The following is a 64,958-nucleotide window of genomic DNA, read 5'->3' as shown; positions in this document are numbered from 1 at the left end:
CACTACTAGAAAAACCGCTACTAATGGCGCACCTAATTTGGCCATTAATGGCGCATCACTGGTGCGCCATTACTAGCACGCCATTAGTAATTTTTACTAATGGCGCACCAGTGGTGCGCCATTAGTATCTGGTATACTAATGGCGCACCACTGGTGCGCCATTAGTATAGGCCACGGTGCGCCATTAGTATGCCTCCCAGGGGCCATGTATACCCAGGTGCTTTGGCATACTAATGGCACACTGATAGGAATAGATATTGATGCTTTGCTGAAGAAATCATGGCACACTAGAGAAAATAGAAGAAGAAAAAAGAAATCATGCTTTGCCGAAGAAAAAAGAAATCCTGGAAACACTTAACTACTTTTAGACACTTTCAGTTAACTGTTTTGAATTGTTCATGTGACAGTATTGTCATGGTGAGCTACAGATTATGCACTAAGGAATTTGTTCTCCAGGTAGAGATGAGTGTAAAATACGAACAAGGGAAGTCAATTTCAAACTGATAGACTGCAGAAAACTGCCACAATCTCTTAACTAAGAGTTGATAAAAGCATGTCCCTAAAACTTATTCAGTCAGTTAGATCCCCTGTAAAGTTAACTGAATTATTCATTCAGTTAGATCTGAACAAAGCCTCTGAAGTAACCTGCCTACTAACCCCTCTCTTCTTCAGTAAGATCTGAACAAGACTATATCTACATACTGTCAAAGCTTCAAATTCAGAGCACTACATCATCCAGTTTGCACTACACGCAGCTCTAAATTAAGACTAAATCAAATTTGACACAAATGTAGTACTACCTCTTTGTAGGCACAGACAGACAGCACTAGCATTTTTGTCAAAAACTTTACTCCCTCATAAATCAATGCTGACTAAATTTTTTAAGTGCTCCCCCTAAAAATCACTAAAGTAGGAAATCTTTAACATAATGTACCCTGCAGCTTTGTTCAATTGGTACAGTCAAATTCAGTTAAGTGTTTGCTTGCTTTAGTTTGACAGAAATGATGTCCTTGTAAACTTGCTGCAAGGTCAACATGTGCTGTTATAAATTGAGATATACTCTAGCTGCAGTACTCTTAGTGATCAAAATTGCAAGCATGTCAAGTCAGAGAAGCATGTCAGCTAACTTCAGACTTAACAATAAAGATGAAAATTTCAGACTTGGCAGTACAAATTCAGACTTGGCATGAGATAGATGAGCACGAGGAGGACCTGAAGGAGGAGGAGCCTGGGATGTTGAGGAGGATCCGCCTTCGTTGGGGTTGACTTCTGCAGCTGCCGCCGTCGTCTTCCCCATGCCGTCATCGCCGGTGATGTTGAGGAGGGCCTGGAGGAGGAAGAGGATCTGGTGGATTAGGAGCTCGAGGACGAGAGCGCCCGCCCCATGCCGTCGCCATGCTCCAGATCGAGCGCCAACTTGTCGTCATCCTCCAGATCGAACGGCGCCTCGTCGAAGAGAACCTCACCGGAAGAAGGGATTTTTAGGGGAGAGGAGGAGCTACGCAGCGAACTGGAGCGGCACGGTGGCGTGGAGGAGGGAGAGGAGGCGCGGGGGATCTCAGCGGGGCGAGGGAGCTCAGCGGCGCGGGGGAGCTCACCGGCGCGGCGGGGAGGGGACCAGCGCAACGTCGGGAAGCTGCGGGGAGGGGAGTGACGCTGCGGCAAGACGAGGACTGCGGGTTTGGTCGAACAAAAGTGGAGGGCTTTTTTGCAAAAATGTCATGGAGACAACTTTTCCCGGACGGAGGGAGTACGAAGTAGGGGCGCCACAATACTAATGGCGCACCACACCTCGGTGCGCCATAAGTACATACATGCTAATGGCGCACCGCGGGTGAGTGCGCCATTAGTAGTTTTGCACAAAAAGGAATAAAAAAATAATAAAAAAACAACATTAGTGGCGCACCTTTTGACTGGTGCGCCATTACTAGTTACAACTAGTAATAGCGCACTTCCTATGGATGCGCCATTAGTATGTTTGGACAGGCGCACTAGTTCAAAAAAAAAATTGATACTAATGGCGCACCATGGGCCAGGTGCGCCATTAGTAGTTTCAACACTAATGGCGCATCAGAAGGTGGTGCGCCATTAGTATATACTAATGGCTCACCACTTGTCTGGTGCGCCATTAGTGCCAATCCCATCTATAGCCCTTTTTCTAGTAGTGGAACCTGTATAAGTCATGAAGAAAGCAATAGCAACATACTAAACGATCGGGTGCTAAGCTAACGGAATGGGTCATGTCAATCACATCATTCTCCTAATGATGTGATCCCGTTAATCAAATGACAACCCATGTCAATGGCTAGGAAAGTTAACCATCTTTGATCAACGAGCTAGTCAAGTAGAGGCATACTAGTGACATATTGTTTTTCTATGTATTCACACATGTATTATGTTTTCGGTTAATACAATTCTAGCATGAATAATAAACATTTATCATGATATAAGGAAATAAATAATAACTTTATTATTGCATCTAGGGCATATTTCCTTCAGATAATCCTTTCATTATGAGAGTTTGTTGAATAAAGGGCCACTTGCCTTGGTCCTAAGCTTTTAAAAAATCTATTTTGAGTACCACCCCATTCAAATTTTTCTGATGTAATTTGTGGACTGTTTCATGAAGGGTAACGACTCCATCTAGGCCGTGTCTGCCTTGCATAAAAGTTGTCTATGAAGGACGAATCACATGTTCAACAATCAAATTTAGCCTAATAGTTGCAACCTTCGTGAATATTTTAAAACCAACATTAAGGAGGCGGATAGGTCTATATTGTTGTGTCCTTTCGGCCTCATTAACCTTAGGTAATAAAATAACCTCACCGAAGTTTAAGAGAAACAATGCTAGTTATAAAAGCTTCTGCGATCGATGGATCTGCATCTTCCCCTTTCCCAGGTATTATAATACCTTAGTTAGCTTAGAACTATAGCTAGTACTTGGTGAATTAGACAGATCTCTGCAAGTTGTCTCACTATTCATCTCAGGGTGATTACTGAGACCATCTCGTGTTCGTTTCCTCTAATTCGTTCTCAGATCCTATCATGGTATTAGTAGCCACTTCTATCCTCGGAGGTGAATTGGTTCACATCAAGCAAGGGTTGGGATCTCTCCTAAAATCCCTCTATCTCAGTCTGAGCTATGGCGGCGGTAGACACCATCTAGTTGGTGGCAGAAGGGCGAAGTCATTGGCAAGGGATTCTAGATTTTCCTGGGTGAAGCTTTGGAGTTGTGTTCAATCTGGCCATGGGCACCCGCACAAAGCACAACGAGATCATTGAGTAGCTAGACATTTTGTGTCATGAGGTCACAACACTAGGGCTCAAGGAGGATAAAATCTAAGACCAAATTGATGAAGTCAATACTCGGTTGAGCAAGGTCGAGTCGCATGAGGTACAACTCAGCAAGCTGGAGGTAATCATGGAGAAAATTTTTGAGGTTCAAACAAAAATGTTCTCACACTATAAAACATGCCATCTCTTGTGACGAAAATCATTGTGATGGGGAAAGAACTATCATCTAAGATCATTTTCTATGACGGTGACCATCACAAGCTAATGGCCACCTAGAGCAGCCTCCCTCGGCATGTTGGGTGACAATTCGATCTGATATTATGTGACGCCGGTGAAGTGTCGCAAGTCACGTGCATATTCAGTTATTGTTTTGAGTGTCATAAAAAATGTTGGACGCGTTAGTGAAAGAAATATAAATAGAAAAATTACTAATTATTTTTCCAATTGAATTATTTTGTGGCATGTTCTTTGTTAATAGAAATTGCACTTAATGGAGATCGTGCAGTTCCCTCGTAAACAAAGGAATTGGGAACATCGGTACGATGACATAAGGTTGTGCTCGACTACCATGTTGCATAGAATAAGGATCGCGCGGTTCCCTCATAGACAAAGGAATTGGCAACAATGGTACTGTGACACAGAGTTTTGCTCGACTACCACATCACTGACAATGCAAGGTGAGAGGGCGCCATGGTGAGGCGACGTGCGCCTGCTGCACATTGAAGTGGTGTGTGATTGTGGGACAGTGAAGTAAGGGTGATTTTAAGTGAGATCTAGTTAATTATTGTGAGACATTCTAGCGAGATTTATTTGGTTTTCTCGATTAGGTGATGCAAATTATTATGCAATTTCATGTTTTGCAGGCAATGGGTAAAAAATGGATAACGGATTCAATCGAGATGACCCTGGAATACTCAAAAGGTTTTAAGTAGTTTATGCAACTCATGGTTGATAACAACAACGAATGTAAAAATATATTGTGCCCATGAAGTATGTGTAATAATTTGCTATGGCATGACATGATACAGACCTTATTGGTAGTCGCATACAAATCAATGTATGTCCATCACCTATATAAGGTGGGTCTATCATGGGGAAGTTGTGAGAAATGGTGAGTGCCATAGTACCGATCATGGTGGTTATGTATTTTTTTCTTTTCTTTTGAAAATGTATCCAACTTTTTTCCTTCACGTAGTATAGTACAACATAATATAATTTCATATTAGTATCTTTTATGAAACAAGTCATAATGGTTACATATGAAAGCGTTGTTCATATCGAGGCTTTGTTTGGCAATCAAGGAAATCCGTATGAAATTTGAGAGATGATCATATGTAATAGTTCAAATTTTTAGCAACAATGGAAATTTGACACAATCATGTGGATTAAATCTTTAAATTTAATGCATAGACTAGTCTCTACCCATGACTTAACTTTCTTGCATCATACACCCATGCGATCATTCACTAGTCAACCATATGTATATCTAAATCGTAATGTTTGTGTTGTGCACTAAATTGATGTGCACGTAGAAGAAATATTGAGCGGAGAAATATATATGCAATTTGTGCCATTTATAGATTCTTTAGAACATCCTTTAGAAGATACACAAGATCAAGACTCTGATGTCAGTGTTTGACCTTCTACACTGTGTCACATGGCAAGTCAAAATAGTGTGCGTAATATCATGACTTATAGTAAGATACGCTTTGATTATATAGCACTTAATGGATCATATATGTGACGTAGGTGTATATATTTTGGGCGAGGCATTATTAGTACAATTGAAATATGCATTCCTTGTCCACCGAAAGTATATTGACAATGGGATATGAAATTGGTAGCCTCGATATGTCATAAATCGGATATAATATTTCATATAGCAAATACATGTCACTAGCATTTATAGTCTTTTAATCATGTTTTACCATCAGAACAAGATTTTCTATATGGTGATGCTATAAATATCGTACCCTCCTCATCACCATCTCCATACAAACACTCTTTCGGTATCATACCTCTCATAGTTTTATCCAAACTCTCATAAGTTTTCCCCTAAAAAGCCTCAAATTTCCTCCATGAATCAAAGAGTCAACCAGGAGTGGAACCCCTCTGAGGTAGAGGGGGCGAGATCAATCATTGAACGTCTCAACAACTACTACAACAATGATGGCACCATCCATGAGAAGAACAAGAAGCATGATATCGTGTCCAATCTCAAAGCATGGTTCCCTAGGAAGACCATGCAACAGGTAACAGACTTGTATGATGATCTTGTTATGGAGATGCATATGTTGCAGTGTCCAAAGAAGGAGTACAACGGTTCCAATAGTGACCATGGTGTGATTTACACCGTGGATGGCCTTGTGAATAAAAACTTTGGATGGCAAGAGGAGGTTGTCATGGAAGGAATGGGTATTTTGTTTGGTCTTCCATTAGAGAGTATGCAAACCATGGAGATACAAGAAGAGGTGCAGATGGTGGAGGAGAACAAGGTGGTGTTGGAGAATAAGATGTGCATCCCTCAACCAGTGCTTGCACCACGTGCCAAGGGGTTTTGGACCCTAGAGGAACACAGGTTATTCATGTTTCATACTTCCTAATTATCCATGGGATTTAAAAAATTATTTCATTTCGATTATTCGCTTGGAGATGTCGGGTGTATTTTAATAGACAACATACTATTAACCATTATGTGGGTTTTCATTATCATGAATCGGAGGTTTATTTTTTATTTTTACTGTACTCATAGTGCCCATTTCACATTTACCAGAAACAATAGTACCAAGATGTATATTTTTTTGTGAATAACCGACTTTATTTCATTATTGTGCTTCCATTAATAAGTTAATACCACCAACTCTTATCCTTGCAACTAAAGATGGAGTAGTTAATTATATATTCATAGTAAAGAATGAAACTACTATTGCAAGTATTAACATGGTCTATTTATATCTATTATCAACATATGAGCATTTTAGTAATGAAATTCCTTATTCATTTATAATCATCTATTATCACATATTATATTATAACATCGTAAAAGATAAAAAGAGATGTCCTTTCCTAGCACAAGGGTTAACATTTGGTTACAAGTTTTAATACTCCAACTATTGCATTTTCAGCAATATATTAATGATCAATATGTCCTTGAAAGAATTAACCTAACTAGTTCATCTTGAACATGGTTATTCTAGGCTCTTTCTCCATGGGTTGAGTGTATGTGGTCGTGGAAAATGGAAGGAGATATCAAAGTACTTCGTCACTAGTAGGACTCCAGCCCAGATTTCGAGCCATGCACAGAAGTACTTCATGAGGCTACAGAGAAAAGGGTCAGGAAGCCAACGCTACAGCATCAATGATGTGGAGCTCGATGATGCTGGCCCATGGAAAATGGAGAATAGCTTTAATTTCTGGCAAGCACTCGCCTTGCAATCTACAATTGGTGGTGATAACAAAAATCCAAGTTTTGATTTGCAAACTCCTTCGAGTCCATTTGTCACCATGAACAATATAGTCTAGTTTGGAGTTGTGGTTCTTGAAGACAAGTAGTAGTATGTTGTGAGAATTATATGATGTTGTCGTCGTAGTAGGGGCTAGTGAACTTTGTTCCTACTAGTATACAAGTATTACTTAAACTTCCTTCAAAGTATTGTATGTGATATCATGTATAAGATGCTATGATTTAAATTATATTTGCATATGTGTTTGGAGAGTCAATAATATGTGTTGTTACTATTTACTATGGTTGTTGTATAAACATTGCAACTGAGATTGATGTGGTATTGGTACGAACATACCATTTTTCTCTGGGTGGGTCCTACATGTAAGGAGGTCTGACATCACAACGCTAATAGGCCAGTCAAGAAGGTGAAAACCAGCCTCATTAGTGAAAACCAGTGTCAACCAAGCTTGGGATTGATTCTTGAACGGATTGACAAGTTGGATGTGTGCATTAACTAGTTTTGTAGTTCAGGGTTGAGAGCAAATTGGTAAGTTGAGTATTGAAAAGTGAACTAATCTCATTTGGAAATGTTTATTTGAACTACATATACTGAATATACATGTTCATGTTTTCTAAAGAACATATATACCTTTTCCACCTCCATGGAGGCTTCAAGAAAAAAAAATGAAGGCTAAAGAGAAGCTTTATTTTTTAGACGAAGCGGGCATTTTGCCTATTAGACTTTAGTACATGTTTCAATTCTATTGGACTGTAGAGTACAAACACAATAGAATCTTGAAATGCCGCTACAGAGGCCAACTGGAGCCCTAGAGCCAGAGAGAAGTTTGCGCTTGAGAAGCAAGCCTTTGAAAAAAAACATTGTTTCGAGAAAAGTCGAACCCTTCTTAAGTTTTTATTGGTATTTAGAAAAACTACAATGTCAATCTAGGGTTGAGAAACAAACCCACGAACACCAAAAATTGGTTCCTTTATTTGGATATTCAGATAAAATGTAGGGTACTGACTGAATTTCCACTCCATGCACAGAAGTACTTCATTAGGCTATAGAGCAAAGGGCCAGGAAGAGAAGCTTTATTTTGGAGACAGAGTGGGCATTTCGCCTATTACACTTTAGTACATGATTGAATTCTATTGGGCCATAGAGTATAAACACAATAGAATCTTGGAATGCGACTACAGAGGCCAACTGGATCCCTAGAGCCAGCGAGAAGTTTGCGCTTCAGAAGCAAGCCTTTGAAAAAAACATTGTTTCAAGAAAATTCGATCCCTTCTTACGTTCTTATTGGTCTTTAGAGAAACTATAAGACAATCTAAGGTTAAGAAACAAACTCACCAACACCAAAAATGGTTTTTTATTAGGATATCCCTAAACCTAAATCCTAAAAATAAAATGTAAGGTAATGGCCGAATTTCCACTCCTTGGGATACAAAATTCCTACACTCCACGATTTATGCACGACTTCTGCAAAAACTAGCAATGGCCAATAATTTTTCCAAGACCTCATCAAGCGTACACCATCAAAGATGGTAGGGTAGTTGGAACAGAAACCCGAAAAACAATGTTTACAATGTATACAAAAGCAACACTAGGTGTAGCCTATGATGTCAGCTTTTCACTACTTTGTCGAAGTGCCCTTTTTTCATTTTTACGCAATAGTCCTACAATGTCTAAGGCATCAACATGCATGCACACCAGATGCAATGGGTTCTAGCATCGCCACCGAACACATATGTAGCATACCCACCTCGGCCAAGGTCTTAACTTGAACAAACAGAAGAATCCCTCTGGTGTGTCCAAAATCTCAGACCGAAAATGATACCAACTAAAGATTGAAGAAACAGAAAGTCTTTTAGAAAACATACAATGTACATTTTTGCTTCCTCTGCATTTATCACTATTGAGAAGACAAAGTGGCGTATGAGATAAGCACCTAAACAACAAGCTGATCAATATTTGCTAGCCGACAGATGGACTGAAGTCCTTGCGGCCGAAGAGTATGAACTCGAACGCCCCTCCAAGAGCTACCCAAAGCACAGGTTGCTACCCCGATTAGAGGAGGAAGCACCTAAACCTACATCACCAGTGCATGATGCGGCCGACCGGCCACCTCGTGGCCGCGACAGAGAGGCCTCTCGGCCCTCCACTCAAACCGCACCCCGGCACCGCTCAAAAAATACCAAGGCACGGGAAAATGCACCAGACCTGCGAGATATATTGGAGGACAATGCAAGGAAAACAACATCGATCTACGGATCGCGTGGGTGCCCCACGGCACGAGACGGTAATCGTCACTCCGGATACAGTAAATCCGGCCGGGCCGAACACAGTAGACAAAGCTTGTTTGAGCTGTGTCGTGATATAGCCCAACACAGAGGCACCGCACACCCACTATGCTTCACAGATGAAGTAATGGATCATCAAATCCCCGAGGGTTTCAAACCCGTGAACATCGAATCATACGATGGCACAACAGATCCTGCGGTATGGATCGAGGACTATCTCCTTCATATCCACATGTCCCGCGGTGATGACCTACACGCCATCAAATACCTCCCACTCAAGCTTAAAGGACCAGCTCGGCATTAGCTTAACAGCTTGCCAGTAGAATCAATTGGTTGTTGGGAGGACCTGGAAGCCGCATTCCTTGACAATTTCCAGGGCACTTATGTGCGACCACTAGACGCCGATGACCTAAGCCACATAATTCAGCAGCCAGAGGAATCGCCAGATAATTCTGGACACGGTTCCTAACAAAGAAAAATCAAATCGTCGACTGTCCGGACGCAGAGGCCCTAGCGGCCTTCAAGCATAATATCCGTGATGAGTGGCTTGCCCAGCACCTTGGACAGGAAAAGCTGAAATCTATGGCAGCACTCACGACACTCATGACCCACTTTTGTGCGGGAGAAGACAGCTGGCTGGCTCGTAGCAATAACATGACCAAGAGCCCTGGTAATTCGGACACCAAGGACAACAGTGGCAGGTTGCGTCGTAACAAGCAAAAGCGCCACATTAACAGCGACAATGCTGAGGATACGGCAGTTAATGCCGAATTCAGAGGCTCTAAACCCGGTCAGTGGAAAAAGGCATTCAAAAGAAATACTCCAGGCCCGTCCAGTTTGGACCGAATACTCGACCGCTCGTGCCAGATACATGGCACCCCCGAAAAGCCAGCCAATCACACCAAGAGGGATTGTTGGGTGTTCAAGCAGGCCGGCAAATTAAATGCCGAAAACAGAGACAAGGGGCTACATAGCGATGACGAGGAGGAGCCCCGCCGCCGAACATTAGTGGACAGAAGGGCTTCCCCCCACAAGTGCGGACGGTGAACATGATATACACAACCCACATCCCCAAGAGGGAGCGGAAGCGTGCGCTAAGGGACGTATACGCGATGGAGCCAGTCGCCCCAAAGTTCAACCCGTGGTCCTCCTGCTCGATCACTTTTGATCGAAGGGACCACCCCACTAGCATCCGTCATGGCGGATTCGCCGCATTGGTTCTAGACCCAATTATTGACGGATTTCACCTCACTAGAGTCCTTATGGATGGCGGCAGTAGCCTGAACCTGCTTTACCAGGATACAGTGCGAAAAATAGGCATCGATCCCTCGAGGATTAAACCCACTAAAACGACCTTTAAAGGCGTCATGCCAGGTGTAGAGGCCAACTGTACAGGCTCAGTCACACTTGAAGTGGTCTTCAGATCTCCGGATAATTTCCGAAGCGAGGAGTTAATCTTTGACATAGTCCCGTTCCGCAGTGGCTATCACGCACTGCTTCGGTGAACCGCATTTGCCAAGTTCAATGCGGTACTGCACTACGCATACCTTAAGCTCAAGATGCCAGGCCCTCGAGGAGTCATTACGGTCAATGGAAACACCGAACGCTCTCTCCAAATGGAGGAGCATACGGCGGCTCTCGCAGCGGAAGTACAAAGCAGCCTCTCAATGCAATTTTCCAGTCCGGACACCGTCAAGCGCGCCCGGAGTAACCTACAACAAGACCGCCTAGCACGTTCCGAGAAAGCGTAGCAATGCGGCCCCAACCCCAGCCCTCGCGAACTTGCGAAACCAGTGTTGCGCGTACACAACTATGCTCTGGAAATACCATGGGCACAGGGGGGCACCATCACGGCACGCCCAAAACACGGCTTAAACCGCACTATGGGCTGCCGATTTCTTCATTTTCTCTTACTTTCAGGACTCCATTCCTCGAAAGGCCTAACCGGCAGTACAATTTCCGCACAAACGATGCAAGAACCAGGGAAGCAGAAAGCTACGCCACATTATGGAACTCCCAGGTGGTCTCTATAACGAGCAGTATACCTGTTTCGCATACCATTCCGCAGCCTGCCCCTGGAAAGGACATGTTAAATAGTCCCACCTTTTGCTTATCACACTATTTGTATCGTTCTTCTTTGATCGCAGCTTTTTCAAATAAACAATGCATAGCTTTTGTCTATTATTGCATTACTCTTTTTTACGAATATATGTTCATTAATGACATGTTGCACCCGTACACTTTGGTACGGCCAATACGCCAGGGGCTTAAGTACCCCACAATATGGTGTGAGAAGTCCGAACACTTTCACAAGTGCAGCACCCCGAACTTATAGCATTATATGCATTGGCTCCGAATCATGTCTTGGGTCAATAGTTGGGTTTGCCCGGCTCCTATGTTTTGGTGCCTTACGTTCCGCTATATCGGCTAAGGTAGCACTAGGAGAACTACTGCGATTGTGCCCCAGTTGAGTTGGGCTAAGCAGCTCAGTAGAGAAAGCTAAAACTGACCATCATGATGAGGCGCGAGCTGGTCGCTGTTCGAGAGGTTTTCGAGTCCCTAAAGACTTATGCCGCTTAGAGCGAGGAGTCGTCTTTTTCCAGCCTAGGCGTGGATAGCGCCCCGAACTCGGTCTTCCGAATACTAGGGGCTTCGCCGAAATTTAAAATTATAGAATTCTGTGGCTAAGTGAGAGTGTTCAAGCATTATAGTCTGATTGCCTTGTTCGTTGTGCTGAGCGCCTCCCTCGAAGGACCCAAAAATGGGAAAAAGAGCGCTCAGGTTTATCCCGAACACCCCAGCACTAGTGGCATGGGGGCAGAAGCCGACGACTCGCCATCTCTCAAACTTGATAAACGGCCGCACAGAAGGTAATATTTTAAATTCAAATGCGTTGCTTAGCGCATATGAACAAGTTTTCAGCGCACAGGACAAAACGAGCGAGTTTACTCAAAAATTACATCCCTGGAGCATTCATCCGCCATAAGGCGGGCACCCTTCAGAACGCCCTCATAATACATCTCGGGCTTGCGATGCTCTTTGCCCGGCGGTGGCCCGTCCTTCACAAGCTTCTCAGCATCCAGCTTGCCCCAGTGCACTTTCGCCCGGGAAAGCGCCCTACGGGCACCCTCGATGCATACGGAGCGCTTGATGACTTCGAGCCTTGGACAGGCCTCAACCAGCTGCCTCACCAGCCCAAAGTAGCTCCCAGGCATGGCCTCCCCAGGCCACAGCCGGACTATGAGGCCCTTCATGGCCTGTTCGGCCACCTTATGGAGCTCGACCAGCTGCTTCAGCTGGTCGCTCAAGGGCACCGGGTGTCCGGCCTCGGCATACTGAGACCAGAACACCTTCTACGTCGAGCTCCCCTCCTTGGCTCGGTATAAGGCGGCGGCATCCGACACGCTACGGGGCAAATCTGCGAATGCTCCTGGAGAGCTCCGGATTCGGGTAAGTAACAAGTAACTCACTTTCACATGTTTGCTTTGCATAAAGAATGCCTTACCCCCCGCTATCTTTTTCATCGCCTCCACCTCCTGGAGGGCCTTTTGGGCTTCGGCCTTGGCAGACTTGGCATTTTCGATGGTCGCCGCGAGCTCGGACTCTCGCGTATTCGAGTCAAGCTCCAAACTCTCATGTTTTTACATGAGAGCATGGAGCTCTTGCCTCACCTCGCCAACCTGCACCTCATACTTCTCCCACTCAGTGCGCTCCGTGGCCGCCCTCTTCTCGGCCTCGGACAGCGCTTGCTTAAGGGTCGCCACCTCAGTTGTGGCCCCTATAATAGCCACGTTAATCCTGTCATTTTTTGCAATCACACCTTTTATATATTTAAATAAGGTATCTCTTACCTTCCTTCTCCTCGAGCTGCTGCTTGGCAAGGCCGAGCACTTGCTCGGACTGCTCAAGGTTCTGCTTCAGCATGCCCACCTCCGCAGTCAGTGCGGTGGACGCTAGCAGTGAAGCCTGCATACGCATATTGACTTACTTTTGTTAGACTCCTGTGAATGTTATTAGATCCTCTATTCGTCTTTTCTTTTCGAACGCCGAACAGAGCATCAGGGGCTACTTTCTATGCGGTAATATTTTTACATATTCTTTACTTACCTCAAAGCCTATTAGAAGGTTGGCACATGCTTCAGTCAGTCCGCTCTCACTACAAGAAATATGTCAACTTATGACCTTCTGTCAGTGACCCTCGAAGAATTGGTCATAAATTTATGACCATTTTAGACCAATTGGTCAAAAGCTGTTCAGGGGGCTCCAAACCCTAAACCATTGCGACCATTTTGGTCAGAAAGGTCGTAATTTCCTTACACGAAATGATCACAAAGCAAACAGTGCTAGTCTGCTGCCTTATTTCTAGTTGTTAATGACCAGTATAGATGGTCATAGCCTTGTAGATTGTGGTGGGTTGTGATGACTAGGCGCCATCTCATCAGTTTTGCCTATGTGTCATGTCCATGTGGCAGTTTTTGCCCTAGGCTGTGAAGCAACCTATATTTCTATCATTCCCAAAATTCCCAAAAAAATCTCATAAATTCTTTGGGGCATATCTTCATCAAATATGTAAAAATCCTTCCTTGCCTAGTTCAAAACTAATTCAACAATATTCATTTTCCTATTCTGTCCACAACAACACTTTATGAAGGAAGTGCTATTTATATATTCTTGATTGCCCTCGGAATTTTTGGGCACTCTTTTCTATCCAAATCATTACCGCATGACAAAATTCAGCTCCATTTGCCTAGCAAATCTTCTTCGGCAAATTTCCAAAGTTTTTGTCCACCTAGAAGCATTGTGAAGGAAGTACCTTTTTTATATCTCTAAATGACATGAAATTTATACAGTTCCTTCATATGTCCAAATTATCACCCTCCAAATTGCAGCTCAGTCAAATCATCTATGTGAGCCCAGGTTCAATTTATATTTTATGGCCAAATTGGCACGTTGCAAAGCAAGTGTTATATAGACCCCTCCTATTACCCTCAAACTTTTCGGGCACTCTTCCATACCCAAATCATTGCCACATGATAATATTCAGCTCAATTTTCCTAGTAAATCTTTCTCCGGAAATTTCCAAAGTTTCTACCACGAGAGAAGCTTTGTGAAGTAAGTACTAGCTAGGCTTACCCAAATGATCTGAAAATTTACTAGCGCATGACCATACCTAAGTAACTTACCTACACCAATTTTGAGCTCATTTCATTCATCCAATCTCTCTCACTAGTTTTCCCAAGTTTCTGTCCATAGAAGAGCATTGTGAAGGAAGTACTACTTTGGCATGTTCAAATGGTATCAATTTTCTACAATGCTTTCCTATGCCCAAATAACCATCCTTCACAAAATTTCAGCTCACTCCATTCATTATTTTGAGCCCAGCTTCAACATTCATATTTTTGTCCAGCGTGGTACTTTGCAAAGCAAGTACCACCTAGGATCCTCCTTTTGAGCTCAACATTTGTGAAGACATTCTCCTTAGTAGATGATCATCCTCAGCCAAAACTCACGCCCATTGGCCATGTGCATTTCCCGTACCGCTAATCAAACACTTTGCTGCTAATTCATGTTTGAGCATCGATCGGTCTCCTCGTGAGAATCTTATGTTGTAATTTTCTTCCTAGCACCAACCTGGGGAGTGCCCAACCCACTAGACATGCCTAGGCCTCCCAAAACACATGGCAACATTACGGTCACGCGGTGACCACGCGACGGGCATACGAGTTTACGCGCTCTAGAGTTGGGGCCCTCGGCCACCGTCCAAACCTCGACGTATCGCCACCAAACCATGTATTTGTGATTAAATGGGTCCTTATGTACCTAGAAATGATTTTTGTAAAAAATAAATAGCAAACTATGAGGCAGCTGCAGTTCAAATTTGACCCGCTTCCACCTGAATCGGCGGAAATTTGTCTTTTTCACGAGAGGTGGATCAAAACTTTTTACACCCAACCATTTTGTCAATTGTGCATTAAATATGTCCTAGTATTTTAGAAAATTGATTTGGTCCAATTTTGCAACAATTATTTGGTAGTTCCTTCACAAAAAAACCTCCTTTCGGGCACTCGGAAAATGAAAAATGGTTTTTTCGTCCAAAGAAAATGAAAACTTCCTTAGGCAACATTGTTTGCCATTCCAATATGCACCCTTGTGCACAATATGAGATCATTTGAACAAACTATGCCACGAATGTGGCCATAAGATTGATCATTTGGCTTGAAAGCCATGAATCTTCAGAGATGATAGCTCATTTCTGAGAACACTTTTTTAAAATAATTGCCGTATTACAAGTTTGTTATTTTTCTTGGGAACTTGGCCACATGTAATGACACAATGTGAAGGTTTCCCAATTTTTTGATTTTTTTTGAATTTTTTATGCCCGTTTCAAAATGCGGTCAAAACGGCGGGCTTGACCGTTCCTAGCTAGTGGTTGAATCTTGGAAAACTTTTGGTGTTTCTCTGATTAAATAGATACTTATGTACCTAGAAATGATTTTTGTAAAAAATAAATAGCAAACTATGAGGCAGCTGCAGTTCAAATTTGACCCGCTTCCAACTGAATCGGCGGAAATTTGTCTTTTTCACGAGAGGTGGATCAAAACTTTTTACACCCAACCATTTTGTCAATTGTGCATTAAATATGTCCTAGTATTTTAGAAAATTGATTTGGTCCAATTTTGCAACAATTATTTGGTAGTTCCTTCACAAAAAAAACCTCCTTTTGGGCACTCGGAAAATGAAAAATGGTTTTTTCGTCCAAAGAAAATGAAAACTTCCTTAGGCAACATTGTTTGCCATTCCAATACGCACCCTTGTGCACAACATGAGATCATTTGAACAAACTATGCCACAAATGTGGCCATAAGATTGATCATTTGGCTTGAAAGCCATGAATCTTCAAAGATGATAGCTCATTTCTGAGAATACTTTTTTAAAATAATTGCCGTATTACAAGTTTGTTATTTTTCTTGGGAACTTGGCCACATGTAATGACACAATGTGAAGGTTTCCCAATTTTTTGATTTTTTTTGAATTTTTTATGCCCGTTTCAAAATGCGGTCAAAACGGCGGGCTTGACCGTTCCTAGCTAGTGGTTGAATCTTGGAAAACTTTTGGTGTTTCTCTGATTAAATAGATACTTATGTACCTAGAAATGATTTTTGTAAAAAATAAATAGCAAACTATGAGGCAGCTGCAGTTCAAATTTGACCCGCTTCCAACTGAATCGGCGGAAATTTGTCTTTTTCACGAGAGGTGGATCAAAACTTTTTACACCCAACCATTTTGTCAATTGTATATTAAATATGGACTAGTATTTTAGAAAATTGATGGAGTCCAATTTTGCAACAAATATTTGGTAGGTTCTTTAAAAAAACCTATTTTTGCCACTCGGAAAATGATTAAAAATAGCTACAAAGATCAGAAATGCATACAAATTAGTCCTTATCCATGAAATGTGGTCTAACTCTAGTGAAAATTTGTGTGATGCCCTTTTGCAATATATTTTTGATAGCTACTTCACAAAATCAATGAATTTTTAGTACTTGGAAACTACTTAAATCAATGGTTTTTCCAAACCAATCAAAACTCTTCCCACGGATCGATGACATGGCGCCCATCCATCCATCCATCCATCTCTCCATCCCACATCCATCCATCCATCCATCTATCTACAGAAAAAAAGAAAAAAAACTGAAAAGGAGATACCCCACCCGCAGCCCAAACCCTAGCTCTGATTCCCCATCTCCTCGCCGCCGCCGCCCCCTCCCAAACCAGTCCTCCGCCTCATCCCCCTCCTCTCCCCAATCCCATCCCTCCCTCATCTCCCACATCGCTGCCGCCACCGATCCAAACCTCGCCGGCCGGTGGCCTCTCCCTCTCCTCCCACCTTAGGCAGAGCCACCACCCACCCATCTCTCTCTCCTCCCACCTCAGGCAACCCCTCTTTCGCTCGTCTCTCCCTCTCCCATGCACCATTCCTGTCTGCCACAACCACCTACAGATCCCGCTTGATTCTGGCATCCTCCGGCATCGCCAAGCCTACCCACAGCTTCCTCTCGCTACACTCCCTCTTCACCACCGCGTCGATTTGCTTTACCCCGCCTCATGTGGTCGCCCGCATCACTTCCTCCTGCTAGGGTTTCGGTGGTGCTGTGGACTTCTTCGTTGCGCATGGCTGAGATGAACATCCTCGGCGGTGGTGGCGGTGCGCGTGAGATCCTCCTACAAGGCCGCCGCCGAATCAGCTCCTCTCTGCCGGTGGATCCTCGCCTCTCCGACAAGGTCGCCACCGGACCCCCTCCTCTTCGACAACAACGCCTCCGGATCCGCTCGTCCTCGACAACGATGGCACTGAGGAGCACCAGGAGCTTCGGATCAGGTAACTTATTATCTCCCTCTCTCCCTCCCGTAGGGCATGGAAGCAGTACCTACTTTGGATCAGGGCTTTACATATAACTCTGATGCAGCCGACTTCCATTTTGCGATATAACTAATCATGTTGTTTTCTATTCTTGTTGTGTAGTGTGCCAAGCTCAGTTTGGTCCTTGCCAGTGAGCCTGCTATTCAGTACCTCGGTTTCTTATGTTCAGTGTTTTTTTAGCTCTCCCGCTCATGGTGCGTGAATTTTCTTTGCGATTTAAGGACCTCAACTGCCCAAGAAGATCCGCGCTCTCGCGTCCTTCAAGGAATACACCTTTGCTGCATACGGAAGCAATATCGCGGTTTTTAAACAGACCGATCTAGTAAGGGAATTGTTGTGTTTAGGATAGCTGAATTAGTCTTATCAGTCATGTTAGCTATTAGCAGTCAAGGCCTTGCATGCTGATGATTCATTGATGTAACAGTTGGGCATTGATCCATTTTGAAAGTAGTCTTAAGTGTTGATTCATTGCTGGAACAGTTGGGCATTATTCCATTTTGAAAGTAGTCTGTCTAAGTGTTGATTCATTGTTTGGTGCCTGCTGAATGAAATTATTATCGGCTACTTATTCCAAACTTCCAGAATTGAGTTCCTGACCAGAAAATACCTTTGTATCAGATGTACTTGTAGATCTCTTGTGAAATCAGATGTTGATTGTGGATTAATAGGTGCACTTGTAATGTTCTGCGAAACAGCATGTTTGATTGTGTGGTTATACAAAAAAAGATAAATTGTGGGAACTTTCAGTTTCTATATTAGCTCCTTTTGCTTATTTTTACAGCACATAAAAACAAACTTGTTGTGCCTGGGTTTGTGGATCTTAAAAAAAATCACCTATGCTTTCCTTGCTCATACAAAACGCCCAACTGTAGTTCTTGTAAATACAAGCGTGCATACCATCGGCACCTTAACCAAAAAGAAAAGGCTCTAGCCACTTCTTATGACAAGAAAAATAGAAGTGCCCCTAAATTTAAACATATTCCTCTTTACTGAAAACTCATTGTTCTTTTCTAAACTATTGCAAAAGTCGAGCAGTGGAACTGATTATATAAATTTTATATTGTCTTGGTAGCTTCACTCGTGTCTGCCACTGATTGGTTTCTGCTTAACCCATGTGCAGAGGACGTGTACAAGAATCTGAAGAAGAACGGCAGCGGGGGGCAGGAGCCGGAGGCGACCGGCGTGACGCCGGCTGTGTACGGCGGCGACCACAAGCTCTCCGGTGAGTCGGCTCCATCTTCTAGCCCTAGCGCCCTATTTTCTGCTCCTATATTATGCTCTGTTGGTTTAGAACACTGGCAGCAGTAGCCTACCATGTATATGTACTAAACAGCAGGATTTCAATCACCTTTTGTACACTAGCAGCTTGCTTACACAGTTGTCATGTTTGCTTGTGGTAGCCATTATGTGGCTGAATCATGTCTGTGTCTACTAATCATCAGTTAATAGCATTTGGCTTCTTTGTGATGGTCTGGGACTATTTTATGGTGATGTGGATATACTTTCTGATTTAAAGTTACTAATATGTGGTCTGGTGTCATATTATGGTATAATATTCTTTGTTTTGACTCTTTCTCTGGTGCGAGGAAATTGTGAGTAGACATCAATGATGCCTACTTGCTTGGCTGCTACAGTGATGCATGCGCCGGTCAAGCAAGCACACATGCATATACGTACATGTTGGGATAGTAGCAGATATTCCCTCTGTTCCTGCTATATACCTACTTGCTTGGTTTGCAAAATGTTGTGGTGAATCATGAAATCTACAACGTATGTCAGACTTTAGAGATGCCATTTGGCATTGATGAGAAGATATTTCATATTCTGAGCACAATTTTTTGCATTTCATACCGATAGTTGCCAAACTATAAATTGTTATAGCCTTTTTTCTTGCTGTCCATGCATGCTTATATGTTTGAGGGTCAAGTGATGAGAATAAACCATCAACAATATGATGGAGCTATGCTGCTTTGATTCTTAGTATTTAAGTCTCTGATGATACCTCAACACCCTGATATGTTTGTGGCTTTCTATGATGTCCACATACTGAAGGAAGTCCTACTATCTTCACAACAAATATAATTTTTCTTGAATGAGTTTATAAATTGAACTATCTCCACAACAAAGATACTTACCATTTGTAGTTCCAATCTAAAATGTTGCCTGATTTCATTTGTGGTTCAAGTGATGATGAGAAACTGCAACAACATGACAGGAGTTACCTTCCTGTGATTCGTAGTTTAAAGTCTGATGATTTCTTACCTTCAATTAACCGTTGTCTTGTGAAATGCGCTCACGTTCTTGTTTTCTTATGAATTGCTTGATGCAATTTCTAAGTCTGGTGTTCTTGAATAAATTGCAGCAATATGACAGGGCCATGTTTTGTACTAGTTTTCTGTTTGATTTCTCTATCCAAAATTTTCCTTTGCCTTCTGTTTTGCAATCTTGTTTCACTTGTCTTCTCTGACTTCTACCATGATCATTTCCGAATGTGTTGTCTTAACTACCAATGATCACTTCTTTTGATCATGATCATGGCTGTTACCTCACCATGCCATTTACTAGCTATTACCATCAAGGAAACTCGAAGTATTTAATAACCAGAAAGCTTATGGTTTGGTCGGATTAAGGATGTAAAGAAAACGAATTTTGTCGCTATTGAAAATTGTATTTGTTGTTGACAATGCTGCGTACATAGAATACCTAATTGTCTTATGTAACTTAATTTCCTTGCATTTTCAACTCTGATTTTGAACGACTAAAGTTACTCCCATGAACAATTTTGCTAAACATTTATCACATCTTGGATCTGCTCTACTGCTTACATTAGTGTTGCCATTCAAGTTGTTTGGTTCTGGTCTCACCAGCAGTACAATCTAATGCTGCTTTATGTTCACTCTCTTACAGGAGCTCCCTGCCTATTCTTTCTGGAGTGTGAAGCCGTGAAGCCAAGCAAGCTGTGAAGCCCTATTTAGCAAAGAGTTTTTGATCTGTCTGACTGTAAATTGTAATATTGTAACAGATTGGAAAAGACTAATGTAGTGTTATTTGATGAATTATATTTGTCCTGTCCTATTTGAAATAGTGATTGTGTATGTTAAAAATATATGAAATGGAAACATGACCAGCGGGACCAATTTATGTCCCACTTATGAATATAATCTGAGAAATTCTGAAATTTTTGACATGTGGGACCACCATCTGACTAGTGGGACCAGCTCTAAAATAAATGATTGAAACATAGAAAATCAATTGATGGTAAGAAGGCCACGGCCCAACAATAAAAAAGGCTACAATAATGGGCTTGGCCCAGGAACCCAATCAAAATTTGATGGAAAAAAAACACAAATAGGCTAAATTAATGGGCTCGGCCCATGTAAAATGCCGAATCGGACCGGGCTGAATCTTGTGCCACATCAGCTTGCCACGCTGGATGCCTATGTGGCCTGGGGAGGTTGCTAGTGACCAAAACGCCACAGTAGATATATTTTGGTCATAAACGTCTACGACCTTCTCACAGAGAAGGTCGCTATAGTCAGTTTACGACCGCCAACTTTTGATCTTCTGTTTTTGGTCACAAAAAGGTCGTAAATGGAAATTTGTGACCTTTCAGTGACCAATAGTCAAGGTCACAAGTTGACATATTTCTTGTAGTGTCTTGGCGGACTGAACCTTCTGGATCACCGCACTCATAATAGTGCGGCGCTCCTCGTCGATGGAGGCGCCATTAAGCACCTCCAGCAAATTGTTCGGCGCCTCCGGTTGGACGGAGGTCACCGGCTCGGTAGGCTTGCTCCTCTTGGAAGGAGGCTGCCTGCCGGAGTCCGGAACCGTTAAAGGTTCCGACGCGGTGTCCGGCTCAAAGCCGGACTTGGAGCCCTTGGGGGTTCTATCCCCTTTACGCCTAGAGTCTGGGAGGTCGCCTTGCGGCGCCTCCAGGACAACCTCCTCCTGGCTTGGAACCTGTTGGGACAACACCTCGGCGTCGTCCATAGGGCGGGGGGAGGTAGCCGTCGGAAGCGAATTCACATCCGACGAATCCAGGGAACCGCTCGATGACACGTCGAGCCGGTCTTTGGGTGGACTGCATAATCATGTTCGACATAAGGAAAAGCTGTGCAATGAAGGAATACTATGAATCACTCTGGTATCCGGATACTTACGATTTCGCCAGGGGCTTGGCCCTGAGTGGCCACACCTCTTCGCCGTCGTCGTCGTTGGTGTAGTAGTCCGGAGGAAGGGTGTTCCCCTTCTTGGACCCTTCGGCCTCCTGCGGCCTTCCTTTTCTTCCCTCCCCCCACTGGAGGGGGAGAGGTCTCTTCTTCCTCCTCCTCGTCTTCACGGGAGGAGTGCGTCTCGGAGTCTTCGGATGATGAATCCGACACCACCAGGCGCCGGGCACTCTTTCGAGTCCCCTTGGCCTTCATCTTGGCCTTCTTCTCCGGCACCACATAGGGTGCCGGAACCAGCAGCCCCGTCAAACGGGCGTCCGCTGGGTCTTCGGGCAAAGGAGCCGGACAGTTAATCCGTCCGGACGTCTCCTGCCAATCCTGTCAGAGGTAAGGGAGCTTAGATCCCGCATAGAGTCAAACTATGAAAAACTAATACCCTGTAAAAGGTAGAAACAGCTTACCACACTAGCGTGACCCTGCGTGCTGAATCCGCGGTCCTCGGTAGCGGATGCAGGAGCCTCGGCGCCCTTGAAAAGCGCCTTCCAGGAATCTTCGTACATCGTGTCGAAGAGCCTGCTCAGAGTTCGGTGCTGCGCCGGGTCGAACTCCCACAGGTTGAAAGCCCATTGTTGACACGGGAGGATCCGGCGGATGAGCATAACCTAGACTACATTGACAAGTTTGAGCTTCTTGTCCACCAGGGTTTGGACGCATGTTTGGAGTCCGGTCAGCTCTCCTTTTTTACCCCACGACAGGCCCGTCTCTTTCCAGGAGGTGAGCCGCGTAGGGGGTCCGGATCGGAACTCGGGGGCTGCGACCCATTCAGGGTCGCGCGGCTCGGTGATGTAAAACCACCCCGATTGCCACCCCTTTAGGGTCTCCACAAAGGAGCCCTCGAGCCATAGGACGTTGGGCATCTTGCCCACCATGGCGCCTCCGCACTCCGCCTGGTTTCCACGCACCACCTTTGGCTTGACATTGAAAGTCTTGAGCCATAGGCCGAAATGGGGGCCGATACAGAGGAAAGCCTCGCACACGACGATAAACGCCGAGATGTTGAGGACGAAGTTCGGGGCCAGATCGTGGAAATCCAGGCAATAGTAGAACATGAGCCCCCGGACAAATAGGTGGAGAGGGAAGCCCAGTCCACGGAGGAAATGGGGGAGGAACACCACCCTCTCATGGGGCCTAGGGGTGGGGATGAGCTGCCCCTCTTCGGGAAGCCGGTGCATGATGTCGTTGGACAAGTATCCGGCCTTCCTTAGCTTTTTGATGTGTCCCTCCGTGACGGAGGAGACCATCCACTTGCCTCCCGCTCTGGACATGGCTGGAGAAGGTCGAGGTGGGAAGTGCGGACTTGGGCGCTGGAGCTCGAGTGCGCGGAAATGGATGAGCAAAGGAGGAAGAAGGCGTGGATGAAAAAGGTGGATCCTTATCCCCTTATATGGGCGGACGCGACTATGCGTCCCCACCAGCCTGGTAAATCTCGCTTATCTCCCAAGCGCCGTAATTAATGGAGCGGTTGGGTTACCCACGCCCGTATTGATGAGAATCCCGGAATAAGGGGGCACGATCTCTGCTTCGACAAGACGTGTCAAGGAAACCGCCTCGCTAAACGCGTTGAGGTGGGATGGTAAAAGGAATAAGGGCTTGGCCGTGGTGTGATGTCACGCTACGGAATACGTCAGCAGATTAGATTTGTGTAAATATTATTCTCTCTATGGCAATATGTGGAAACTTATTTTGCAGAGCCGGACACTATCCTTGTGTTCAAAAACCTTCTATGAAGTACTTGGAGGAGGAACCCGCCTTGCAATGCCGAAGACAATCTGCGCACCGGACTCGTCGTAATTGAACCTTGGTTCAGGGGCTACTGAGGGAGTCCTGGATTAGGGGGTGTCCGGTTAGCCGGACTATACCTTTGGCCGGACTCCTGGACTATGAAGATACAAGATCGAAGACTTCGTCCTATGTCCGGAAGGGACTTTCCTTGGCGTGGAAGGCAAGCTTGGCGATACGGATATGTAGATCTCCTACCATTGTAACCGACTCTGTGTAACCCTAGCCCTCTCCGGTGTCTATATTAACTGGAGGGTTTTAGTCCGTAGGACACAAGAACAACAATCATACCATAGGCTAGCTTCTAGGGTTTAGCCTCCTTGATCTCGTGGTAGATCTACTCTTGTACTACCCATATCATCAATATTAATCAATTAGGAGTAGGGTTTTACCGCCATCGAGAGGGCCCAAACCTGGGTAAAAACATCGTGTCCCTTGTCTCCTGTTACCATCCGCCTAGACGCACAGTTCGGGACCCCCTACCCGAGATCCGCCGGTTTTGACACCGACAACAAGTCAAGCGGATTGTCAAACATGATGTGACCTAAAGAATTGTCATAAGAAATCCTATGTAACATGGCATCATGACTAATAGACTCCACATGGCAATCATCAAACTCATCATAAATGGGTAAATCATCGCATGGGGAATTCGAACTAGCATGAAGCCTGACAATAGGTGGATCAACATCATGCAAGCAATCAATGTCAAGAATGTCCACTAGTGGGACAAGAGCATCACCTTCACCTATGTTACCTTTGTCATTCCACTCAAGTGGTGTAGGTGAGGTGGCAAAGACCAAATGGTGGTCATCATCTTCATCTTGATGGAACCATGTGGGGGGGTGCATCATATTCCACCATGGCCACCGTCATGTCCAAAGGAAGGACGAAGTCGTCGCGGATCGGCGCATCATCATATATGGGACCTAGCACCAAATGAGAAGACACAATAGAGGGAGAGGTCAAGTTGTTAGAAATGCAAATGGCCTCACGTGCCCTATCAACTTCCTCACTCTCTCTATGTGGTGGTGGCTCACTCACTCCCTCAAGGTAGGTGCACTCAATGTCACATATGGTGGAGTCACTCATCTCACTCAAGTGGTGGGGGTTGTGGCTCTCCTCACATGGGAATTGTGGCAACTCATCATATATGGGGCTAGTGGTGAAGTCACTCTCACCCTCAATATGGTGGCTAAAATCACTCAAGTCATCATACGTCCCCGTAGTCGAAGGGAAAATCCCATGCTCAACCATCTCGTAGTCATCGCCGTGGATGAAGGCCGAAGATGGCACATCATCACTCTCGTCATGGATGAAGGCCGAAGATGGCACATCACCACTCTTGCCTCCAAAGATGGAAGCATCATCCTTGCTCGCCACCGTGTTGCTCGCCTCCAAAGCTTGGTCCTTGAGGGTCTCCGTAGTCGTACTTGTCGCCGCACCGTCTTGAAAAAGAGTCGAAGTAGACTCGACATCGTCAATGCCACAAAGAGGGATGGAGGCAAAGTCGAACTTGGGAGCGTCGTCTTGGAGCTCGTCGGGCATGGACATCATGGTGGTACTAGCCTCATGCTCGTCGTATGGGAGCTTTGTCTTCGAGAAGTGTGCTTGGGGTCGAGAAGCCTTTGCCTTCATGAGTTCTTGTTCTGCCTTGAGAGCACCAATGTAGTTGTCGTTGAAGGACTTGTAGTTCTCGAGGAAGATAGTCTTGGAGATGTCGTTGTTCAATCCCATCATGAAGTGGAACTTCATCGAAATGGGGTCGTCCACGCTGGCTCGTCGCAAGGCATTTTTCATCTCCTTGAAGTACTTGTCGATGGACTTGGATCCTTGGATGGAGTTCTCCAATTGGCGTCGAAGTTGTTCCGTGTAGGTTGGAGGCACAAACTCTCGCCGCAAAGCTCTCTTCGTCTTGGGACAACTCATGTCGTGGCTCGCCGAAGGTGTGTGAAGCCACCATGTCAAAGCGTAGTCATGGAAGTTTCTTGTGGCGCACTTCACTTGATCTTCGGGAGGAACTTGATGTAGCTTGAGGTAGTCGTCTGATACGTCTCCAATGTATCTATAATTTTTGATTGCTCCATGCTATATTATCTACTGTTTTAGACAATATTGGGCTTTATTATCCACTTTTATATTATTTTTGGGACTAACCTATTAACCGGAGGCCCAGCCCAGAATTGATGTTTTTTGCCTATTTCAGTGTTTTGAAGAAAACGAATATCAAACGGAGTCAAAACGGAATGAAACCAACTGGAGAAGTTATTTTTGGAAGAAAAGCTACCAAAAAATCTTAGAGTGCACGTCAGCAAAGAAGGGAGGTGGCCACGAGGGTGGGGGCGCGCCCACCCCCCTAGGGCACGCCCCCTGCCTCGTGGGCCCCCCGGAGGTCCACCGACGTACTCCTTTCACCCATATATACCCATGTACCCTAAATGTTCTAGAGACGAGAATAGATCGGGAGTTCCACCGCCGCAAACCTCTGTAGCCACCAAAAGTCAATCGGGACCTTGTTCTGGCACCCTGCCGGAGGAGGGAACCCTCACCGGTGGCCATCTTCATCATCACGGCGCTCTCCATGACGAGGAGGGAGTAGTTCATCCTCGGGGCTGAGGGTATGTACCAGTACCTATGTGTTTGATCTCTCTCTCTCTCTCTCTCGTGTTCTTGATTTGGCATGATCTTGATGTATCGCGAGCTTTGCTATTATAGTTGGATCTTATGTTTCTTCTCCCCCTCTACTCTCTTGTAATGGATTGAGTTTTCCCTTTGAAGTTATCTTATCGGATTGAGGGGATGTTTGGATTGGTGCCAATAGCCGCCGAGCCAAAAATTTGGCGTTGACTGAAGGCTAGCGATCTGTTTGGATCGAGGCCAAGTATTTGGCTCGCCCTCGCCGCATGGGCTTCTCCCGTTCATTTCTCCGCCAAATCACGGGCGAGGCGCGGGCGGCCAGATTGTGCGCCAATTTTTTGGTGCGCCCAGGATTTGGTAGGGCGAGTAGGGGCGAGATCCAAACACACCCTGAGTCTTTAATGATTGGAGAACACTTGATGTGTGTCTTGCCGTGCGTATCTGTGGTGACAATGGGATATCACGTGATTCACTTGATGTATGTTTTGGTGATCAACTTGCGGGTTCCGCCCATGAACCTATGCATAGGGGGTGGCACATGTTTTCGTCTTGATTCTCCGGTAGAAACTTTGGGGCACTCTTTGAGGTTCTATGTGTTGGTTGAATAGATGAATCTGAGATTGTGTGATGCATATCGTATAATCATACCCATGGATACTTGAGGTGACATTGGAGTATCTAGGTGACGTTAGGGTTTTGGTTGATTTGTATCTTAAGGTGTTATTCTAGTACGAACTCTAGGGCTGTTTGTGACACTTATAGGAATAGCCCAACGGATTGATTGGAAAGAATAACTTTGAGGTGGTTTCGTACCGTACCATAATCTCTTTGTTTGTTCTCCGCTATTAGTGACTTTGGAGTGACTCTTTGTTGCATGTTGAGGGATAGTTATATGATCCAATTATGTTATTATTGTTGAGAGAACTTGCACTAGTGAAATATGAACCCTAGGCCTTGTTTCCTAGCATTGCAATACCGTTTACGCTCACTTTTACCATTAGTTACCTTGCTGTTTTTATATTTCCAGATTACAAAAACCTATATCTACCATCCATATTGCACTTGTATCACCATCTCTTTCCCGAACTAGTGCACCTATACAATTTACCATTGTATTGGGTGTGTTGGGGACACAATAGACTCTTTGTTATTTGGTTGCAGGGTTACTTGAGAGAGACCATCTTCATCCTACGCCTCCCACGGATTGATAAACCTTAGGTCATCCACTTGAGGGAAATTTGCTACTGTCCTACAAACCTCTGCGCTTGGAGGCCCAACAACGTCTACAAGAAGAAGGTTGTGTAGTAGACAACAAGCTCTTTTCTGGCGCCGTTGCTGGGGAGGTTAGTGCTTGAAGGTATATCTTTAGATCTCGCAATCGAATCTTTTAGTTTCTTGTTTTATCACTAGTTTAGTTTATAAAAGAAAACTACCAAAAAAATGGAATTGAGTTTGTCTCATACGCTTCACCTATTTAATATCTTTCGTGAGTATGATGGAAAAGAAAATTGTGCCAAAGTGTTAGAAGAAGAATGTATTAAAATGTTTTGCACTAAATCTTTGAATGATGAGCATGATTGCAATGTTATTAGTATGAACTCCTTGAATATCCATGGTACTAATGATGATTGCACTAGTTATGATGAAAATGTCTCCTATAAACATGTCAATTTTTGTGGAGTACATTGGGTTTGCAAGTACACACCAAATAGCGAAGAAAGATACTGCAAGAGGCATAAGTACTTGGAAAATAAATGGTTGCAAGAAAGGCTAGATGCTTGTGCTGAAAATTTATTTTTTCTTAGCCATACTTGTGAACTTTGCAATGAACGTGATCATTTCAGTACCCAATGCAAATTGTTTCATGATCGTATCGTGTCCAAAAATTGTGATGACTTGATTTCCCTTGCACATCATAATGAACTTAGTTTTCTCTTGGGTTATGAAGAAATGAAACGTATAACTAAGGATATTCCAAAATTTGCCCTTGATAGAGTTCTTCATTTTGATCTAGAGGAAATTTATATGTATTGTGCGGTGAATTACATTGAAAATACTTATATTGCCAATTACATAAAGAAAATAAAACAAATAGAAGATGAAGATAATGCTAACGAAAGGGAAGAGACTTCCCAATATTCTCCTATTATTTCTTATGATGAATCAGGTAACATGGAGGAGCCTTCTATTCAACCAATCTCATTAATAAGGAGCTCCAAAAAGAAGATTGAACCCACACATGATGTGGTGAAGAAGAATAAAAGAAAAAGGAAGAGAGGTAAAAAGGTATCTCTCCCAAATAATATTGCTCCTATTATTGCTGTGCCTCATGAAAACGAATCAAAAATAATTATGGAAGATGATGCACTTGATGATGATATCGTTATGCCTATTGCTTGTTGTGATGATTATGATTGGGAAGATAATGATACTTCTTATTATCTTGAAAATCTATTTGGCACTTGCTTGGAAGAATATGATAATAATGTTTGATATACTATTGGTGCTATCCATACTATTAATGATGAGAGTGACTATGCTTCTGATATGAAAAGTCCCAAGCTTGGGGAAGCTATGTTTGATGACGATGACATATTTGAGAATATATTTTCTGCAATTAATGTTTGTCCCAAGCTTGGGGATGCTATGTTTAATGAAGATGATATTTTTAGCCTCTCAAGTTTTGATATGCAAAGTTGTTATGATGATAGCATGCCTTCTACCTATGATGATTATATTGAAGAAAGTGGGTTTGGAAGAGTGTCAACTTTAGGATGTAGTGATCCCACAATATTGGAGGATGTTGAATCTTATAATATTTATGAAAGTTGATTTGGAGAGGTCATGACTTTATTTAGTGATGTATCCACTATTTCGGAAGAGGTTTCAATTGATTATGATGAGAACAAAGTTGCTACTTATGATGATTATTGTGATAAAACTTATGTTATAAAGAGTAGTGATGATTACATTTATAAAACTTGTCATGATTATGAGTACCCTTTCTCTGAACATTACTCTTTTAATATGGAAACAATTTATAGTATTCAAGTCTCTTATGATACTCCCACTATTCCGAATGAAAAGAATTTTGCTTATGTGGAGAGTAATAAAATTTCTATGCAAGTAGATCATGAAAAAGAATGCTTTAGGTGCTGGTTATATTGTTGAATTCATTCATGATGCTACTGAAAATTATTATGAGGGAGGAGTATATGCTTGTAGGAATTGCAATAATATCAAGTTTCCTCTCTATGTGCTTAAAATCTTGAAGTTATGCTTGTTTTGCCTTCCTATGCTAGTTGATTATTGTTCCCATAAGTTATTTGCTCACAAAATCCGTATGCATAGGAAGTGGGTTAGACTTAAATGTGCTAGTAATATTCTTCATGATGCTCTCTTTATGTTTCAATTCTCATCCTTTATGTGAGCATCATTGAAATCATCATGCCTAGCTAGGGGCGTTAAACGATAGCGCTTGTTGGGAGGCAACCCAAATTTATTTTAGTTTCTTGCTTTTTGGTTCTGTTTAGAAATGAATAATATATCTAGCCTCTGGTTAGATGTGGTTTTATGTTTTAATTAGTGTTTGTGCCAAGTAGAACCTTTGGGAAGACTTGGGTGAAGTCTTTATGATCATGCTGTAAAAAACAGAAACTTTAGCGCTCACGAGATTAGCTTCAACTTTTTACTGGAGAGTGATATTTAGTTGATTCCTTTTGCAGATGATTACTAGATAAATTCCTCAGGTACACCAATTTATTTTAGAATTTTTGGAGTTCCAGAAGTATACGTTTGATACAGATTACTACGGACTGTTCTGTTTTTGACAGATTCTGTTTTCATTGTGTTGCTTGCTTATTTTGATGACTCCATGGCTAGTAAAATAGTTTATAAACCATAGAGAAGTTGGAATACAATAGGTTTAACACCAATATAAATAAATAATGAGTTCATTACAGTACCTAAGTGGTGATTTATTTTCTTATACTAACGGAGCTTACGAGTTTTCTGTTAAGTTTTGTGTTGTGAAGTTTTCAAGTTTTGGGTAAAGATTCGATGGACTATGGAACAAGGAGTGGCAAGAGCCTAAGCTTGGTGATGCCCAAGGCACCCCAAGGTAATATTCAAGGATAACCAAGCGTCTAAGCTTGGGGATGCCCCGGATGGCATCCCCTCTTTCGTCTTCGTTCATCGGTAACTTTACTTGGAGCTATATTTTTATTCACCACATGATATGTGTTTTGCTTGGAGCGTCATGCCATTTTATTTTGCTTTACTTTCTGTTTGAATAAAGTACCAAGATCTGAAATTATTAAATGGGATAATCTTCACATAGTTGCATACTACTCATTGATCTTCACTTATATCTTTCAGAGTAGTTTGTCATTTGCTCTAGTGCTTCACTTATATCTTTTAGAGCACGGTGGTGGATTTGTTTTATAGAAACTATTGATCTCTCATGCTTCACTTAGATTATTTTGAGAGTCTTAAATAGCATGGTAATTTTATTAAATAATCCTAATATGCTAGGCATACAAGATTTGTAAGAATTCTTATGAGTGTGTTGAATACTAAGAAAAGTTTGATGCTTGATAATTGTTTTGAGATATGAAGATGGTGATATTAGAGTCATGCTAGTTGATTAGTTGTGAATTTGAGAAATACTTGTGTTAAAGTTTGTGATTCCCGTAGCATGCATGTATGGTGAACCGTTATGTGATGAAGTCGGAGCATAATTTATTTATTGATTGTCTTCCTTATGAGTGGCGGTCGGGGACAAGTGATGGTCTTTTCCTACCAATCTATCCCCCTAGGAGCATGCGCGTAATACTTTGCTTTGATAACTTGTAGATTTTCGCAATAAGTATACGAGTTCTTTATGACTAATGTTGAGTCCATGGATTATACGCACTTCTCCTCCTTCCACCATTGCTAGCCTCTCTGATACCGCGCACTTTTCGCCGGTATCATACACCCACCATATACCTTCCTCAAAACAGCCACCATATCTACCTATCATGGCATTACCATAGCCATTTCGAGATATATTGCCATGCAACTTTCCACCGTTCTGTTTATTATGACACGCTCCATCATTGTCATATTCCTTTGCATGATCATGTAGTTGACATCGTATTTGTGGCAAAGCCACCTTTCATAATTCTTTCATACATGTCGCTCATGAGTCATTGCACATCCCGGTACACCGCCGGAGGCATTCATATAGAGTCATATTTTGTTCTAAGAATCGAGTTGTAATTCTTGAGTTGTAAGTAAATAAAAGTGTGATGATCATCATTATTAGAGCATTGTCCCAGTGAGGAAAGGATGATGGAGACTATGATTCCCCCGTAAGTCGGGATGAGACTCCGGACGAAAAAAAAGAGGCCATAAAAAAGAAGAGAAAAGGCCCAAATAAAAAAACATGAGAGAAAAAGAGAGAAGGGACAATGTTACTATCCTTTTACCACACTTGTGCTTCAAAGTAGCACCATGATCTTCATGATAGAGAGTCTCTCATTTTGTCACTTTCATATACTAGTGGGAATTTTACATTATAGAACTTGGCTTGTATATTCCAATGATGGGCTTCCTCAAATTGCCCTAGGTCTTTGTTGTGAGCAAGCGAGTTGGATGCACACTCACGTAGTTTCTTTTGTTGAGCTTTCATATACTTATAGCTCTAGTGCATCCGTTACATGGCAATCCCTACTCACTCACATTGATATCTATTTATGGGCATCTCCATAGCCCGTTGATACGCCTAGTTGATGTGAGACTATCTTCTCCTTTTTGTCTTCTCCACAACCACCCTTCTATTCCACATAAAGTGCTATGTCCATGGCTCACGCTCATGTATTGCGTGAAGATTGAAAAAGTTTGAGAATGTCAAAAGTATGAAACAATTGCTTGGCTTGTCATCGGGGTTGTGCATGATTTAAATACTCTGTGTGGTGAAGATAGAGCATAGCCAGACTATATGATTTTGTAGGGATAACTTTCTTTGGCCATGTTATTTTGAGAAGACATAATTGCTTTGTTAGTATGCTTGAAGTATTATTATTTTTATGTCAATATGAAATTTTGTCTTGAATCTTATGGATCTGAATATTCATACCACAATTAAGAAGAATTACATTGAAATTATGTCAACTAGCATTCTACATCAAAAATTATCTTTTTTATCATTTACCTACTCGAGGACGAGCAGGAATTAAGCTTGGGGATGCTTGATACGTCTCCAACGTATCTTTAATTTTTGATTGCTCCATGCTATATTATCTACTGTTTTAGACAATATTGGGCTTTATTATCCACTTTTATATTATTTTTGGGACTAACCTATTAACCGGAGGCCCAGCCCAGAATTGCTGTTTTTTTGCCTATTTCAGTGTTTCGACGAAAAGGAATATCAAACGGAGTCGAAACGGAATGAAACCAACTGGAGAAGTTATTTTTGGAAGGAAAGCTACCGGAAAAGCTTGGAGTGCACGTCAGGAAAGAAGGGAGGTGGCCACGAGGGTGGGGGCGCGCCCACCCCCCTAGGGCACGCCCCCTGCCTCATGGGCCCCCTGGAGGTCCACCGACGTACTCCTTTCACCCATATATACCCACGTACCTAAAACTTCCAGAGACGAGAATAGATCGGGAGTTCCGCCGCCACAAGCCTCTGTAGCCACCAAAAGTCAATCAGGACCCTGTTCCGGCACCCTGTCGGAGGGGGGAACCCTCACCGGTGGCCATCTTCATCATCCCGGCGCTCTCCATGACGAGGGGCTGAGGGTATGTACCAGTAGCTATGTGTTTGATCTCTCTCTCTCTCTCGTGTTCTTGATTTGGCACGATCTTGATGTATCGCGAGCTTTGCTATTATAGTTGGATCTTATGTTTCTTCTCCCCCTCTACTCTCTTGTAATGGATTGAGTTTTCCCTTTGAACTAATCTTATCGGATTGAGTCTTTAATGATTTGAGAACACTTGATGTATGTCTTGCCGTGCGTATCTGTGGTGACAATGGGATATCACATGATTCACTTGATGTATGTTTTGGTGATCAACTTGCGGGTTCCGCCCATGAACCTATGCATAGGGGTTGGCACACGTTTTCGTCTTGATTCTCTGGTAGAAACTTTGGGGCACTCTTTCAGTTTCTATATGTTGGTTGAATAGATGAATCTGAGATTGTATGATGCATATCGTATAATCATACCCACGGATACTTGAGGTGACATTGGAGTATCTAGGTGACATTAGGGTTTTGGTTGATTTGTATCTTAAGGTGTTATTCTAGTACAAACTCTAGGGCTGTTTGTGACACTTATAGGAATAGCCCAATGGATTGATTGGAAAGAATAACTTTGAGGTGGTTTCGTACCCTACCATAATCTCTTCGTTTGTTCTCCGCTATTAGTGACTTTGGAGTGACTCTTTGTTGCATGTTGAGGGATAGTTATATGATCCAATTATGTTATTATTGTTGAGAGAACTTGCACTAGTCAAAGTATGAACCCTAGGCCTTGTTTCCTAGCATTGCAATACCGTTTACGCTCACTTTTACCATTAGTTACCTTGCTTTTTTCATATTTTCAGATTACAAAAACCTATATCTACCATCCATATTGCACTTGTATCACCATCTCTTCGCCGAACTAGTGCACCTCTACAATTTACCATTGTATTGGGTGTGTTGGGGACACAAGAGACTCTTTGTTATTTGGTTGCAGGGTTGCTTGAGAGAGACCATCTTCATCGTACGCCTCCCACAGATTGATAAACCTTAGGTCATCCACTTGAGGGAAATTTGCTACTGTCCTACAAACCTCTGCACTTGAAGGCCCAACAATGTCTACAAGAAGAAGGTTGTGTAGTAGACATCATCGTCCATTAGGCGCTCCCACTCGAGATACTCCTCGGGTTCTTGAGTCCCACAGAAAGGAATGGCGTGGTTGATGTCGAGGTCGTAGTAGCTCGTGGAAGTCACGGACTTGAGCTTGGGGAGCTTCTCTTGAGTGTAGCTTTGGGGTTCTTGTTGGCGAAGATGCCGTATGTCCATAGGCGAAGTGCCTTGAAGTCGCTTGGCGAAGATGCCAAGGGAGAGGGTGAAGTCGTGGAGCGGTTGTTGGTGTCGAGCTCTTGACCTTCATGTTCTTGGTGGTGATGGTGTCGATGCCGATGTGATCTTTCCGAAGATGGTAGCTCGGAAGCATGTGCTCTTGAGCGTCTTCTCGAAGATGAGGAAGACCGCTTGTAGGACTTGATGAGGACCTTGAGCTCCTTCATTTGATCATCCATCTTGGCGTCGTTGGAGTTGTTCGTGGCATCGAACTCGTCGTTGTTGTTGTAGACCGAAGGTGAAATGCCTTGCATATCCATCACAAGACTCGAGTAAAGGTGAGTAGGAAATGAGATAAACAATACCAAGTTACCTTTTCCCAAAGTTGAGGATGTATCCCGTTTTCACTCAATGTGAGATGAAAGAATAGTGGAATTGGTTCCGGACTTGTTCACTCACACCTATCATGTAAAGCTTATGGTGGATCTCGGTGAGGATAGCGGCACAAAAATTTGATGCAAAATGTTAGCAAGAGTCAATAATGTTGAAAAAGATTCACAAATTCGCAAGTGAAACAAGTAGACCAATAGCAATATGTGGCACACGGAAACACACACACGGATAGATAAATGGGGTCGTGCAACCAAGGAATGAGCTCAAAATGTGGAATCCACGGAAAACGCTCGTGTTGCACAACTCAAGAGAGACACTAGCACGATTGCTCAATAGGCGGATACGACACTTGTGCACAACCTATAAGATGCAAAAATGGATAAACTTTCTATCCCAAGTATGCTATTATGTATGGTTCCCGGTGTTTCTCTCAAGATGATCGGATATGACAATCTTATGCAATGTGGTAAGATGTTATGGCTATTTCTTACAAGCTTCTTTGCTCTTCTCTTTTGCTTAAAAGCTTTATTCTCTTTTTTTATATGGCCACAATGCGAAATGCACAAACCAAGATAGCAATTGTGTATATGCGGGAACAATCTTGTGACACAAAGGATGATATGATGATACCAAGATGATGTGGTATTTATGCAACGGGAGGTGTAGATCGATGATCACTAATGTGCACAAGTAACATTGCCGGCAATACTCAAAGGCTAGTATCGATAGGCAAGTGACGCAAAAATGGGCTAGGGGTTATCAATGCAAATGCAAGGGGAATATACAATGGTGTCGTCGAGGTTACCGTCCTTTGCAATGATGAGTGGCGGTGTTCTTGATGTAGATACCAAGATGATGGAGACTCGTCCCTAAGTAGCCGAAACACTTTAGGAAATGGAAAAACCGCGAACTCAAAATCTCAAATGACAAATGTCAAATGGTGGTAGCGGGAAAGCGGTGGTGGTTTTGCAGAAATGCAATGATGGGTTTTGGAGTACGCAATGCGGAAGTGGAGGTTATGGTGGTGGACTATACACGGTGTCAGAGTTGAAGCAATGGTCCCTAAGTAGGCGAAACACCTTAGGAGACTCGAATCACAACTCAAACAACCTCAAATGCTAAGGGGAACAATAATGGTTAGGTTGCGGAAGTTGGTGGTGGTTATGCGGATGATATGGAGGGCCTAGGCAAACTTTCCACATTTTGAAAACTTGATGGAGTCAAATGATGGTGGTGGTATTTTTGTGGGAAGGAGGATGTCAATAGCTTCAAAACGAGCTAAAGAACGTCAAAAACGGACTCCGGATGAATTAGTTATGTCCAAAACGGTGAAACTCAGAACGCTGAAACTGGGAGGGGCGGTAGTACCGCTTGGAAGGGCGGTAGTACCGCTTGTAAGAGGTAGTACCGCTTGGGATGGGCGGTAGTACCGCTCGTGTCGGGTTTTTTTGCAAAATCTGGAGCTGGGAGGAGTGGTAGTGCCGCTTGGAAGGGCGGTAGTACCGCTTGGAGGTGCTAAGCGGTAGTACCGCTAGGAGGGGGCGGTAGTACCGCTGGTGTCGGGAAAATTCGCAGATTGAATCGGGGCGCGGTTATGGGGCGGAAAAGGATGATCTCGATGGCAAAATTTGACTAAATTCGTGGATGGAAGGTGGGGAAACTTGGGGAGATGCTAGATCCACTCGAAACCAAGCAAATCCATGGATCAAAATCAACAAAACATCATCAAAACAACAAATCACAAAAAAATTTGGGGCCATTTTTGGTGGGGAATTTTCAAAATTGGGGAAGAACACAACAAAATTAGGCTAGAGAACAAGAAGGGGGGCTCCAATTTCATGAGAAACGTGGCTCATGATACCAAGATGTTATAGAGGTTACCGTTCTTGCTTACAGATAGGGTGTCAAAATGGCGAAGTGGTTGGTGTCGAAGACGACCTCGTGGCGATGATGAGTGGCGGTGTTCTTGATGTAGATACCAAGATGATGTAGACCCGTCCCTAAGTAGCCGAAACACCTTAGGAAACGGTAAAAACTGCAAACTCAAAATCGCCAAAGGCAAATGTCAAATGGTGGTAGCAAAATGCGTTGGTGGCTCCGGAGTTGGCAATGCGGAAGTGGTGGTGGTGGATGATGACGAAGCGACCGTCCCTAAGTAGCCGAAACACCTTAGGATACTCAAGGCACCACTCAAGCAACCACAAATGCTATAAGGAGCAAAAATTGGGTTAGGTTGCGGTGGTCGGTGGGGGCTATGCGGATGATATGGTGGAGGGCCTAGGCAAACTTTCCAAATTTTGAAAATTTTGATGGAGTCAAATGGTGTTGCAGCCTATCTATATGGATGGGGGATGTCAATAGCTACTCAACGAGCTAAAGAACGCGAAAATCGGACTCCGGGAGCGAAAGTTATGGCCGAAATGGTGAAACTCGGAACGCTGATACCAGATGATGCGGAGCAACCTACGGACATCACCATGTCAAGAGTCCATTTGGCAAGTGACACGTGCGACATCTACTTCACACACATAAAGGTGAATCACCTCATTTACACGTGTTCACTTGACCCCTTCGAGGATGGTATACTACTTGACACCCCTCTCGTGTGCATGCATAGGTATTATCGGAACGCTACAGACGTCGAGGAGGAGTGCAAGCGCCAAGGAATACCTACACCATCCGCGAGGGAAGCATGGAAGAGAAGACGGAAGAAGCGGATTAGCCAAGTCCGGGATGAGCGGTACTACCGCCCACACCAAGCGGTACTACCGCCTACAAGCGGTACTACCGCCCGATGTCCGGTACTACCGCCCCGCCTATGTGCGCAGCCGCGGGCCTTTGGCCATGTATCCCTTTCCCACTTACCCCTTCGTGGCTTAGACTATAAATAGACCACCTCCACCTCCTTTCTAGGGTGGGCTAAGAATAGATAGAAATCATAGAGCTTAGCTCATGTACCTCCCCTTGTGGGATTCCTCTTGAGAGAGAAGACTCCATTGGAGTACAAGACCTCCTCTTGGAGAAACTCCTTTTGGAGATCAAGCCCTCCTCTTGGAGAAGGATCCCCATCATAGGATCATCAAGACCTCATCTCCTTTGGATTTGGGATGAACTTTACCTTGTATCTTTCCCTTTGTTGTTCTTGTACCTTTGTGGATCTTGTGTGCTTGTGAGTCTAGTGGGTGTGTGATTGGACTTGTTCTTGAGTGTTTTCTCTCTTGTGTTCATCTTGTTTTTGGGGATTCCCTCTCCAATTCGTGAAAGATCTCTACTTAGGGTTCCACTCTACAACACATAGCAGTGGTCCGAAGCAGTTGAGCTGATGTGCTTCACACTTGTATGTTCAAACAAGTGCAAGAAATCATTATTGACTAGCGCCCTGTCGAGACGAGCTTTAACATTTGAACTGCCCTGTTGTCTATTATCCCAAGTAAAAGGGACTCCTCTCCATCCCAAATCTTGGAATGAGCAATAATCTAGGACCTCGCGGAAGGCTCGCATCTGCCATTCTAGTCTGGGGTGTTCACTAAAGTGTTCCTCCCCATACTAAGAGGTAAAGTTGAGTAATTAACATTCAAGAGTTCAGTGTTGGTTCAAAAAAACCATTCAAGAGTTCAGTGAAACACTAAAAAGTGAGACACCAGCACCAGGCATCGTGTTGAGTTAATTGCACAGAGATACCACAATTGAGGCATTGGATGTGGATTGGTGCCACTTTTCGTAATTTTTTTATGTCAATACCATATTTGGGGCAGTATGTTGCAAAATAGTCTAAACCGTGTATAACAGTGTATTGATGGTGTATCTGACAGCTGGGCCTGCGTGTCAGGTGCTGACGTGGCTTGTTCTTTTGCAAAAAAGACCTTCACTTTTTATTTAATCACACAACCATCCCTTGTTAGCCATACTAAGAGGTAAAGTTGAGTAATTAACATTCAAGAGTTCAGTGTTGGTTCAAAAAAACCATTCAAGAGTTCAGTGAAACACTAAAAAGTGAGACACCAGCACCAGGCATCGTGTTGAGTTAATTGCACAGAGATACCACAATTGAGGCATTGGATGTGGATTGGTGCCACTTTTCGTAATTTTTTTATGTCAATACCATATTTGGGGCAGTATGTTGCAAAATAGTCTAAACCGTGTATAACAGTGTATTGATGGTGTATCTGACAGCTGGGCCTGCGTGTCAGGTGCTGACGTGGCTTGTTCTTTTGCAAAAAAGACCTTCACTTTTTATTTAATCACACAACCATCCCTTGTTAGCCATAAAAAGGGCCTGCCCGAAAAAACACCGACGAAACTTTTACATGCTCGCGCGCGGCGAGGAATCGAACCCGCGAGGCTGCGTTCCAAGCGTGCGGGCACTGCCACTCCGCTCTTCTTGTGGCACTCGTGCTTTCTTTTTATACGTTGCTTCGTTTAGTTTTTTTTTTCGTACATACCTTTTTTTCGTATCTCTTTTAGCTTTTCTCATATTTTAGGTATTCTTCGGACCGTATAGCCCGGCGCTACTGCACCCTTTCCTTCATAATATGGCACACATATTGCCTTTTATACTTCGAATCATTTCGTTATTTTTTCACATATCTTTTCTTTCGCGTCTCTTTTAGTTTTCTCATATTTTAGGTATTCTTCGGACCGTATAGTCAGGCGCTACTGCACCCTTTGCTTCATATGGCACACATATAGCCTTTTATACTTCGGATCATTTCGTTATTTTTTCGTGTCTCTTTTAGCTTTTCTCAGATTTTGGGTATTTTTCGGGTTGTATAGCTCGGCACTACTGCACCTTTTGCTTCATATGGCACATGTATAATCTTTTATACTTCGGATCTTTTTTTTGTATATGTTTTCTTTCGTGTCTCTTTTAGCTTCTCGGATTTTGGGTATTCTTCGGGCCATAGGCAGTGTGCGTATCATATTTTTGGGGCGGCCCCTCGTGCTGCCGGGCATGAGACGAGCTCGGTCATGCTACCGGGTGCGAGACGAGTGACGGACCACAGTTGGGGGGAGGGCCAACCCTTCGACGAAGATAACGGCCAGACGACAAGCTGAGGGATCGAAGGTCGAAACGAGCCGACGCCGAAAAGCCAGCTGTCGCCGCAGCCTGCCCGCCGAGCTGTCGTGATGCCGGCACGACGAATGGAAGCCTCCACACCTAGAGAGCCGTGCCACCTCGCCACCGCCGCCGCCCACAGCCGGAGCAGTAGCCACGCCGGGCCGTTGCCCCAACCCGCGCCGCTCACCGGAAAATCTGAGAAAAGCTAAAAGAAACATGAAAAAAACATATATGAAAAAATAATGAAATGATCCGAAGTATAAAAGGACTATATGTGTGCTGTATGAAGCAAAGCGTGCAGTAGCTCTGGGCTATACGGTCAGAAGAATACCAAAAATATGAGAAAAGCTAAAAAAGACACGAAAAAAGAACATATACGAAAAAATAACGAAATGATCCAAAGTATAAAGGGCTATATGTGTGCCATATGAAGCAAAGCGTGCAGTAGCACCGGGCTATACGGTACGAAAAATACCCAAAATATGAGAAAAGCTAAAAGAGACACGAAAAAGAACCTATATGTGTGCCTTATGAAGCAAAGGCTGCAGTATCGCCGGGCTATAATGTTCGATGAATACCCAAAATATGAGGAAAGCTAAAAGAGACACGAAAAAATAACATATACGAAAAAAAACTGAACACGGCTAGTTATAAAAGCAGGCACGTGTGCAATAGGATGTAAACGGAGCTGCAGCGTGGTGGCAACGCCCGCACGCTTGGAAACCCCAGCCGCGGGTTCGAATCATCGCACGTGCAGTAGTTTTGTCGGAAATTTTTTTCTGGCAGGCCCTTTTTCGGCTAATATGGGATGGATGCGTGATTAAATAAAAAGTTAAGGTCTTTTTTGCAAAAGAACAAGCCACGTCAGCACCTGACAGGCGGGCCTCAACCGTCAGATACACCATCAATACACTATTATACGCGGTTTAGACTATTTTGCAACAGATTGTCCTAGGCCTCAACCGTCAGATACACCATCAATACACTATTATACGCGGTTTAGACTATTTTGCAACAGATTGTCCTAAATATGATATTGACATGTAAAAATTACGAAAAGTGGCACCAATCCGCACCCAATGTCCCAATTGTGGTATCTCTGTGCAATTAACTCCATCGTGTTGTCATTGAGCACAACACACGCAGCATTGCGAGCAGAGGACACCGCGTAGCGCAACTAAAACGCCGGGTGGACCCTTCCAAGCGCTAGCCGATGAATAGCAAGCAGCAAATCCTCGCAGTCTCCTCCGTGCCGTCGCGCTGCCTCGCTCCCCTTGCGCCGGCCGGGCGTGACGGCATACGTGCGCTCGCCGGAACAGCGCAACAAGGGAGCAATGCCGCCGGCCGCTTCGTGGCCGCAACTGCGCGCTGGGGCAGCGCGGAGGGAGAGGCTCGCCGATGAAGGCAGTCCACTGGATGAAGGGAAGGAGAGGTGCTGCCGACCACGGCCGCCGCCGCGGCGCGTCTGTTTGGGGAAGGATGGAACCCGTGCGGGCCTGTGTGAGAGGCTCTGGAGCGTGGGCCGGGCCGAGGAAACAACCCGCAGGCCCGAGGCCCGAGGCCCTGGACGGCGATGGGGTCAGGCACCTTGAAATACCCCCGCCTTCGCCTTGGCGCCCAGCGTAACCGCCGCAACCAACAGCCACCAGAGCTCGCCGCAGCGCCAAGAAACCCACGTCTCGCCACCGCGCAGCAGCGCCCACCGCCTCTGCTCTCCAGCGCCGGCGACCGATGGACAGGTTCCACGACAGGCAGCACGTGTGGCTGCGGAGCTGCGTGCACGGCACGTACCTCAACGCCGACAGCGACGGGAAGAGCGTCTCCCTCCGCGAGCGCCGCGAGTCGCTGAAGGCGGCGTGGGCGGTGCACATCTACCAGGGCGATGTGCCGTACCTGCTCCTCTACAGCGCCGCCTACGGCCGCTACCTCGCCGCCACGGCCACGCCGGCGCCGCTCGCCCACCTCGGCTTCCGCGCCGAGCAGCGCGACTACGACCAGCCAGTGGTGCCGGCCATCATGTGGCGGGCCACCGCGACGGGCTTCGGGAACGACGTCCTGCTCCGCAACGTCGGCGGCCGCTACCTCCGCGCCAACGGCAAGCACACCAGCAAGTACCTCCGCTGGAACAACGGCGTCACCGTGGACGACGTCGACAACGTCAGCACCATGATGCACTGGACCGTCGAGCCCATCCCCCTCAGAGGGCCGGACATGCCTCAGCCTGGCTTTGCTGCCCCGATTCCGGTGAGTTCGCCATGACCCGAGGCGAATTGGGTGTCGTTTATTTGCACCGAGATTGTGATTTGTGTTAATTTCATTCGCCCGAGAGAAATCTCTGGTTCTGTTCTTTTAGATACTGTTTACTGCATCAACATTTTACTTAGAGTCTTTGTTAGTGGGGTGCTAATCTGATCATGATAGGTTTTGTTAGGACTTGGAACTTTTCTGAAACTGTTGTAGAAAAGTAAAAGTAGTTGAATGGGAACAGTAGGTGCCAATGCCATGTCGATTTATCAGTCTGTGTACAGTGTAAATATTGGTCTGAACTCTGAAGTGCTTCAAAAACAGTTTATTTAAAGTGTTATAGTCTGACAAAATAATTTACTGAACTTTTAGATACTGTTTACAGCATGAACGTTTTACTTAGAGTCTTTGTTAGTGAGGTGCTAATCTGATCATGCTTGGAAAAAGGATATTATGATAGGTTTTGTTAGGACTTGGGACTCGTCTGAAACTGTTGTAAAAGCAAAAGTAGTTGAATGGGAACAATAGGTGCCAATGCCATGTGGATTTATCAGTCTGTGTACACACTGTAAATGATGGTCTGAACTCTGAAGCTAGTAGAAACTACTAGTTCCAAATTTCTTTTCTTGATTCAGATAATTCAGTTCGTCCATATCGTACCATTTTGCCGCTGGTAGAAATTATGGAACCTAAAAAGCCAAATCAAGATCAGTCATCTCGTTTCATCTTTGCAGAGAAGATACTATGTTTCTAACCTGTTAACAAAATTCAGATAGTATCCTACAATAGATAGTGCATAAAAGCTTAATTCCTTGCATATTATATTGTTTCAGGTTTTGACTTCTTGATCTTGTCATTATATTGTTATTGATTATTGGTCTGCTGCCTAACTGCCTTATTATTTCTGTTAATTCAGCCTATGATGAGCTGCGACACCCGGATGTCTACTCACAGTAGAGAAAGATCAGAGCAGGAGTCCTGATAGTTGAACCTCCTCAGAAGTTTGGCCACCTCGGACACAATGACAGCAGAACTGGACGCCTACTTTTGCATGTACTCCCTCCGTCCGGAAATACTTGTCATTGAAATAGATGTATCTAGATGTATTTTAGTTCTAGATACATCCATTTTGATCTATTTTGATGACAAGTATTTCCGGACGGAGGGAGTATATAGATATGGGTTCAGAAAACTCAGCAGCCCTCGTGCTTCTTCTGCTAGCTAAACTTGCTCTGTTCTGTCAATGGCACAGGGGGGTTCTATGATTGAGAACTGTGGAAAGTGTTGCGTGCAGCGTTTGTAGTAGTCGTTTGAGTGTCACTCTTCTGGCATTCATTTCTGTGGTGCTTTCCTGGATGAAGCATTTAACTGTAGGGGTTCTTGCAAAGAGTTGAATGATCTTCCATTCCTTTTAGATGATGAAAAATGCAGTGGTTCTTGCTAAATGAGTTGATGATCTTTCATTCCTTTTGTAATGAGTTGATGATCTTGTGGTTCCCTTAGGCTATGCACTTGATACAAATGCAAAATGTAGCAGGTTCTTGCTGTGAGCTGACGATCGTGCTGGCACTTGTGCTTTTTTCAGTGTTGGCCATGGAGCAGGAAAAAGAATTTGTAATGTATGAACAAAATTCAGATTTTATCCAACAGCACTACATGAAGAAGACTAGTTTATGCACATTACATTGTTTTCAGGTTTTGTACATAAGCTGCCTTCTTTTTGTTTTGATGTCTTGTTTGAGCAGACACTAGCTAGATTTCATTCTGATATACTGGAGCATCTTATTCACTTCATTGCTAGCTGCATTTCTCTTAGATGAAGCATCTGACATCAACACTGATTTGGTGGCTCTCTTTTGTTTTGCCAGTATTTAGTTGATGATCATGAGTTTAGCTATGTGGCTTCAAATTTTAGCTGTGTGGTCCTTTCTAATCTTGTTTGTTGGTTATGTGCAACAACAGCTCCATTTGTTCTTAAGATCCATAGTTCGGAGAGGTTCATTCATGGAAAGTAAACATGCATTGTTTGATGAGTTTGTCCAAATCACAATCCGGTCATCTATCTGCTGAGTACTAGACAGGGAGTCCGAGAGAGTCGAAAGTTTCGGACACAGCGAAAGTGTTTCAGAACTGAAGTGTTTCGGAGAAACCGAAATTTTTTTCGGGGAAAACCATCATAACGGAAATGTTTCAGACCGTCTGGTAATTCTAGGGGGTGCCGGAAATGTTCTGGCACAACAGTTAGTTTTTTTTCTTTTTTTATTTTTGTTTTCTGTTGTTTTCATTCGGGTTTCTTTGTTTTTTTCGACGGTTTTCTACAATTTTCTTTATTCTTCATTACATTTTGGTTTTGCTTTGTTTTTGCAACAATTTGCACTCATTTTTTCTTTTTTCTTTGTTATTTTTCCAGTTTTATTTGTTTTATATGGTATTCTTTGGATTTTTGTATACTTTGATTTTCTATGTTTTTCCTTGCTTATTTCTTGTTTCTTCACTTTTCTTTTTCTGTTTTGTCAATTTGCTTTGATTTTTTGTTTTTAAACATGTCTGCTTTTATTATTTTTTCCAACACATTTCTACTTTTGTACATTTTTCATATACATGTAAAACAAATTATACACATTTAACATTTTCAAGTGCATGTTTATCCATTTTTGCAAAAACATGTTTTGAATGTATTTTTCAAAAGGATGTTTAACAGTTATTGCATAAATATGTGTTGCATATAATTTTCAGATACATGTTAAAAAAATTGAATGATAATAAACATCTTTTTAACTATGTAAACACTTTTTGTACATTGTATAATTTTTTTTGGAAAATGTCACAAACACTTTTTTTGGTTGAGATTTTTTTTAAATGTGACGTACATTTTTCTGAATGTACGTAACATTTTGTTTCATTTTCATAAATATTTTTTACAACATATAAACATTTAAAAAAATATCACGTCATTATTTTTGAAATGTGTGACATTCTTTAATTGCCACAAACATTTTTTCGTACACGTGATTAACATTTTATGTACACATGATAAACATTTTTTTGTACACATGATACACATTTTTTTGTATACATCATAAATATTTCTATTTTTTCTTTCATGTTATACATATTTTTTTATACATCAGAAATATTTTTTCATATATGTATACATTTTTCAAATACAAGAATAGCATTTTTTAAAAATGTATTTTGTAAAGCGTTTTTTTCCATATGGCGACTGTTAGGCTGATCTTTGACAAAGATCAGCCGGCCCGCCAACCATCCGATTGTGTTCTCCTTGCCGTCAGATGACAGGGAGCTCCTATTTGGCGATTTCAGCGCCGCTTAGCGCTCGTGGCGCTCACACACAACTCCTAGCGAGCCGGCCCAATAATCTCCTGAAAAAAATATGTTAAGTGTTTTTTTTTTCTAAATATGGCGACTGCTAGGGCTGATCTTTGACAAAGATCAGTCGGCCCGCCAGCCATCCGACTGTGTTCTCCTGGCCGTTGGATCATAGGGAGCTCCTATTTGGCGATTTCAACGCCGCTTTGCACTCCTGGCGCTCGCGTGCGACTCCTAGCGAGCCGGCTCAACAATCTCCTTAAAAAAGAGACACGAATCAAATATATTTTCAGCATCATTAGATATGGGAGAGGTGGGAATCGAACCCGACCAAGACAACTTAGTTGTCTACAATGCGAAAATAGTGCTATTTAATACTTCTTTTTGGGCAACATTAACATATATTCTCTACCCTTATAAATCATGGCGCGTCTCCAGCTTAGTTGCCTAGGATTTGCAGTAGGGGCTGGTACGTCTATTTTGCATCATGTTTTCATATTGATATTTGTTTCATTATGCACTGTTATTTCACTTTATGATACAATTCTTATGCCTTTTCTCTCTTATTTTGCAAATTCACATGAAGAGGGAGATTGCCGGCAGTTGGAATTCTGGATCGGGAAGGGCTATATCGGAGGCACTTATTTTGCACAACTCCAAATGACCTGAAAATTGATGGAGAATTATTTTGGAATAGATAAAAAATATAGGCGAAGAAATCAACAGAAGGGGCTACACCAGGCAGCCACAAGCCTGGGGGGCGCCCCACCCCTAGGGCATGCCCCCAAGCTTGTGGGGCCCTAGCAGGCCTCCGAAGCACATATTTTGCTATATGGTGCCATTTTGACCTGGAAAAAAAATTAGAAGAAGGTTTTCGGACGAAGCGCCGCCGTTTTGAGGCGGAACCTGGGCAGGAGCACTTTTGCTCTCCAGCAGAGCGATTGCATGAGGGGAACTTCACTCCGGGTGGGGGAAATCGAAGCCATCGTCATCACCAACGATCCTCTCATTGTGGGAGGACCAATCTTCATCAACATCTTCACCAACACCATCTTATATCCATCCCTAGTTCATCTCTTATATTCAATCTTTGTCTCAAAACCTCAGATTGATACATGTGGGTTGCTAGTAGTGTTGATTACATCTTGTAGTTGATACTAGTTGCTTTATTTGGTGCAAGATTATATGTTCAGATCATTGATGCTATTTAATACCCCTCTGATCTTGAACATGAATATGATTTGTGAGTAGTTAATTTTGTTCTTGAGGACATGGGAGAAGTCTTGTCATAAGTAATCATGTGAATTTGGTATTCGTTTGATACTTTGATGATGTGTATGTTGTGATTCCCTTAGTGGTGTTATGTGAACGTCAACTACATGACACTTCACCATCTCTGGGCCTAAGGGAAGGCAGTGTGGACTAGTAATTAGATGATGGGTTGCTAGAGTGACAGTAGCATAAACCCTAGTTTATTTTGTAAGGGGCTGATTTGGATTCATATGTTTCAGGCTATGGTTAGATTTATCTTAATTTTTCTTTCGAAATTGCGGATGCTTGCAAGAGGGGTTAATCATAAGTGGGAGGCTTGTTCAAGTAAGAACAATACCCAAACACCGGTCCACCCATATATCAAATTATTAAAGTAACAAACGTAAATCAAACAAACATGATGAAAGTGACTAGATGAATTCCCATGTGTCCTCAAGAACACTTTGCTCGCTATAAGAGAACGTTCCAGCTTGTCTTTTGCTATAAAAAGGATTGGGCTACCTTTCAACACCTTTGTTACTATTACTACCTGTTGCTCGTTACAAATTATCTTGCTATCAAACTATCTGTTACCGATAATTTCAGTGCTTGCAGAAAATACCTTGCTGAAAATCGCTTGTCATTTCCTTCTGCTCCTCGCTGGGTTCGATACTCTTACTTATCGAAAGGACTACGATTGATCCCCTATACTTGTGGGTCATCAAGACTCTTTTCTGGTGCCTTTGGTGAGTGAAATTTGGTAAGGAAACATTTATATTACGTGATGAAGTTTACTGTCACTTGTCACTATGAAAAAAAAGCCTTTGAGGGGTTTGTTCGGGCTATCTTCACCTTGATAGGAAGCACAAAGAGTTGCCCCTCAACCTACTGCACCTATTGTTCAACCACCTGATTGGAACTTGCCTTTTGAAATTATGTGTGATGCCAGTGACTATGTTGTTGGTGCTGTTCTAGGACAAAGAGTTGATAAGAAACTGAATTTCATCCATTATGCTAGTAAAACTCTAGACAATGCTCAAAAAAATTATGCCACTACCGAGAAAGAATATTTAGTAGTTGTGTTTGCATGTGATAAATTCATATCTTATATTTTTGATTCTAAAGTAATTGTTCACACAGTTCATGCTGATATTAAATATCTTATGGAAAAGCAAGATGCTAAACCTAGGATGATTAGGTGGGCTCTTTTGCTACAAGAATTTGACTTGTATATTATTGATAGAAATGAAGCGGAGAATCCCGCAGCTGATAATTTGTCTAGAATGGAAAATGTGCTTGATGGCCCACTACGTATTGATGATAGTTTTCCTGATGAATAATTAGCTGTTATAAATGCTTCTCGTAATACTCCTTGCACTACAAAAAAAACACATCCATGACATTTTGGGCCGAATGGATTTTTTTCTATCATGCTTATGACACTTCTATGACGATAATTGTGACAAAAGCTGGTATCATCATAGATGTGGTGGGCTCCTACTTCTATGACAAAAAATCATGACAGAAAATGGACTTTTCATCCTGGGCGGGCCGGAGACGCAGCTGCATGACATTCTTTGGGCCGTCCATGACAGAAAAAACCATGGTAGAAGCAAGGGGGAGGAAAATATCGGGGAGTTCCCGGTTACGATGGGTGGTTGGGGGCCGAGCGATGCACGGAGGGATTGCGCATTTCTCTCATACACGTACGCGCGTGGGTGCAAGGCGTTGGGCTCTAACTGAACCTGAGCGAGGCGTTCGCCTACTGAACCCAAGCGATTCCACTGGCTACGCGTTACTGAACCCGAGCGATCGATCGATCACTGGCTGTTAACTGAACCCAAAGGTTGGAAAAAGTGGTAGGCGTAAGCGAGGCGGCTAGCCTTCGCCTAGTGCCTAGGTGGTGCTTAAGCGCCCTAGGCGCAGCCTAGGCGTTAATATAGATTCTACTATCAGGGTGTATTTGCTGTTATTATATGTGAATTGATGTTAATTTAGGGAAGATAAATAAGTTAACTACCAGCTACTACCATTTGAATATGTGATGTTTGGCATTTCAGTGCAATATGGCATGATTTCTCGCTTGGGTAAACAATTTGTTGCATGCACTGCCTTGACTACCATTTATGCCCTAGGCGAGGCGTTTGGCCATCGCCTAGCGGCTAGGCGTGCCTAAGCGCCTCCTAGGCACTGCCTTTTGCAATAGATACTGAACCCGATCGAGCGATTCCTTCGCTACTGCTGCTAACTGAAGCCGATCGAACCTACAACCTCGTGATGAACAGTGAGCGTTGTTGGGAGTTGGATGAACAGTTCCTGATGGGGGTTGGATGAACAGGACCCCATGGTAGAACAGGCCGTTTGCCGCTGGATGAACAGGACCCCGATCGAGCCGGTTGGGGTGGATGAACATGACCCCGTGGAGGGATGGTTGAATAGTAGCCGGTGGAGGCTGGATGCACAGGACCCCGTGGAGGGCTAGTTGAACAGTAGCCAGTGGAGGCTGGATGAACAGGACCCCATGGATGAACAAAGTAGCTGGTGGAGGCAGGAGGGAGACGGCATGGATGAACAGTCGTAGGTGGAGGCTGGAGGAGGTCGACGGTGGATGAACAGTAGACCGTGGAGGATGGAGCGAGGCAGTAGACGGTGGATGAACAGTAGCCCGTGGAGTCCCGTTTTGTGGTACGCCACACCCCTCCCGATGGATGAACAGTCGTAGGTGGAGGCTGGAGGAGGTTGAAGAGAAGTCCATTTCCTCTGTTTTGCGGTACGCCACACCCCTCCCGATGAACAGGACCCCGCTTCGACCGTAGGAGGTCGAAGAGAAGTCTGTTTCCTCCGTTTTGCGGTACGCCAGACCCCTCCCGGTGAACAGGATTCCGTTTCGACCGTAGTTAGGAGGTCCCAGGCAGGAGGCCTTGCCTTTTTTTATCATTGCTACTTCGGTGCTAGCCTTCTTAAGGCAAATTTTGTTTAATTTATGTCTGTACTCAGATATTATTGCATCTGCCGACTCTTGTGTATTCGAGCCCTTGAGGCCCCTGGCTTGTAATATAAAGCTTGTATTATATTAATTTGTGTCTAGAGTTGTGTTGTGATATCTTCCCATGAGTCCTTGATCTTGATCGTACACATTTGCGTGTATGATTAGTGCACGATTGAATCGAGGGCGTCACAAGTTGGTATCAGAGTTGACTGCCTGTAGGAATCCCCCTTTCCAACTCCTTGGCCAAAGTTGAGTCTAGTCATTGGTAAACTTTTACTAACATGGTTGTGTGGCTTATGAGCCCACGTCGCCATTGGGTGGTATTAGGACCTTTTATTCCTCATCTGTACTCTGGGACTCTGATCTCTCTTCTATTTGGGTTATATGATTTTACTAACTTTGACTCTAGGTTCTCGTAACTACTTCCTCCTGGAGATCCCCTCACTCCAGATGATTACTTGGTGCACCAGAAGATTCTGAAGATAATCTCTGATGTTCTCTCGAGACTTTGTGCCCACCGCTTTTGCTATTCCCGACCACCGATAAATCCTTATCGATAACTACTTACGCTTGTCGTTCATACCTTCATTTCCAGTTGCCCTTGTTATCAGTTGATACCCTGAAAAATTCTCTGATATTCCAAGAATCCTTTGAGCCTACTGCTTTGCAGCTCTTTTCCGCATTAATACCCTCACGAACAATTCCGCGCACTTATCGGGGATCCGTCCATCCCCATTTGTTTATGTGTCTTGCAAAATTCTTCGAAATACTACCCGATCTTTCGAGAATCCTCTGCAGCCTATGGCTCTTGAAATTCTTGTCTACCTGCATTATGGTTAATTCCAAATGCCTAGCAATATTCATTGACGTCCTTGCCTTATCATCTTGAGACCCTTGATTCAATATGTTGCGAATGCTCGCTGAGGGAGTCCTGGATTAGGGGGTGTCCGGATAGCCGGACTATAACCACTGGCCGGACTGTTGGACTACGAAAATACAAGATTGAAGACTTTGTCCTGTGTTCGGATGGAACTTTCCTTGGCGTCGAAGGCAAGCTTGGCAATACAGATATGTAGATCTCCTCCCATTGTAACCGACTCTGTGTAACCCTAGCCCTCTTCGGTGTCTATATAAACCGGAGGGTTTTAGTCCATAGGACGAACAACCATCATACCATAGGCTAGCTTCTAGGGTTTAGCCTCTCTGATCTCGTGGTAGATCTACTCTTGTACTACCCATATCATCAATATTAATCAAGCAGGAGTAGGTTTTTATCTCCATCGAGAGGGCCCGAACCTGGGTAAAAACATTGTGTCCCTTATCTCCTATTACCATCCGCCTAGACGCACAGTTCGGGACCCCCTACCCGAGATCCGCCGGTTTTGACACCGACATTGGTGCTTTCATTGAGAGTTCCTCTGTGTCGTCACTTTTAGGCCCGATGGCTCCTCCGATCATCAACAACGATGCGGTCCAGGGTGAGACCTTTCTCCCCGGACAGATCTTCGTGTTCGGTGGCTTTGCACTGCGGGCTAATTCGCTTGGCCATCTGGAGCAGATTGAAAGCTACGTCCCTGGCGATCAGGTCAGATTTGGAAGTTTGAACTACACGGCGGACATCCGCGGAGACTTGATCTTCGACGGATTCGAGCCACAGCCGAGTGCGCCGCACTGTCACGATGGGTATGACCTAGCTCTGCCGCCGAACAGTGCCCTGGAGGTCGCGCCCGCATCAGCTCCTATCCTTAGCTCGGAGCCAACTGCGCCGATCGAGGACGGGTGGCTAGACACCGCCTCGGGGGCTGCGGTCTGAACGGCGATCAAGCCGAACACCAGCCTTATCCTCCGCGAAGCCCGTGACCCCAAGGTGTCGGACTCTTTTCCGGACTCCGAACCCTCCGCGCCCCTGCCAATCGAATCCGATTAGGCGCCAATCATGGAATTCACCGCCGCGGATATCTTTCAGCACTCGCCCTTTGGCGACATTCTGAATTCACTAAGGTCTCTCTCTTTGTCAGAAGAGTCCTGGCCAGATTATGGCCAACAGGATTGGGATGCGGACGACGAAGAAATTCGACACCCACCCACCACCCACTTCGTAGCCACTGTCGATGATTTAACCGACATGCTCGACTTCGACTCTGAAGATATCGACGGTATGGATGATGATGTAGGAGACGAACATGAACCAGCGCCTATAGGGCACTGGAAAGCCACCTCGTCATATGACATATATGGTGGATACACCCAAAGAAGGCAATGGCGATGGAACAACGGGGGATGACCCCTCCAAGAAGCAACCCAAGCGCCGGAGTCAGTGGCGCCGCTCTAAGTCCCGCCAAAGCAAAAATGGTGATACCGGCACGGGAGATAATAACACCCCGGACAGTGCCGAAGACAACTCCCTCCAGCAAGATTCAGCGCAGGAGGATGGAGAAGCCAACCCCCCTGAGAGAGCGGCAGACAGAGAGGAAGAGGATGATAATTACATGCCTCCCTCCGAAGACGAGGCAAGCCTCGGCGACGACGAATTCGTCGTGCCTGGGGATCTCATCGAACAAGAGCATTTTAAGCGTAGGCTTATGGCCACGGCGAGCAGCCTCAAGAAAAAATAGCAACATCTTAGAGCTGATCAAGACTTGCTAGCCGAAAGATGGACGGAAGTCCTTGCGGCCGAGGAATACGAACTCAAACGCCCCTCCAAAAGCTACCCAAAGCGCAGGTTGCTACCCCGTTTAGAGGAGGAAGCACTCAAACCTACATCACCAGCGCATGATGCGGCTGACCGGCCACCTCGCGGCCGCGACAGGGAGGCCTTCCGGCCCTCCACTCAAGCGCACCCCGGTGTCACTCAAAAAATACCAAGGCACTGGGAAATGCGCTAGACCTGCGAGATAGTTGGAGGACAGGGCAAGGCAAACAATATCGATCTACGGATCGCGCGGGTGCCCCACGACACGAGACAATAACCGTCATGCCGGATACAGTAAATCCGGCCGGGCCGAACACAGCAGACAAAGCTCATTTGAGCTACGTCGTGATATAGCCCAGTACAGAGGTGCCGCACACCCACTATGCTTCACAGATGAAGTAATGGATCATCAAATCCCAGAGGGTTTCAAACCCGTAAACATTGAATCATACGATGGCACAACAGATCCTGCGGTATGGATCGATGACTATCTCCTTCATATCCACATGGCCCGTGGCGATGATCTACACGCCATCAAATACCTCCCACTCAAGCTTAAAGGACCAGCTCGGCATTGGCTTAACAGCGTAGCAGAATCAATTGGTTATTGGGAGGACCTGGAAGCCGCATTCCTTGACAATTTCCAGGGCACCTATGTGCGACCACCAGACGCCGATGACCTGAGCCACATAATTCAGCAGCCAGAAGAATCTGCCAGACAATTCTGGACACGGTTCCTAACCAAGAAAAATCAAATCATCGACTGTCCGGACGCAGAGGCCCTAGCAGCCTTCAAGCATAACATCCGTGACGAGTGGCTTGCCCGGCACCTTGGACAGGAAAAGCCGAAATCTATGGCAGCCCTCACGACACTCATGACCCACTTTTGCACGGGAGAAGACAGCTGGCTGGCTCATAGCAATAACATGACCAAGAGCCCTGGTAATTCGGATACCAAGGACAGCAATGGCAGGTCGCGTCGCAACAAGCACAAGCGCCGCATTAACAGCGACAACGCTGAAGATACGGTAGTTAATGCCGGATTCAGAGGCTCTAAGCCCGGTCAGCGGAAAAAGCCATTTAAGAGGAACACTCTAGGCCCGTCCAGTTTGGACCGTATACTCGATCGCTCGTGCCAGATACATGGCACCCCCGAAAAACCAGCCAATCACACCAACAGGGATTGTTGGGTGTTCAAGCAGGCCGGCAAGTTAAATGCCGAAAACAGAGACAAGGGGCTGCACAGCGACGAGGAGGAGGATCCCCGGCCGCTGAACAGTAGTGGACAGAAGGGCTTCCCCCACAAGTGCGGACAGTGAAGATGATATACGCAACCCACATCCCCAAAAGGGAGCGGAAGCGTGCACTCAGGGACGTATACGCGTTGGAGCCAGTCGCCCCAAAGTTCAACCCATGGTCCTCCTGCCCGATCACTTTTGATCGAAGGGACCACCCCACTAGCATCTGCCATGGCGGATTCGCCGCATTGGTTCTAGACCAAATCATTGACGGATTTCACCTCACTAGAGTCCTTATGGACGGCGGCAGCAGCCTGAACCTGCTTTATCAGGATACAGTGCGGAAAATGGGCATAGATCCCTCAAGGATTAAACCCACAAAAACAACCTTTAAAGGCATCATACCAGGTGTAGAGGCCAACTGTACAGGCTCAGTTATACTTGAAGTGGTCTTCGGATCCCCGGATAATTTCCAAAGCGAGGAGTTAATCTTCGACATAGTCCCATTCCGCAGTGGCTATCACGCACTGCTCGGATGAACCGCATTTGCAAAGTTCAATGCGGTGCCGCACTACGCATATGTCAAGCTCAAGATGCCAGGCCCTCGAGGAGTCATTACGGTCAATGGAAACACCGAACGCTCTCTCCGAACGGAGGAGCACACGGCGGCCCTCGCAGCGGAAGTACAAAGTAGCCTCTCAAGGCAATTCTCCAGTCCGGCTATTAAACGTCCGGACACCGTCAAGCGCGCCCGGAGTAACCTACAACAAGACCGCCTGGCATGTTCCGAGCAAGCGTAGCAATACGGCCCCAACCCAGCCCTCGCGAAACTGCGAAATCAGTACTACGCGTACATAACTACGCTCTGAAAATCCCATGGGCACATGGGGAGGGGCACGATCCACGGCACGCCCAAAAATGCGGCTCAACCGCACTATGGGCTCCCGATTTTGTCATTCTTTCCTACTTTTAGGACTCCACTCCTCGGAAGGCCTGTCCGGCAGTACAATCGCCAAACACACGATGCAACAACCAAGGAGGCAGAAAGCTACGTCGAATTCCCAGGTGGTCTCTATAACGAGCAAAATACCTGTCTTACATACCGTCTCGCAGCTTGCCCCTGGAGGGGGACATGTCAAATAGTCCCATCTCTTGCTTATCGCACTATTTGTATCGTTCTGCTTTTATAGCAGCCTTTTAAAATAAACAATGCTTAGCTTCAGCTTATTATTGCATTCTCTATTCATTTCTTTTTCAATACATATGTTCAGTTATGACATCTAGCACCCGTACACTTCAGTACGGTCAATACGCCAGGGGCTCAAGCACCCCATAATACGGCGTGAGAAGTCCGAATACTTTCACAAGTGCGGCCCTCCGAACTTATAGCATTATATGCATCAGCTCCGAATCATGTCTTTGGTCAATAGTTGGGTTTGCCCGGCTCCCATGTTTTGGTACCTTACGTTCCGCTATATCGGCTAAGGTAGCGCTGGGAGAACTACTGCGATTGTGCCCTGGTTGAGCTGGTCTAAGAACCTCAGTAGAGAAAGCTAAAACTAACCGTCATGATAGGGCGAGAGCTGGTCGCTGTTCGGGAGGTTTTGAGTCCCTAAAGACTTATGCCGCTTAGAGTGAGGAGTCGGCGTTGTCTGGCCTAGGCGTGTATAGCGCCCCGAACTCGGTCTTCCGAACACTAGGGGCTTCACCGAAATTTAAAATTATAGAATTCTCTGGCTAAGTGAGAGTGATAACGCATTATAGTTCGATTGCCTTGTTCGTTGTGCTGAGCACCTCCCTCGAAGGACCCAAGAATGGGAACAAGAGTACTCAGGTTTATCCCGAACACCCCAGCACTCGTGGCATGGGGGCAGAAGCCGACGACTCGCCATCTCTCAGATTCGATAAACGGCCGCATAGAAGGTAATATTTTAAATTAAAACAAGCATCGCATAGCGCATATGAAAAAGTTTTCAGCGCACAGGATAAAACGAACAAGTTCACTCAAATATTATATCTTTGGAACACTTGTCCGCCACAAGGAGGGCGCCCTTCAGGACGCCCTCATAATACATCTCAGGGTGGCGATGCTCCTTGCCCTATGGTGGCCCGTCCTTCACAAGCTTCTCCGCATCCATCTTGCCCCAGTGCACTTTAGCATGGGCAAGCGCCCTACGGGCACCTTCAATGCAGACGGAGCGCTTGATGACTTCAAGCCACGGACAGGCATCCACCAGCCGCCTCACCAGCCCGAAGTAGCTCCCAGGCAGGGCCTCTCCAGGCCACAGCTGAACTATAAGGCCCTTCATGGCCTGTTCGGCCACCTTATGGAGCTCGACCAGTTGCTTCAGCTGGTCGCTCAAGGGCACCGGGTGTCCGGCCTCAGCATACTGAGACCAGAACACCTTCTCCGTCGAGCTGCCCTCCTTGGCCCGGTAGAAGGCGGCGGCATCTGACATGCTACGGGGCAAATCTGCGAATGCTCCTGGAGAGCTCCGGATTCGGGTAAGTAACAAGTAATCCACTTTCACGTGCTTGCTTTGCATAAAGAATGCCTTACCCGCCACTATCTTCTTCATCGCCTCAACTTCCTGGAGGGCTTTCTGGGCTTCGGCCTTGGCAGACTTGGCGCTTTCAAGGGCAGCCGCGAGCTCGGACTCTCGCGTCTTTGAGTCAAGCTCCAAACTCTCGTGTTTTTTCATGAGAGTTTGGAGCTCTTGCTGCACCTCGCCAACCCGTGCCTCATGTTTCTCCCTCTCGGTGCGCTCCGTGGTCGCTTTCTTTTCAGCCTCGGAAAGCGCTTGCTTAAGGGTCGCCACCTCAGTCGTGGCCCCTAGGACACCAATAGCGATCCTGTCATTTTTTGCAACTACATCTTTTTAAATATACTCCACAAGGTATTACTTACCCTCTTTTTCCTCGAGCTCCTTTTTGGCAAGGCCGAGCTCTTGCTCGGACCGCTCGAGACTCTGCTTCAGCGCATCCACCTCCGCAGTCAGTGCGGCAGAGGCCAGCAGCGAAGCCTGCATACGCATATTGTCTTAATTATGTTAGACTCCTGCGAATGTTATTAGATCCTCTATTCGGCTTTTCTTTCCGAACGCCAAATAGAGCATCAGGGGCTACTGTCTATGCAGTAATATTTCACATATTTTTTACATACCTCAAAGCCTGTTAACAGGCTGGCACAGGCTTCAGTCAGCCCGCTCTTGGCGGACTGAACCTTCTGGATCACCGCACTCATAATAGTGCGGTGCTCCTCGTCGATGGAGGCGCCATTAAGCACCTCCAGCAAGTTATCCGGTGCCTCCGGTTGGACGGAGGTCACCGGCGTCGTAGGCTTGCCCTTCTTACTAGGGGGCCGCCTACCGGACTCCGGAACCATCGAAGGTTCCGGTGCGGTGTCTGGCCCAGGGCCGGACTTGGAGCCCTTGGGGGTTTTTTCCCCTTTGCGCCTGGAGTCCGGGAGGTCGCCTTGCGGCGCCTCCAGGACCACCTCCTCCTGGCTTGGAACCTTTTGGGACAACACCTCAGCGTCGTCCGTAGGGCGGGGGGAGGTAGCGGTCGGAAGCGAAAAACTATTCACATCCGACGAATCCAGGGAGCCGCTCGACGACACGTCGAGCCGGGCTTTGGGCGGACTACATAATTATATTCGGCGTCAGGAGAAACTGTGCAATAAAGGAACGCCATGAGTCACTCAGGTATCCAAATACTTACAATTTTGCCAGGGGCTTGGCCCTAAGCGGCCACTCCTCTTCGCCGTGATCGGCGTTGGTGGAGTAGTCCGTAGGGAGGGTCCTCCCTTTCTTGGACCCTCCGGCCTCCCCAGTTGGGGTGGCCTTCCTTTTCTTTTCTCCCCCTGCTGGGGAAGAAACCTCTCTTTCCTCCTCCTCGTCTTCATGGGAGGAGTGCGCCTCGGAGTCATCGGACGATGAGTCCGACTCCACCGGGCGCCGAGAACTCTTCCGGGTTCCCGTGGCCTCCTTCTTGGCCTTCTTCTCCGGCACCACGTAAGGTGCCGGAACCAGCAGCTCCACCAAGCGGGCATCCGCTGGGTCTTCAGGCAAAGGAGCCGGACAGTTGATCTGTTCGGCCGTCCTCTGCCAGTCCTGTCAAAGGCATGGGGGCTTAGATCCCGCATAGAGTCAAACTATGAAAGACAAATATCCTGTAAGAGGTAAAAACAGCTTACCGCGTTGGCTTGATGCTGCGCGCTGAATCCGCGATCCTCGGTAGCAGATGCGGGAGCCTCGGCGCCCTTGAATAGCACCTTCCAGGCATCTTCGTACGTAGTGTCAAAGAGCCTGCTCAGAGTTCGGTGCCGGGCCGGGTTGAACTCCCACAAGCTGAAATCCCGTTGTTGGCACGGGAGGATCCGGCGGATGAGCATGACCTGGACTACGTTAACAAGTTTGAGCTTCTTGCTCACCAGGTTTTGGATGCATGTTTGGAGTCCGGTCAGCTCTCCTTTTTTACCCCATGGCAGGCCCTTCTCTTTCCAGGAGGTGAGCCACGTAGGGATTCCGGATCGGAACTCGGGGGCTGCGACCCATTCAGGGTCACGCAGCTCGGTGATGTAGAACCACCCCGATTGCCACCCCTTAGTCTCCACGAAGGAGCCCTCGAGCCATAGGACGTTGGGCATCTTGCCCACCATGGCACCTCCGCACTCCGCCTGGCGGCCGCCCACTACCTTCGGCTTGACGTTGAAGGTCTTCAGCCATAGGCCGAAGTGAGGCTGGATGCAGAGGAAGGCCTTGCACACGACGATAAACGCCGAGATGTTGAGGATGAAGTTCGGGGCCAGATCATGGAAGTCGAGGCCGTAGTAGAACATGAGCCCCCGGACAAATGGGTGGAGAGGAAAGCCTAGTCCGCGGAGGAAATGGGTGAGGAACACCACCCTCTCATGGGGCCTGGGGGTGGGGATGAGCCGCTCCTCGTCTGGGAGCCGGTGCGCTATGTCGTCAGACAAGTATCTAGCTTTCCTCAGCTTCTTGATGTGCCCCTCCGCGATGGAGGAGACCATCCACTTGCCTCCCGCTCCGGACATGGCTGGAGAAGGTTGAGGTGGGGAATGCGGACTTGGGCGTTGGAGCTCGATTGCGAGAAAATGGATGAGCATAGGAGGAAGAAGGCGTGGATGGAAAGGCGGATCCTTATCCCCTTATATGGGCGGATGAAACTGCGTGTCCCCACCAGCCTAGTAAAACTCGCTTATCTCCCAAGCACCGTAATCAATGGCGCGGTTGGGTTACCCACGCCCGTATTGATGAGAATCCCAGGATAAGGGAACATGATCTCTGCTTCGACAAGACGTGCCAAGGAAACCGCCTTGCTAAACGCGCTGAGGTGGGACAGTAAAAACGATTCGAATAAAGGCTTGGCTGTGGTGTGATGACACGCTATGGAATACGTCAGCAGATTAGATTTATGTAAATATTATTCTCTCTATGACAGTATGTGGAACTTATTTTGCAGAGCCGGACACTATCCTTGTGTTCAAAATCTTCTATGAAGTATTCGGAGGAGGAACCCGCCTTGCAATGCCGAAGACAATCTGCACGCCGGACTCATTGTCATTGGAGCTTGGTTCAGGGGCTACTAAGGGAGTCCTGGATTAGGGGGTGTCCGGATAGCCGGACTATAACCTTTGGCCGGACTGTTGGACTATGAAGATACAAGATTGAAGACTTCGTCCCGTGTCCGGATGGGACTTTGCTTGGCGTGGAAGGCAAGCTTGGCAATACAGATATGTAGATCTCCTCTCATTGTAACCGACTCTGTGTAACCCTAGCCCTCTTCGGTGTCTATATAAATCGGAGGGTTTTAGTCCATAGGACGAACAACAATCATACCATAGGCTAGCTTCTAGGGTTTAGCCTCTCTGATCTCGTGGTAGATCTACTCTTGTACTACCCATATCATCAATATTAATCAAGCAGGAGTAGGGTTTTACCTCCATCGAGAGGGCCCGAACCTGGGTAAAAACATTGTGTCCCTTGTCTCCTGTTACCATCTGCCTAGACGCACAGTTCGGAACCCCCTACCCGAGATCTGCCGGTTTTAACACCGACACTCGCAATCCTCAATCAGATCCTAGAATTCATCCTTCCGACTCAGACATCATTTTAAACATGAGCTGGATCTCAACCAATCAAATTGCCATCGATTGTACCCCTAAGCCTACTAATCTTGTCCATCCATGATCAGAGCATTTGCTTCCGATCCCTTGATTTGGAAATCATAATTCTTTTGCATTTGAGCTTTGAATTAGTCAGTGGTTTCTATAGTTCAATGCATTTGCATTGTTTCTTCCTCTGATTGTGTGCCGATGCTCACCTCAGCTCCATTATGGATCGTCAGATCCGTTGATGAATTATCATCCGATAGTGTCCTTCATATACAAAAACCTCGAGCAGTTCTTTCCCTGATACATAATGCCATTGGTGAATCCCATTCTCTATTTGGCCAACCATGCTCTGCTTTCGAGATGGTGATATTTACTCTTGAAGCTTGTGGTATATGTTCCTAAGATACCCCGATGGGTTGGACCTATGCCTAACATAATCTTTGTGAACCCAAAAAGTTTTCACGGGTCATACTCCTCTAGTAATTCAGCAGGTAGGTTTTCACACTCAAATCATTTTTTATAAGAGCGGTGAATGAATGGTCATGCATGGGAGAAGTGGGAGTCCTCCTTGAACCTTGTGTTTGAAGGAAATATGACCTAGAGGCAATAATAAAGATGTTATTTTATATTTCCTTATATCATGATAAATGTTTATTATTCATGCTAGAATTGTATTAACCGAAAACTTGATACATGTGTGGATACATAGACAAAACACCGTGTCCCTAGTAAGCCTCTACTAGACTAGCTCGTAAATAAAAGATGGTTAAGTTTCCTAACCATATACATGTGTTGTCATTTGATGAATGGGGTCACATCATTAGGATAATGATGTGATGGATTAGACCCATCTGTTAGCTTAGCATATTGATCTTTCAGTTTTATTGCTATAGCTTTCTTCATGTCAAATACATATTCCTTCGACTATGAGATTATGTAACTCCCAGATACCGGAGGAATACCTTTTGTGCTATCAAACGTCACAACATAACTGGGTGATTATAAAGATTCTCTACAGGTATCTCTGAAGGTGTTTGTTGGGTTTGCGTAGATCGATATTAGGATTTGTCACTCTGAGTATCAGAGAGGTATCTCTGGGCCCTCTCGGTAACACACATCATGATAAGCCTTGCAAGCAATATGATTAATGAGTTATTTACAGGATGATGTATTACGGAACGAATAAAGAGATTTGCTGGTAACGAGATTGAACTAGGTATGAAGATATCGACGATCGAATCTCGGGCAAGTAACATACCGATGACAAAGGGAATAACGTATGTTGCCATTACGGTACGACCGATAAAGATCTTCGTAGAATATGTGGGAACCAATATGAGCATCCAGGTTCCGCTGTTGATTATTGACCGGAGAGGTGTCTCGGTCATGTTTACATAGTTCTCGAGCCTATAGGGTCCGCACGCTTAACGTTCGATGACGATTTTGTATTATATGAGTTATGTGATTTGGTGACCGAATGTTGTTTGGAGTCTCGGATGAGATCACGGACATGATGAGGAGTCTCGAAATGGTCGATGGGTAAAGATTCATATATTGGACGATGATATTCGGACACCGGAAGTGTTTCGGGGGTACCGGGTACATATCGGGTTACCGGAATGGGTTCCGGGCATCCCCCCAGCAACTACATGGGCCTAATGGGCCAAGAAGGGGACAGACCAGCCCCTAGGGGGCTGGTGCGCCCCATGTAGGCCGAAATAAGGGGGGAAGGAAAGAGGGGAAGAGAGAATGGAAGGGGAGCAATTCGGCCTCCCCCTTCCTTCTCTCCTCCCTCCTCCTTCCTTCCCCCTCCGGATGAATATGGAAGGGGGGATGCCGAATTGGGAGGTGCCCAGGTAGGATTCTTCCTACTTGGGGCGCCCCCTTGGCTGCCTCTCCTCCCCTCCAACCTATATATATGAGGGGGCACCGCTAGAACACAGAACAACGATTGTTAGCCGTGTGCGGTGCCCCCCTCCACAGTTTACGCCTCCAGTCATATTGTCGTAGTACTTAGGCGAAGCCCTGTGCGGATCACTTCACCGTCAACGTCACCACGCCGTCATGCTGATGAAACTCTCCCTCGACACTTTGCTGGATCAAGAGTTTGAGGGGCGTCATCGAGCTGAACGTGTGCAGAACTCGGAGGTGCCGTACACTCGGTGCTTGATCAGTCGAAACGAGAAGAAGTTCGACTACATCAACCGCGTTGTCAAACGCTTCTGCTTTAGGTTTACGAAGGTACATGGACACACCCTTCCCCTACCATTGCTATGCATCTCCTAGATAGATCTTGCGTGAGTGTAGGAATTTTTTTGAAATTGCATGCTACATTTCTCAACAGTGGTATCACAGCCAGGTCTATGTGTAGATGATATGCACGAGTAGAACACAAAGAGTTGTGGGCGGTTATCGTCATACTGCTTACCACCAACGTCTTATTTTGATTCGGCAGTATTGTTGGATGAAGCGGCCGGGACCAATCTTACATGACCACGTTCATGAGATCGGTTCTACTGACAGACATGCAACTAGTTTTGCATAAAGGTGGATGGCGGGTGTCTATTTCTCCAACTTTAGTTGAATCGATTTTGACTGTGGTCGGTCCATGTTGAAGGTTAAAACAACAAAATTGATAAATCACCGTTGTGGTTTTGATGCATAGGTAAGAATGGTTCTTGCTAGAAGCCCGTAGCAGCCACGTAAAACTTGTGATAACCCACAGGTATAGGGGATTAATTATAGCCTCTTTCGATAAGTAAGAGTGTCGTACCCAACGAGGAGCTAAAGGTAGAACAAATATTCCCTCAAGTTCTATCGACCACCGATACAACTCTACGCACGCTTGACGTTTGCTTTACCTAGAACAAGTATGAAACTAGAAGTACTTTGTAGGTGTTCTGGGATAGGTTTGCAAGATAATAAATAGCGCTTAAATAAAATCTAGGGGCTGTTTAGATAAAGACACAATAAACTAAATATAGCGAGTGCAGAAAAGTGGTGGTAGGAGTTGCAAAATTGTCCCTAAGCAATTGACTACTTTACTAGACCGATAGCAAGTATTATGTGGGAGAGGCCACTACTAGCATGTCATCCCTGACTTGGAATTCTATGCACTTATGATTGGAACTATTAGCAAGCGTCCGCAACTACTAACGTTCATTAAGGTAAAACCCAACCATAGCATTAAGATATATTAGCCCCCCTTCAATCCCGTATGCATCAATTTCTATGCTAGGCTGAACTTCTGTCACCCTTGCCCTCCAATACATAGTCCTATCAACATACAACTAACCCTATGGTGTGATCCACACGTGCGCTCATATGATGGGCACCAAAGGACAGCAACATAACCACAAGCAAATTAAATCAATCATAGTAATTCATCAACCACCGATAGGACCACGAAAATCTACTCAGACATCATAGGATGGCAACACATCATTGGATAATAATATGAAGCATAAAGCACCATGTTCAAGTAGAGGGGACAGCGGGTTGCGGGAGAGTGGACCGCTGTAGATAGAGGGGGGAGGGTGATGGAGATGTTGGTGAAGATGGCGGAGGTGTTGGTGTAGATCGCGATGATGATGATGACCCCCGGTGGCACTCCGGCGCCACCGGAAGCGAGGGGGAGAGAGCCCCCCTCCTTCTTCTTCTTCTTCATTGACCTTCTCCCTAGATGGGAGAAGGGTTTCCCCTCTGGTCCATGGTCTCCATGGCGTGGGAGGGGCGAGAGCCCCTCCGAGATTGGATCTGTCTCTCTGTCTCTGTCTGTTTCTACGTTCTCCTCTGCTGCCCTTTCACCGTTTCTTTTATATCTGGAGATCCGTAACTCCGATTGGGTTGAATCTTTCGCCCAGATTTTTCTCATAAAATTAGCTTTCTTGTGGCAAAAGAAGAGCGTCAACCGCCTTACGGGGTGCCCACGAGGCTCCAGGGCACGCCCCCTGCCTCGTGGCCCCCTCGGGCACCGTCTCGCGTTGATTTTACTTCCCAAAAATCATAAATATTCCAAAATAATTCTCCGTCCTCCCATTTGGATTCCGTTTGATATGGGGTTTCTGCGAAACTTAAAACATGCAACAAACAGGAACTGACACTGGGCACTGGATCAATATGTTAGTCCCAAAAATAGTATAAAAAGTTGCCAAAAAGTATATGAAAGTTGCATAATATTGGCATGGAACAATAAAAAATTATAGATACGACTAGGCCTGGGCGTTCGGTAGAAACCGAAAATTCGGTTTCTATTGTTCGTTTTTTTAATGAATTCGGTTTGTCAAAGTGAAAACTGAAATTGACACAAAAAATCAACTAACCGAAAGTTCGGTTAACCGATTTTTGGTTCGGTTTTCAATTTTAACCAAACTATGGAGCATGTGCAGAAAACATATTTTTATTTTATAGTAGTAGAAAGAATAAACTCAAAACCACACTGTAAAGTGTTTACTCGTCACAAGTTGGCTGTTCTGCACATTGTACCTATCGTACCCTGTCTTCTTAAATAGCCAAGCTCAATATCTCATCCCGTGTAGCTAGCCGAGGTGGGAAAAATCCAAGTGAAGTGACGTGATGCGCTGCCTGACAGTACTATTCTGCATACTGTGGGCCTTGGCTACTTCCATGTCACGTGGAAGGCCCACGTGAGGTACAAGGCCGTCCCTGACTCGCACATGCGGCCACGCGTAGTATGGTTCATAGCGACCTGGCGTCGCAATTCTTGCGTGTTTGATCCCGTACTTCAATTTCTGTTACGGTTATCGGTATAAAACTGAACTGTCGGAATTAAATTCGGTTAGTATACTTGAAAACTGAAATTTACTGTAGCATCAGTAAAAACCGAAAATTCGGTTTTTTCGGTTTCGGCATCGGTTCGGTCTTTGGTTAGTTGGTTTTTGTGCCCACCCCTAGATACGGCGGAGACGTATCAGCATCCCCAAGCATAATTCTTGCTCATCCTCGAGTAGGTAAATGATAAAAAAGATAATTTTTGATGTGGAATGCTACCTAGCATAATCTTGATCATGTATCTAATCATGGTATGAATATTAAGACACGAGTGATTCAAAGCAATAGTCTATCATTTGACATAAAAACAATAATACTTCAAGCTTACTAATAAAGCAATCATGTCTCTTCAAAATAACATGGCCAAAGAAAGTTATCCCTACAAAATCATATAGTCTGACTATGCTCCATCTTCACCACAAAAAATATTCAAATCATGCACAAACCCGATGACAAGCCAAGCAATTGGTTCATACTTTTTAACGCGCTTCAGCTTTTTCAACCCTCACGCAATACATGAGCGTGAGCCTTGGACATAACACTATTTATGGAATAGAATATGATGATGGGGGTTATGTGGAGAAGACAAAAAAGGAGAAAGTCTCACATCGACGCGGCTAATCAACGGGCTATGGAGATGCCCATCAATTGATGTCAATGTGAGGA

At 45.0% G+C, this 64,958-nt stretch overlaps 1 protein-coding gene and 3 non-coding genes across 4 annotated transcripts; all 4 read left to right on the top strand.

The window, feature by feature from the left end:
• The first annotated feature begins 5,320 nt into the window (after nt 1-5,320).
• On the top strand, nt 5,321-7,001 carry LOC119334279. Its single transcript, XM_037606875.1, has 2 exons — nt 5,321-5,872; nt 6,492-7,001. Exons 1-2 carry the CDS (start codon nt 5,373-5,375, stop codon nt 6,814-6,816), a joined length of 825 nt encoding a protein of 274 aa, XP_037462772.1. The 5' UTR covers nt 5,321-5,372; the 3' UTR covers nt 6,817-7,001.
• A 12,202-nt stretch (nt 7,002-19,203) lies between these two features.
• LOC119334856 lies at nt 19,204-19,300 on the top strand. The gene has a single exon (XR_005161610.1). It is a non-coding gene; the product is annotated as a small nucleolar RNA R64/Z200 family (small nucleolar RNA).
• An 84-nt stretch (nt 19,301-19,384) lies between these two features.
• On the top strand, nt 19,385-19,468 carry LOC119334845. Its single transcript, XR_005161601.1, has one exon. It is a non-coding gene; the product is annotated as a small nucleolar RNA Z199 (small nucleolar RNA).
• Nucleotides 19,469-19,642: 174 nt separating this feature from the next.
• Nucleotides 19,643-19,721, top strand: LOC119334849. The gene has a single exon (XR_005161604.1). It is a non-coding gene; the product is annotated as a small nucleolar RNA Z199 (small nucleolar RNA).
• Nucleotides 19,722-64,958: the final 45,237 nt, after the last annotated feature.

Source organism: Triticum dicoccoides, chromosome 7A, assembly GCF_002162155.2.
Source record: "Triticum dicoccoides isolate Atlit2015 ecotype Zavitan chromosome 7A, WEW_v2.0, whole genome shotgun sequence".
Taxonomy (NCBI): domain Eukaryota; kingdom Viridiplantae; phylum Streptophyta; class Magnoliopsida; order Poales; family Poaceae; genus Triticum; species Triticum dicoccoides.
Note: the sequence above shows the minus strand (reverse complement) of the source record. Positions and strands in the feature narration are given on the sequence as shown.

What these genes read in the sequence shown, in the direction of transcription:
- LOC119334279 (XM_037606875.1), top strand. Translation starts at nt 5,373, where the DNA reads ATGAATCAAAGAGTCAACCAGGAGTGGAACCCCTCTGAGGTAGAGGGG. An exon ending in TGGACCCTAGAGGAACACAG is followed by an intron (nt 5,873 to 6,491) that starts GTTATTCATGTT and finishes TGGTTATTCTAG; the next exon opens with GCTCTTTCTCCATGGGTTGA.